Source organism: Ochotona princeps, chromosome 9, assembly GCF_030435755.1.
Source record: "Ochotona princeps isolate mOchPri1 chromosome 9, mOchPri1.hap1, whole genome shotgun sequence".
Taxonomy (NCBI): domain Eukaryota; kingdom Metazoa; phylum Chordata; class Mammalia; order Lagomorpha; family Ochotonidae; genus Ochotona; species Ochotona princeps.
In genome coordinates this window covers 26,073,057-26,127,727 of record NC_080840.1, presented here as the reverse complement: position 1 = coordinate 26,127,727, position 54,671 = coordinate 26,073,057, and the positions used below count along the sequence as shown (strand labels likewise).

The following is a 54,671-nucleotide window of genomic DNA, read 5'->3' as shown; positions in this document are numbered from 1 at the left end:
CGTGCACATTTAAGGATCTTTTCCCTATGTTCAATTGAAGAGAGCTTGATGATCATGTGTCTTGCTGAAGATCGCTTTTGATCAGGCCTGTTGGGAGTTCTGTGCCCCTCCTGGATGTTGTTTCCCAATTCTTTCTCTAGATTAGGGAAATTTTCCTTTATTATTTCATTAAATGTATTTGTAAAACCAGTTTCTCTTTCTGCACCTTCTGGGACTCCCATGGCTCTTATATTTAGCCTCTTAATAATGTCTTTCAATTGTTGGATATTTTTCTTGGCCTGATCCAGCTCTGCTTCCAGCTATTTTGTTTGTTACCCTCTAATGACAGGAAATACCTTCCAATTCTGAGATTTTTTCTTCTGTTTGCTTCATTCTATTTTGGAGACTCTCCACTGTACTTTTAATTTGCTGTACTGTGTTCATAATTTCTGATATATCAGCCTTGATTTGCTTTATTGCTGCTATCGTTTGTGTAAAATATTCCTTAAATTCTTTGAACTCTTGTATGTGATTCTCATTGTTGATCAGGAGCTTTAAAATGAGCTTTCTGAATTCTGTATGCACCATTTTCTCAATGTCTTCCTTAGTTAAATCTGAGGTTGGCATAAGGTTTTGCTCATTTGCAGAGGAATTTTCAGTAATATTCATTGTGCCTTTGTCTCTTCTTTTGCTCTTGGTCATTGTACTTCTGGTTAGCAGAGTCTTCTCCTTGGGGCAGGATTTTTAGCTGTGTCATCCACAGGTGTAGTTTGATTTTACTTATTGCATTTGGTACACAACTCTTTGCTTGCAGCCACTTGTGCCACAACCTCCAGCGAGTTGCAGGTCTGGGTTCTTATGTTAGATTTCCACGAAGAACTCCATAGCCCTAGTTCCTGGCTCACCACTCTCCACCTCCTGTGATACCGTGCTTAGGCTGCACCGTTGTCTGTACAATCTTTCTCCCACTTCCAGTTGTAGCAGGTCCCAGGATTAGGGAGACACCAGGTGTCCTGTATAGCTAGGTTGTTGATGGCGCTTATCTTTGCGGAACTGTTGGACGTTAGGTCTGAGGGCCACATGGGCTTATTGTGACCTGTATGATGCCACAGTTGGTATTATTTTCCTGTGGGATCAGTGCAATCCACAGAACTCAGTGAGTTCTCACAAGCTCAGCACATGCGCAGTTCACTGTTGTCCCCTGCAGTCCTAAACCTTTTGCCACAGTGTACAAAATGGCACCTTATGTACCACTACTACAGTTCTTGATGTGCTTGTTGTCAGGTCTGAGGGCTACACAGACCTGTCTTGGGGTGGAACCTGTAGAATGCCCCATTGCTGCAGTTAACTGAGTCAGAAACGAGTTCACTCCCAGCTCAGTTTATGCTCAGTCCTTACCCTTGCCTTTTCCCTCTCAGGCAAGATGGCACCCAATTCAGCTCTAGGAGGTGGACTGGGCTGTGAAATCTATCCTGTTCTCGTACTGCCTGTCTGGGATTGCTGCTCTGTCTCTGCTCCTGGTCAAATCAAACATCCAGCAGGACGGACAGTTCTTTGTCTGGGTTTACCTCCCAAGCTCCCAGTGAGAGTCCCTTCCCACCTGGTTGCTGGTGGAGTTCAGATTGCTGTTAGCTAAATGCTGTTGGAGCCTAAGTCACTGCAACACCACACTGTTGTGTCTGCTGCTTTCCTGTGTCTGTCAGTCTCCAGGTACCCCTCTGCTGCTACTCTGTCCTCTTCTATTTCCTGGAATGTGTCTTCTCTGCTTCGTTCTGATTAAATGTTTCTCCATCAGTTTAAACGTGTCCTTACCCTATTCTGCCATCTTGATTATCAAAACATCTCTTATAACTTTTATTCCCTTTAGCATTAAGCTTCTTATTCAGCCCCCCTATGATAATAAAGGGTTCTCATGTAGCACTGATCCATGTCTACATCTTTACTCTTGCTTTCACAGCTTACTTGAATCTCACTTTTTCTATAATATAACCTTCTGAAGTCAAACTCCTCCTCTACAAGGTTGTCATCCAGTCCTTCTTTTCTTTATGGTAGTTTTTAAGTATCAAAAGAATTTATTCCCAAACTATTTTAAAACAAAATTATTCACCACCATGTGTTTAATAATCTCAATGATAAGCTTCTTGGAAATATGATTGTTTCTTTTGTACTATAAGTAACCAATAAGTTGGCATATTTAGGCTTTTGATAAAAATTATTAAAGCAATGGATTTATGAATGATTCAATAAATCATTCTTTTTTGACAGCTGTGGGCACATATATGATGATTCCTCTTTATTGGTATTATTTTTATGCATATGATGCATTATTTTTAAGTTCACAACAATAGCAATTGATAAGATGAAACCAGCACTTAGAATCACATCTTTCTAGAATTTTTAAATAGCATTGATGATGTTAACACTCATGATTTCCAAAACATTTAGGAAGATGAATAATGGTTGGAGTTTGTCAGTCCTGTGGTCAGATGATAAGCCTCCCTAAGTGGGGCTGCTTAAGCACTTTCCTCAGCAAATGATGCTTGTAATTAACTCCTGAACTTATAATTCCCTGTGGTTTTGCCAACAAAAGCATCAATTCAGTTTTCCTCTCAGGACAGGAATACCAAACAAAACATTTCCAAATAAAACTGTCTTGCTTTTCCTTATATCTGAAAAGAAATGTTTATGAAAGGGTGAGGAAAAAAATCAAGAAATATGTAGTATGTAACTGAGTTATGTAACAGGTTTTTATTCCTCATATTGGTGTATGTAGACAATATCCTCAGCATTCATGCTGGCATTTCCCCTCACTTTATTACTATTATATTTTTTGTATAAATCTGCAGGGCTCTTTCCTATGTAACAACATCATGGGAATCATTATAATATCCAATTTCTAATATCATAATTTTCTTCATATTTTTGAGCTCACAAATATTTCTTAAAGAATTGATTTTTATTTTTTGCTCTTTAAGGAAAGGAGGAGGCACAAAACATAGCATAATAGGTTGAGCCTGTACCAGTGGCACCAGCATCCCATATGGGTTCTGTTTTGAATCCCAGTGGCTCCACTTCCAATTGAACTTGCTGCTGATGTACTTGGAAAAGTAGTGCAGTATGTGCCAAATCCTTGCCCCACCCCTCACTCTTGCATCCACATGGAAGACCTCAAAGAAGCACCATTCTCCTGGCTTGGGCCTGGCTTGGGCACAGCCTGGAACCAGTTGTTGTAGCCACTTAATCAGTGAACTCCGTGAATCTGCCTTACAATAGATCTTTAGGGCCAGTGCTGTGGTATGTTAGCTAAAGCCTTTAGCTGCAGTGCTGGCATCCCATATGGCCACCAGCTTGAGTCCTGGCCTCTCCACTTCTGATCCAGTTCCGTGATAATGCACCTGGGAAAGTAGAGAAAGATGGTCCAGGTTTTTGGCGCCCAAACTATGTGGGAGACCTGGAGGACACTCCAGGATCCTTGTTTCTTTTTTTCTTTTCTTTTTTCTTCATCATCATCTTCTGTTTCTTTTTAAAGATTTATTTATTTTTATTGGAAAGGCAGAATTATAGAGAGAAGAGAAAAAGAGAAAGATCTTCTTCCAATCTGCTTGTTCACTCTGCAAGTGACTACAATGGCAGGAGCTGAGATGATCTAAAGCCAGGAGCCAGGAGCTGCTTCTTGGTATCCCACATAGATGCAGGGTCCCAAGACTTTGGTCCATCCTCTACTGCTTTCTCAGGCCACAGACAGGTAGCTGGATGGGAAGCAGAGCAGCTGGGACATGAACCAGCACCCATATGGGATCCTGGCACATGCAAAGTGAGTACTGCACTAGGCCCAGGCTCATCGTTTTGGATCAGCCCAGCTGCAGCCATTTAGGATGGATGCAAGATCAATCTCTCTGTCTCCTCTCCCTCTGTAAAATCTGTATCACATAAAAAGGAATAAATCTTGAAAATGATAAAAAGAAAAGGAAAAAGAACTCTGAACTACCCATCAAAATCTTCTGTATGCTAGAACCTTACCTTTTTAAGTTAACAATACTGCCTAAGTAGGCAATTAAGCAATCAAATCAATAGTATCTCTATAACATCTGTGTGCAAATAATTCTGATTAACAATTATTTAGTTATGTACATTCACACTTTACCTGGGATTTCCAAACATTCTATAGACACCATGAGTCTTCCTTATTTATAAAATGAGCTAGTGGTGTGAACTAGTTTTTTGGTAATAACTCTATAGTCTATTAAAACAAACATGTTGTTATTAGCTCAAGTTTATAAGGGTGGTGGCTCTGCTGGGTTTAGCTGAGCTTGGTTGAGCTAGATCTTGTCTCTATGGCAAGTGTCATTCTATTCCATGGTTCAGATGAAGGAGTAAGTCACTGGTCTTGAACAAACTGTTCTTTCTTGATGGCAAAATCAAGAGACTAAATACTTCAGTTACTGATAGAAAATTGAGACTCTGTGAGTAGTTTAACTGCTCACAACCTCTGATGGCACTTTGGTAGTCAAATGCCTTATGTTATTGGTTTCATGGATATATTTACTTTCTATTAGTGTCACCTGCCATTGGTCAGAACCATAATTAGAAGACATTCCTCTAGGCTTGACTATAAGCGACTTGCGATTTTTAGGCTTCCATTGCTCAATCTATGATATCTTTTCTAGGGTATGTTTGTGTAACTGAAATAGTTTACTGGAGATCATTTCAAGGGAGTTATCTTCAATGCATGGTATGATGACCACTATTTGACTTTTTTATATAAGCTTCAGTATTTATTATTATTGATACTATTTGATGTGCTTGTACTTTTACTTGGTAAAATGAAAAACTGACTGCATTATAGTATTTGCATATTACCTGTACATACCTTTCCATATACTTTGCCATCTCTAGATCACATATAATAACTAATGCAATGTCAATGTTATGTAAATATTTGATATTCTATATGTTTAATGAATAATGATAAAAAACTAAACATTTTCAGTGCAAATTATTATTTTCAATGTTTGGTTGTTAGATATGAGGATATCACTCTTATAGGAAAATGGAAGGACAATTTACCTTTATTCCCCTAATCAATCAATGTCGTATTTGCAAACACTTTTCAAAGCTCAGCAATGTGCAATGACAGTTGTGTGTTGCTCATATTGCTGGGCTGTGTTTATGTTATGTGTCATCAAGATTTGAACTAAATCTGTGGAGTAGCCTGTATTTGAAACATAGTTCCTGACTGGAGGAGATGTAAAGAAAAAGAGTGTCAAAATGCAAGTGCATTTAAAGTTTCTGCCCAGGTAAGGTGTGTGATATTTGCTTTACATCCATTGGTTAAACAAATCAATGACCAAACCCAAAGTTACTGGGTGAGAGAAGCAAAAACTGACCACAGGGCAAGGAGAAAATAATAGCAATGAACTAAAATTAAACTGTACTACAACCAATATTTATTGAAAACTGTGTCCCTTCTAGTTTCCAAAGACTCTACATACAAAACAGCATTTTTGATTAGAACATTCAGACTAGTATAGAATTCAGCTAAGTCAAAAGGTGATTACAATACTGCATGAAATATGTACAGAAATTTGGGCTGCCTAACTCTGAACTGAGGCATGATTGGCAGCTTCTCAGAGGCATGGTGACCACAAGTAGAACACATGGGCCAGAAGAGAGTTCCAAGGTGCTCAGCATAAGTTTAGCTTTGAACAAGAAAGAGTACAGGGAATGAAAAATATTTCAGTATGATTGCAGAGCTGAGATTACATCTGTCAAATACACAAAAGAATGTTTGAATTTTATATTAAGAAGATAAATGCTGAGTTTAAAACTGTGACATTTCAGGACCCACAGTCTCATGGCCGTTAATTGCTGTGCACTGAAAAAGCAGAGAAAGTGGAAGCTGTGCCTTTCAGAGGTGGAACGCTCTCCCTGAGTTTAGGCATTCACACTGCTACACAGTGACAGTGAAATGCAGTAGTTTCATTAAACTGCCTGTGCCCAGACCCTTTTCTCCAGAATGCTTTGTAGGAGAAATGTTCTGTATTCAGACAGTTGAATGATGTTAATGTAATTGTTTTGCTATCAAGTGCAAGTGGTATCCAGAGAAAAACTGACTTGATATTATTTATTTATATATTGAGTTAGAAAATAGATGTATTTTCATCAATTGGTTACACTAGCCAGAGTTTGGAGAAAAGGGGAAACTGAAAAGCAACTTTAATACTTTTCCAGGATGTGGTTTTGAATATGGTATGAAGGATGAAGGAATCTAAAGAATATCCATGTTTTACCTCTTAACCTTTGGTTTAAGTTTCATTCTTATTGCAATAAATTACATCTTTCTGCTCTGTACAAACTATATCCAAGTCAGTTAATGGTAATCTAGGGTTGAACCACATGTGTGACATCAGAATGATAAAATCACATTTCCCAAGCTCATATCTAGTGGTAGACACCACTTCCATGACAGAACTAACAAAATCTGCATAGTAAACAAGGAAAAGTGTAGAAGAGACATAGTAGGGAAGTGAGATTTTCCTTCTGATATCTGGGCTAGTGATCCAGACCAGCTACATACATTTAGACTTTTTCTTTTCCTGGAAAGAATATGAGGCATTCTGAATTAGAAATACTTCTAGTATGTCAGTCATTGATTCAATCCCAGAGGAAAGAATAGCAAGATGTTAGTCATAGCAGCTGAGGAAGTTACTCAGAACATTTTTCTTTGCTTTTTTCAAAACTTTTTTTCCCATTTATTATTATTATTATCATTTTATGGTATAGTTCCACAGACCCTAGGATTTCCCCTGTCCACTCCCCTAATTGCCCTCCCTCACTGCAGAGTTTTCCCATATCATTACAACAGCATAGTTCCTCATAATTCCATAATTGTGGGCATGGACAATGGCAGAGAATCCAACATCCCATTGTCAAGACACAATCAACAGTTTCACTGGGATTCCACCCTTGATCCAGGAGCAGAGATGCACACTGCACTGTATCCTTATATCCAGACACATCAGTCTCTATTACACTGTCAGTATAAATCTCCCCATGTGAAAAGCCACAAAACAAAACCAACGACAGGAAGAAAAACAGAAATTTACAATGCCATGAAGTTAAAAAACATGACACTGTATATGATAGTCTCCATTACACAGTTACTACACATCCTGTTAAAAGAAAAGCCACAAAAATATCAACAACAGGCAGAAAAAAGGAATTAAAAATGCCATGAAGTTAAATAACATGCTACTGAATGACTGTGTCAATGAAGAAACAAAAAAGCAAATGAAGAACCTTCTTGAAAAAATTGGTGTTATTGTATGATCTATGAGTCAGTGAAGGATTTAATGAGAAAAAAACATGTTTTGAAGAAATGAAAATAAAAACAAAAACATCAGGATTTATGAGATATAGTTGCTGCTGATATTTGCTGGTGAGATGTATCTCCTGTAGGCAACAAATAGATGGGTTTTGTGTTTTTAATCTAGTCTTCTAATCAATGATGTTTGAATGATGAGTTTAATCCATTTACATTCAGGGTTAAGATAAATAGGTAGTAATTTGTTCCTGTCATTTTAACAATGGGCTGTTCATTGATTTAGTCTTCTGTTATTATACTGGGATGTTCTTTGCATTTGGCTTTGGTTTTGGTGGGTACTATTCCTTTTCTCTGTCAAGAAAACATCTTTAAGCATCATTTGTAGGGTAAGTTTGGAAGAGGCATATTCTTTTAACTTTTCTTTATTGTGGAAGAATTTCATTTTATTTTCAAAGACGAAGGAAAGCTTTGCTGGATACATTATCCTGGGCTGACAAGTTTTTGCTTTTAGAATCTGGAATATGTCACTTCATTCTCTTCTGGTCTGCAGGGTTTCCTGTAAGAGATTAGCTGTGAATTTAATTGGCATTCCTCTATATGTCAATTGATTTTTTTTTCATGAGCACATTTAAGGATGTTTTCCTTATGTTCAATTGAAGGGAGCTTAATTATCATATGCTGTGGTGAAGATGGCTTTTGCTCAATCCTGTTGGGAATTCTGTGCCCCGCCTGAATCTTGTTTCCAGATTCTTTCTCCATATTAGAGACGTTTTCTTTTATTATCTCATTAGCTACATTTTAATCCCAGCTTCTCTTTCTGCACCTTCTGGAACTCCCATAACTCTTATCTTTGGCCTTTTAATCATATCTCTTAATCTTGAATACTTTTTTTAACTTGACTCATCTCCATTTCCAATTGTTTGCTTGTTCCACTATTGTGAAAGAACTATCTTCCAATTCTGAGATTCTCCTGCCTTCTTGGTTCTATTATTGACAATTTCCAATGAAATTTTAATTTGATCCATTGTGTCCTTCACTTCTAATAATTCTGCTTGATTTTGTTTCAGTTGCTATTTCCTGTGTGACATATTCCTTAAATTCCTGCATGTGCTTCTCATTGTTGATAAGAAGCTTTATAACAAGTGTTTTGAATTCTGTATCCCCCATTTTCCTTGATGTATTCCTCAGTTAACATTGAGGTTGGCAGAGCCTTTTGCTCATTTGCATGGGAGTCCTCAGTAATAATAATTGTGCCTTTGTCTCTTCTTTTGCTCTTGGTCATTGTACTTCTGGTTAGCAGAGTCTCCTTACAGCAGGTTTCTAAGCTGTGTCACCTACAGGTCTACAGTTCAATTTTACTTATTATGGTGGGTACACGGCTCTTTGTTTGCAGTCATTTGTGCCATTCCCTCCAGCGAGTTTCAGGTCTGGGTTCTTGTGTTAGATTCCACCATGGTCTCCATAGCCCTAGCTCCTGGCTCAGCACTCTATCTCCTGTGATACCATGCTGTTGTTGCACTGTTGTCTGTACAACTTTTCTTTCAGTTCCAGTTTGCACAATTCCCAGGATTAGTGAGACATGAGGTGTCCTGAAGTTATGCTGAGGATAGTCGAGGATGGGCCAAAGATAAAGACCCTGCACCTGTGTGGGAAAACCAGAAGAAGCTCCTGGCTCCTGGCTTTTGATCAGCTTAGGTTTGGCTGTTTGTGCTCACTTGGGGAGTGAACCAGCAGACAGATCTTTCTGAATCTCCTTCTGCTTGTATATCTTAAATAATAATAAAAAAGATTACAATGCCGAAAAAGATTGGAGATATTCCCGGGTCAAAGGATTTGATGTTTATCCAATGCTGTGATTTGCCCAATAAAAGATTTCCTGCATATAATTTTCTGTGTTTTGTAGCTTCTACCTCTATCAACATTTTACTACATTTTTATGCAGGATAGTGCTGACCACCTTGAAGATTTAGGAGGTTCTTAACTCCCTATGGGGAATGTCTGCAATTGTCTAACTGTTTATAATCTAAGGATGAAATTAAATAATCTATGAGAGATGAGTGCAGCAGGCCACGGTACATAGAAAGTACTAGGTAAACTGTAGGGCCAATTATGTTTCTGACTGCTGCTTTTATTTTGCGTCACATTCTTCGAGTCATTTTTCTGTAAGCTTGTTTGGAAGTTGCTGCTTCAAATGCTGAATGGCAGGAAAGTCCAAAAACACCTTTTCCTGATCTCAAAGGATGAACGAAGAAGGCAGCTGGTTTTTAACATCTTACTTTGACAGCCTTCAGTCACTATAGCCTCACAGACAGTTGGGAGACTGTTGGTAGCTCTGGGAGAAGAGCACTTGAACATCTTCAGAATGCCAGTGATTTTCCTGGGAATAGTATCCATGTGTCTCAAGGTGAAAATTAAATCCAAACTTCCGTCATCATCAAACACTTGCTGTTCCTCTTTGAAAAGATGCTGAATCTGGTGCTCATGAAAACACGGGTTAGTGAGGATCAGTGCAAAAGGCCAAGTAACACATGTCTTCCTCCTCTGCTTTGGTGCTTCATTGTCATGGTCCTAATAATTCCCCAGCAGAAGAAAAGCAAGCAGTGAAACAGAAAAGATATGGAAATAATGCTAACAGTGTACAGTCCCACAATTCATGACAGAATAAATGCTGCCTTAATGCAACACAGCTTGTACCAATACTTAAACACTGATCATAAAGTTTAAAAGTTTGCAATCACTACATTTTTACACTACGATTTATTTGAACAAGTTTGGTGATATTTTAATGGCATTAATTTTGACGAGCAGAAAAATTAACACAACTTTTAAATTTTGCTTCTAAAGACCTATAGAGAATTCTGTTTGTACATTGTGCTCAAAATATACAGTGGAAAGTAGAAAAAGTAGTAATGGATATTTTACTTTCTACTTATATTCAAAGGAATATAAATCAAAATCAGATTCTTTTTTTTCCCAAAATATTTTAGGTTACTCCAGTGTTGGCTAGTACAGGGTATAGAGACAAATGGTGAAGTACTTTGAAGACAGAGCAATCAGGCCTTGTACATTGATTGGATGAAAAGTATGACATAGCAAGAAGGAGTCAAACATACCTGATGGTTTGTTTATTTTTTTGAGAACCTGGAAAGATGAATTTATCCTCAAATAAAATAAGGACAACCAAAAACAGTGTAGGTTTGGGTGGGAGGTGGAGATGTGAGTTTTAAATTGGGGCATACATTTTAAGTTTGATTCTGATATCATAAATAGTATAACTATTTCCCCCAAATGTGATGATCATTACATCATTATGATGAAATCTCTTGGTTTCCAGGATATAACAAAAAGTTATAAATTTGGAATGATACAGAGAATAGCATGATCACTTGACAAAGATGATATTTAAATCTGTGAAGCATTTCTCTTTTGTTAAAATTTTATTTTGAGTTTTTGAATTTTATGGTACAACTTTATAGAGACTGAAATCATTTATTTGAGATGGAAGGAAGAGGAAGAAGCAGAGAAGAGAAACACTTGCATACCCTGGTTCAAATGCCAATAAGGGCTGGAACTGGATCAGGACAAGGATGAGACTAAGCAGTTAATAGGAACTCCAGTCAGGTCTCTCATGTAGGTGGAAGCAAATCAACCACTTGAGCCATCAACAGTGCTTTCTATAGTCTGTGGTAGGCATTTGAATTCCGGAGCTGGAGCTGGTGTCTTTAACCACTAAGCTAAATGCCTGATCCTAGATTTATATATATAAATTTTTAGGTTTTCTTGATGCTTATATTATTCTTTTTTAAAAGATTTATTTATTTTTATTGGAAAGGCATATCTACAGAGAGGAAGATCTTCATCCACTGATTCACCCCGCAAGTGGCCTCAATGGTATCTGCCTTTACCTTCTGTTTCATAAATAAAATAATCATAATCAAAATCATTATTATATTTTACCCTTGGTAACTTCTTGCCTGCCTTTTGCTTTCTGGCTGAGTAAATCCAGAGAATTCCAGGGAAGGATGCCTATTTCTATTCCTTTCATACCTTTCCCACTTGTCAGCTGGGACAGAACCGTCTTAAAACACACTTTGAAAGACTATTTGTTACTTGACTAGACAATAAGATGCTGGACTCTATGTTTGGTATATGCTTGCAATGGGGGAATCTCAACTGAACTTGAACTGTGGTTATGCAACAAGGTGGAGGAATCCACCATGGTGGGAGGGTTTGGGGAGGGGTGGGGAGAATCCCAGTACCTATGAAACTGTGTCACATAATACAATGTAATTAATGAATTTAAAATAAAATTTAAAAAAAAAATAAATAAAAAAAAATAAATAAATAAAAAAAAAAAAAAAGAAAGACTATTTGTTGAAAAGTAAAAGTCATTATATTTTAACTCATTCCTTTCCATCTACAGAAAAGAGTTATAAACATGTCTAAATTGACATTACCTTCAATTAGCATTTATTCTGACCTTCAATTAGCATTAATCAACTCCTTTATCTCTTAGGTTCTTTGGCCTAACTTATGTAAGACTTGCTATGATAATTCACATTTCACGCTTTATTTAAGAGTCCACATCAGTGTGGAAACCAACTCTCTTCGATTTCACTATACACTGTTACTTCAATGATGAATTCCATTCCATAAACTGAACATGTATTGAACATTTGGAAAATGGGCTTCCTAAAGTCTTACCTAAAACTAGCTAAGATGAAATAATGAAAAAAGAAAAATAAGATCATGTTTTTGAAACAAGTTATTTTTTAAATTCTTAGTAATCAGAGCTACTTAATGAAGTTTTTGCAAGCTAACTTTTCTTCTTCATTTAAAAATTGAAAACACTTTCTCATGCCATGCATAGAATGCTGATTTCCCTTTATATGTTTTAGTCTCTGGTTTATTTCCCCATTTGCCAGATTTATTATTTTCATAATAGATGAATGACTATATATTTTTATCCTGAATTTAAAAGCAGGTCATGAGAAAAAGGCAATGCCAATGCAACTAATCTTCAGCTGGCTAGTCCCAGAAAAGCAACATTCATAATATTGTCTACACTGGCTTTCCTTTGAAACTTTAATGCCAGAGAATATGATTTACTGCCAGCTTGAACTGAGACTTGAGCTTTCTAAAAAAGATTTATTGGCATCAAGTCAGCATAATGCCATAATCATCCCTAAAAAAGACATTTGTCACTAAACCCTTATTTTCAGGTACCTGACATTTTTTCCATACAAATTATACTTCAAGTGGAACAGTGATACGGATTCAGATCCTTATTACCAGCATTTCTTGATTATTTCTATCATCTCTGTGAACTTTCTGGACATGCTGAGGCAATGTTTCTGGGATCTATCTAAAAGATTTCCAAGAGGCAGGCTTGGAACCACAAATGTGCACTTTAAACAAATGTCAGGACAGATTGTGCTGCAAATAAATGATTTTTTGAAACACCCTTTGTAAAGAGGTTATGGAGTTTCGTGTATTAATTCTGGTTCTATCATTTTTACTTTCTAAAAAAAGAACCTTTATTTGAGAAGCAGAGGGAGAAGTAAAAGAGAGAGAAAGAAGAAAAGAGAAGTGAAGTGAAGATCCAATTAACATTCACCAGCTCACTCCCAATGGTTAGGACTGGGCCAAGGCAGAAGCAGCCGGGTTTCCCATGTGGGTGGCAATAACTCAACTGTTTGAGCCATCACTGCTACTCCTGGAGTCAGTATTAGCATGAGGCTGCGGTAAGGAACTGAATGCTTCTAAAAAACCAAGCACGCTATACGTGATGTGGACATTTGAACAAATATCTTAACTGATTAGTGACTTGCCCATTTACCATTTCTACATCTGTACGTTTGAACAAGTTACACTGCGGCTCTGTCTCATTAATTTTCTTATGTGTATTTCTTTGCATGTGATTTAGCACATGGATAAGAAAACTTCAGTAAAAGTAAAATCTGAAGAAAACACCTGATAGGAAGCAGATAACATATCTTAGTTTTGTGGGGAATTTTTTCTCTACAATTCATGAGAACAAACACAAGAGCAAAATTCCATCATCTTGTACATGAAGTTGTAGAAACTGTGAATTATCTCTTGGTCAGAATGAGAGGCAAGGCCACAGCCTGTTAAACAGTCAACATTAGGGGAAATAAACAAGAACCAAGGCATTATAGTTGTTAGAATTAGTCAATTTCTTTTTAAATGTGTTTGTTTGAAAGACAGAGTTACACAGAGAGAGGAAGGAATCGAGGGTGGGAGGGGAAAGAGAGAGAGAGAGAGAGAAAGAGAGAGAGAGAGACTTCCATTCAATGGTTAACTCACCAAAGTTCTGAAATGGCCACAAAGCAAGGGTTGGGTCAGTGTGAAGGCAGCAGCTTTTTCAGATCTCCCATGTGGAAGAAGAGGCCCAAGAACTTGGCCGTCTTCCACTGCCTTCTCAAGTACATGAGCAGGTAGGTGGATCAGACACAGAGCAGCCAAGACTGAAACCAATGCCCACATGGAATTCCAGCATTGCAGGCTGTGGCTTTACCTTCTATACCAGTACACCAGCTGTCCAATTCTTTACTATATTTGTCAACTTGCCAAGAATAAGAAATTTTCAACACTGTACAGATTAGTACATTATTTATTCTTACCTAGGATACACCTGATGATACCTGTGATTCCCAACTGATTACAAATGTAGTTATTTTAACATTTTATTTTTTTATAAAGTAACTTATAGCAATCATCCCTATTAATGTACATTTGTGAAATATGACTGCAGTACTTATTTAAAATATTTTTAGTTTGGGCCCAGCACGGTTGCCTAGTGGCTGAAGTCCTTGCCTTGTATGCGCCAGGATCCCATATGGGTACCAATTCATGCCCCAGTGGCCCACTTCCCATCCAGCTCCCTGTTTGTGTCCTGGGAAAGCAGAAAAGGATGGCCCAAAGCCTTGGGTCCAAGCACCTACGTGGGAGAACAAAAAGAAGCTCCTGGTTCCTGGCTTCAGTTCCGCTCAGCTCCAGCCATTGCAGCTACTTGGGGAATGACTGAGAGAAGACTTTCCTCCCTGTCTCTCCTCATCTCTGTATATCTGACTTTCCAATAAAAAATGACTAAATCTTTAAAAATATAAAATATTTTAAGTTCTAATTTTTATGTTATTACATTCTGTTTCCTATTTGAAATGCAGCAAAAAACTCTTTTTAGTTAATTGTGGAAAAATATAATGAATTGTGATTTCAGCTTAAAGAAATTACTAGATAATACCTCATTGATATTGTAATTTGGATTTCCCTTATTGCCAGGGAACTTGAGCATTTTTTCATATGTTTATTTGCCATTTGGGTTTGTTCCTTTGTGAAGCGTCTGCCCATTTCCCGTGCCCATTTCCTGAGTGGCTTGTTTGTTTTGACATTTTGGTTGTTTTGTAGTTCTTTGTATATCCTGGAGATTAGCCCTCTATCACCCACGTAGTGCGCAAAGATCTTCTTCCATTCTTTGGGTTGCTTTTTTACTTTGTTGATTATGTCCCTTGCTGTACAGAAGCTTCTTAGTTTGATGAAGTCCCATTTGTTTATTCTGGTCTTGATTTCTATTGCTTTTGGTGTCCTTCATAGGAAGTAGGGACCTACCCCTAGATCTTGCAGAGTATTTCCAACATTTTCTTCCAAAAGTTTGAAGGTTTCTGGATGTAGGTATAGATCTGTTATCCATTTGGATTTGATCTTAGTGTATGGTGAGAGATGTGGGTCTATCTTTTTGTTTCTACAGGCTAGATAATAGTACATTATTTATCATGCAGCAGTTATTTCCATAATTACCTCTTTTGGTGATAGTCCATGACTTCCGGTTACACTATTTTATGTTATTATTTTAAAGATATATATATGTACACACACACACACACTCACAGAGAAATATGTCTGAAAGGCAGAACAACACAGAGGGAGAGAGAGACAGAGAACGTGTGTCTGCTTTTCCACTCCACAGATGGCCACAACAGCCAGGTTTCTGCAAGGCTGAAGCTAAGAACCCAGCTGCATCCCGATCTCTCACAGGGTTGACAGAGGACCCAAGCAGTCTCTGAATTCCTAGGTGCAGTAACAGGAAGGTGCATCCGAAACACAATAACTGGGACTCAAACTGACACTTGGTGTGAAAAGTGGTGGCTTAACTTGCTGTGCGCAATGATCGGGTCTAAATTATTTATTTTAAAACTAACACATATATGAAAGATTTATTTTTACTTGAAAGGGAACTTACAGAAGAAGAGACAGGGAGAGGGATAGATCATCTACTGATTCACTTCCTAAATGACTACAACAGCTGGAGCTGGGCTGATCTGATTCTAGGAGCCAGGAGCTTCTTCCAGCTCCCTCACATGGTGTATGGACCCAAGGACTTCAGCCAGCTTTTGTTGCTTTCCCAAGCCATAACCAGGGAAGTTTTGTTTTTTAATCCATTTTATAAATGTGATGAGAAAGACTTGGAAAAAGAGAGAGAGAATAGGGAAGGGATGGAAAAGACATAGATATATAGTTTGTTTCTTTCCTTTGATTAGGAGATAATGAGCAGATTAAACAATAAGTGGACGAGCTGAGAAAATACTCAAAGACATGCTCTGAATCATGTGCTTTTGAAAACTGAGCAACCTGGAGATTCATGACAGCACGTGAAATCCTAATTGCAAAAAATTAAAAACATCATGAAGAAATCATGAACTTTTAGCCATTCAATGAGGTTATGTTTTAGCCAAAAGGAAAGTTTCAATTTCAACATGAAATTACTGATTTAATTGGATATATTTTATTTCTGTGCTCTAATAATAATTTAAATTTAAAATCTCACGATGAAATCACCTATCATTCAGAGTGATGCTGGCTTGGACAAGAATAGATTTCAGGGCAAGAAATTGTATGATGTGAAAGATAAGTAATGGGCCCCAAGAGACCCCATGCCATGTCAAGCATTCCAAAGGATGCTGTTACATCTAAAAGTAAGCCGTTAACTGGCACAGATCACTATGTGTTGTGGGTGTTTGATTCCTACTTCCGGCCTGGAAATAAGGTCCCACAGGAAACATGTTCTGCACCCTTACATCCAGTTGTAATTACTTGTTTACTCTTCTTTCTGACTTGACAATAAACATTCATTAAGCATTTTGCCAAATAAAGCACTATTCTTAAAGCTTTAAGTAATTATCTCCTTTAATAATAATAACAATCACTTTGTGAAGTGAGCATCATTTTATTACCCCATTTTATAAAAAATGAAAGAGAGCTGTAAGAAGTTAAGGAACTGCCCAAGGTCAGAGAGCTAATATACTGCACAGAGAATTCAAATCAGTATTAATTATCTTGGCTTGACCAATCCAAATTGCATGTACCTTCAGAAATATCACACTGTATTCCATAAACACATAAAATCATTGTGTTAATCAAATTTTTAAAATGTTTGAAGTTGTGAAAAGGCTAATTACCCTAGTTTGAACATTATTTATTATTCAAATATCACATTGTACTCCCCAAAATGCATATAGAATTAATATAATAAAAAGAATTTAAATCTAAGCAGTCTAACAACAAAGCAGGAAAACTCTATTTAATGCTCAATACTGGCATAATTGTGGGTACTAAGTATCTAAAATTGGTCAAATGAATTATTGATTGACTTCAGAGAAGAAAGGAAGGTATGGGAAGATAGGAGCTATAGAGGGAAACTTGCCAGGTAGAGGGCAAGATTCGAGTGGAGCTGGAAAACTGGGCAATACTTTAAAGATCTTAGAGAACAGCAGAGAGCGTTAGGTGTGAGGAACTTGAACCAGTCTACACGAATAGGTTTGTAGTATGTTGTCGGGTCAGAGAGGAAAGCAACCAATCAGTGGGCACAGAAGCTAGGTCAGTGTTCAGAAGGCTTTGGGTGAGAAGCAGCAAGGCACTGCCAGACTTTGCAAATGACAGTATCTAGGGTACTTTTTAAGTAAAAACATTCCATAGAGAATTATTTAGGTATCTTGTTAAGAATGCCTACTTTATAATCAAATTTCAAGAGGGGAAAACTTCCATTCTCATGATTTTTTCTCAGGTGTGTAATATTTTGGCATTTGATTCTTGTTCCAGGTTTTCAAGACTGGCTCAACAATCAGAACCAATTAATGCAATCCATTATGTACTCAGGCTGAAAAGAATGATCATATGATCATATAAATAGCTGCAGAAAAAGAACACATAAAAAACATACAATGCCCATCAATATAAGAATTGTCAGCAAACAAGGTGATATACAAAAGTCTATTGCTCTCCTATATATCAGTGATGAACAACTGAAATTTGAATATAACTTACACACCACCATTTACATCAGCACAACAATATGAAATTTCAGATAGAAATCAAACAAAAAATTCACAAGATTTTTTTTTGTGGAAAGTTACACAGTTCTGATTACTGAAGTGAAAGATTAAATAATAGAGCAGTTATCTAATGTTCCTGTATTAGAGGAATAAATATTAGCTGATTCTTGTTGGTTTAATACCTGCTCTATTTTATCTCTATACTCTAATAAGGGGTGTAATCATTAGGAGTTGATTTTATTCATATATATTAATGTTCGATTCTCAATTAAATTATTTTTCTTCCAAATGAGGAGCTTCTCATCTCCCTTAAATATATTTTCATATGCTATTTTCTAAGGCTATTATTTGTAAAAAATTATTATGCTTTTACTTGGCATCTCAAACATTAAGGCATTTTAAAAACTTAAGTTGTTTATTTTATTTTATTCCCATCCAGCTCCCTGCTTGTGGCCTGGGAAGGCAGTTGAGGACAGCCCAAGGCCTTGGGACACTGCACCCGCGTGGGAGACCTGGAAAGAAGTTCTTGGCTCCTGGCTTCGGATCGGGGCAGCACTGGCTGTTGCGGCCACTTGGGAATTGAATCAGTGGATCGAAGATCTTCCTCTCTGTCTCTCCTCCTCTCTCTACATCTGCCTTTCCAATAAAAATAAATAAACCTTTAAAATGATATACTTTATTAATTTTACAAATTTATAATTTTAAATAAACTTATATTTTTATAATTTTTGTAAATTTATAAAATTTTATAATTGTATAATTATTTATTAATTATTTATTTCATCAATTAATGATCAGATGTCTATAAGTTTCTGCTCTTGGGGATTTCTTATTTGATAAGTCTTTGTAAAGGTTGGAAAAGGCAAGCTCATCAGAAAGGTGGATTACATGGGACTGAACCGAGGGGCTCCGCCTCCAATCCATCTCCCTGCCTAAGGCCTGGGAAAGCAGCAAAGGATGGTCCAACTCCTTCGGCCCCAAGAGGAAGACCTAGAGGAACCTGACTTTGGATTGCTTCATGCCTGGCCTTTATAGTCATTTGGGGAGTGAACCAAAATATGGAAGATCTCTCTGTTTTTGCTTCTTTTTATAATTCTGCTTTTCAAATCAAAACAAATAAACAAAAACTAAAACAAAACACCATCTGTCTGATGTCAAAATTAGAAGGGCTGCAGCCAGGTGGAACCGTTGGAATATACCACATTCCTAGTTCCTATGAAGAAAGCCATGCCAACCATGGGCCAAGATGATACTTAGTAGTAGTAGTACAGGGGGTAAATACTCTCCTGTACTCTCACAACAGTTCAGAATATTTTTGTGATTGGATGTACCAGTTGTTTTCCTCACACATTAAGCATTTCTCCAGAGAATGGAATTGGGAAACCTATAATTTGATTAAGTCTGACACTATCTATTTGGAGTTTTTGCAAGGTCTCACAACTTAAGGGCTCAGTTTCACAAGACTGCCTCTACTTCAGGTCACAAGCCTAGGACTGCAATATGTCTCTCCAACTATTGTTAATCAGAAGCTTTCGTGATTGCCTCCTCTAGTTAGAGTTTCACAGAACTCAGTAGAAATGCATAACCTTTGATGACCAGTTCATTACAGAGACTACAAGTCAGAAATAAACAATGAAAGAGATCCAAAGAAGCTGGTGAAAAGCTTGCATGCCCTCTCTGATGGCACCGACCTTTGAGTACTTCTAATGTTCAATGTCCAGAGGCTGGATAAATCCTCTTCAAGAGTTTTTACAGCACTTCATCTCAAGTCTTCAGACTCCTTGCTGGAGGTCTACAGATAGGGCTTAAAGTTCCCAACCATAGCCATGAACTCTTTTTGGTGAATAGCCAAACATTTTATCAAAAGGAGCTTAGAATATTCCAAGGATTTTAGGGGCTCTGTGACTGGTACTAGGACAGAGACCAAAAATATTTCTTTCATGTTAGACTATACGTAGAATAGCCACCCCTGGAAGATTATAGTCCATAGGAACCCAACCGAAACTTAGCAAAGAATAGTGTCACAGGCAAAGTATGCTGCTAAGGCTACGATTAACCACAGAAAAGACTTACAAAATAATTCAGCCCCTTCCTAATCTAGAAAGCATTCTCACTTAGAAACAATGCAGGCCAACTGATTTCTTGAAACATCATATTCATAACTTCTATTGATTACAAATCTTGACATCACAAATGTACTGATAACTTGATAGAAGTAGAAAAAAAATTGCCAATTGCCACCGTGTACTATCAATCCTTCTGCAAATGATTTTATGAGCTAGGTAAAGCACAAAGCCCCCGAACAAGACACAAATTCACCAGAATTATATATAACCCTTCTTTCAATAACTTACAGTTCACACATCATCACTCTCCCTGGCCAGACTTAAGAAAGATAGAAAAGAAAGAGCTGCTTAAGTTTATTTCCAAAAATTATCAATCAATTAGTGAAACAAAAGAATTTGCTTCAATTTCCATTCTCTGTTTTCCAAAACTTCATTTTCTATTGCATAAATTGTCAGCACACATTTTTCTTCTAAGTTATCCGATAATGGCTGAGCCCAATTTTATTTTCAACTTACAAGAAAAACCCTTGGATGTTGTTAAGTTTATGCAATTTAAATTACTTCAAAAACTCTAAAGGGTTGGCATTTAGCATAGTAATGAAATTGCTTAGATTGTCTGCATCCCATATCAGAGTGTGAGTCCCAGCTATGCTCTCCATTTCAGCTTCCTGCTAATGTATTTGCTTGGAGGCAGTAGCGACAATTCAAGAAGCCAAGTCCCTGCTACTCACATGAGTTAGATTGATCTCCTGGCTCCTAGTTGCAGACTGACCTAGCCCTGGATGTTGTGGGCATCTGAGTAGTTAACCATGGGCTGGGAAATATCTTTATTTATATCTATCTATCTATCTATCTATCTACACACATATATATGTAATATTATCATATACAATATATTATATTATAAATATATGTAATATATTATATAACATTATAATATATAATTATATTATAAATATATTTGTATATAATATGAATTTATTATCTATAATAATATATTTAAAATAATAATATATGTGGCTATATTAGTAAATAAATTCTAATTTAAAGAAATCTAGAACTCAAAGGTATAGATGCACATGTGTCTGTTTTTGTGTAACTATAGACAGTTCCAATACCTGTACATAATGCAATTCAACAGACACATGACAAGAAATTTATCTTAAAAACCACTGTATTTGCTCATTTGGTTTTTTTTATTTTTCATGATTTTTTAAAAATTATATTTTCGACAATCTTTACGTTGTTAATTAGGGTTAAAAGGTTCAAGGGCTATAGGGAAGTGGGTATGACTATTATTTCCCTATTGTTTCTTTCATATATCTGAGGTAAAGGGAATGTTGAGGAAGAAGACCCACCCAGTTTCCCACCCTCCCCAAGTCCTGGATGTGGGGCATGCTCTGAGATACTTGCTCAAGTGGTTTTGATAGTTCACCACTTATGAATCGCTGCCAATCTCGCCACTCTGAGCACGATGAGGTCGTTGAAGAATCCACTGATTAACATAGTCCATCATAGAGTTTCCATTTGTCCAGTATTTCGCTGCCAACATATAGCTGAGGTGGTTGAATGACCTGTTCTGTCTCCTTTCTTTTCTTGGTTAGGGTTCTGAGTCCACCATTTCGATTGGGGATACCCCCAAAAGAAACTTTGAGGTGTTCCTAGACCAGAATCTTGTATGTACTAGCAAGCATAGGGCCCGGCACAGTCCATCGCCACGATCAGCTGGTGGTTGCAATTGCTGGGTTGGTTTTGTTTTCAACCCCAACTTCCACTTGAACCAATGGGTGTTGCAGTCCAGCCTGGTTCTGCCCAGCATACACTCAGCCCTCACATAAACCAGAAGGAGCTACAGCCCAGTCAGAGCGACCCACATTAACCCCCACCAGATCAGCCCCTACCCTGGTTTGCCAGTATGTGTAGCAGACATATCCCATTTGGCTCTCATACATGTCGATGGGTATTGAAGCTTAGTTCCATCTAACCAGCTCAGTTATCCAGCCCTCACGGATGTTGTTGAGTGCCTCTCTGTCTAGCCACCCCAGCCCCTGTCCTAGTTTTTTTTTGTGCTCTCCCGTGGGAGTGGTTACCCAAGAGGGAGGAGCCCACTATTTCCCTCCCAGGTCTCTCTCACTCCCAGATTAAGCACGTGGTGGCTGGAGCCAGGATCCGAGCAAGACGCCCCTTCCTGAGGCCCCCCCAGCTGCCGGGTGGCTGCTGGAAGTTTAAACCCCAGACCCAAGGTCACACCTCTCCCCAATCCTGTCCACCACTCAAGCTCAAGTCAAGCGGCTGGTGGGCCTGCCTAGCAAAGCCCCGGAGACTTACCCCAAAGGGAGCAGCTCCTGGAGCCCAGGCAAGCCGAGGGACAGCTCACCACGTGCACGTGGTGGCTGGTTGCTCATCGTTTCATTCCTTATTTCACTCATTCTTTTGTATACCCAAAAATATTGACTTGACTAAAATGAAATACTCTTGGCTTTAGAGCCACATTCCTAGGTATTTTAGTGGGAGGCTGTGAAATATTGAATATGACATTCAGTTTCTGCATTGCTAAAATGGGAATAAAAACAGTACCCATTTCATAGGATTATTGTAAAGATTGAATTCAATAATATATTTAAAATGCTGAGAACAACTTCTAGCATATTGAATGCTATATAAGTGGTTACATGATTAATATAATTGTCACCCTTAGCATCATCATTTTCATCTTATCATTTCCATGCTTCATCAGTTTAAATCTAAGGATAAATACTAATCCTTTTGGTAAATACTCTTATCCTTAAAATTCTCGTAATGTTATTTTTAGCTCTCAAAGTACACAGAATACACTATACTGTGTGTAAATCTTTGTTCCTAAGCAGGAACTCAGAAAATGGGAAGTGAATCCTATCAAGTTTTACAAATATTCAGAGAATTCTCCTCATTTAGTTAATTTGACAAAATGACAAAAATCTCCCCCCAAAAATCTAGTGTGTATGCTTCTTAAGCAGCAAATGAATTTTATATCAGATGCTGACAAACTTCCTATATCATCATGTGAATGAAAACATTTAATTTCTGAATAAAAGTGAAAAAGCTGCAAGTTCTGAAAGCACAGGGAGCAGGCAGGACCAGGTATCTATTTCATGCCAATTTCATTCTTCTCACCCTGAAGCCATTACATTTGAACTAAATGAGAAACAAGAACGTGTGTGGGAGTAGTACCTACACAAACAGGTGTGCCTGCTTTTCACAAGAGCTACTGTGGACTGTAAAACAAGGTAACAATGCAATATCTCACCTTCTTGGGGTTGATGTTTGCTTTTTTTTGTCACTTAAAATTTAATTTTAATTTTAATTAATATTTAGCATTTCTAGATACATAGATTTCTAGATACAATTTTAAGAACCCAATGACATTCCCTCCTCTTTCCTTTGCCTGTTCCCCTTCCATTTTCACTCCTTGTCAGTTTTTCACTTTTGAGATAACATGTTTTAGATTCACACTACAGTAAAAGGCTTGATGTTTTGTTGTATAAGAAAAAGCAAAGGAGGCTTAAGCTTAGTGGGGATACAGACAACAGCTATAAACAATAATTGAATAGAAAATGACCACTTCACCCATATGCAGTAAATTATAAACACATCATTAAAGCTATAGTAGTGTAGCACAATTAGCCATTGTTTGTTTGTCTTCCTCGTCTCTTTGCCTTTGTTCTTTTTTTTAAATCCCGTTCTCAACATTTATTTCACTAAGGAGACCTGGGAGACCATCTATTCTTCAACTTTGCATTCTCTGGGGTGGTACTGCATTCTCTGATGCTTTGAATCCTGATTGTGGTTTCTTCACACAAGTCAATACATCTGACAAGCATCCACCATCAGTTTCACTCTAGTAGCATTTTGAGAGAAAAAGATAAATTAGAAAGGGAAGACTTCTATAGCTCCCAAAGCACCAACTGGTTGATGGAATTGAGGGCATGGTGGGTAGGCAGAGAATGCAAGAAAGTGTGGAATCCAGTTAGAGGAAACCCTTAGGAAGTGCAATTGATTGGCAATTAACTTCTTATTGAGCAAATGCCATTGTAAATATAAATTTTGATCCCATACTTAATGATCTCTATTGTACCACTTTAAAAATGACGCTCTGATTTGATCTAAATGGACATTCTCGTGATCCCAAGGGAGAGTGCAAACCTCACTGATTTACATCTAAGTGTGGCTGAAGGTTTTATGCTGTGCCTCTGTATTGTTTCTTTCAGAAATTTGCTTCCTCCTGACGTTAGATCCCTATTAAAGTTCTTTCCATGGACCTTAGTGGGTTATCTGCAAACCTAGCCCTCATATGGAGCTGCAGTTCAATTTTATTAGATCTAATCAAGGTTTCCCCAAGGAGTAATTCCAGCATGACACCAAAAGAAGCAAATATTCCTCTGAGGAAAATTACTTTCATTGTTCTTTTAAAATCACTAATTTTCATGAAAAGATGAAGAGTGGAAGTAACTTGTGTAATTTTAAACTCTCAGGCTCTGACCAACACGATGTGTAAACTGTGGCTTAAAGTGTTACAAAGTTTTATTTTCTTGTAATTTAGAGAGAATATGCTCTTTCAATTATTTTAATGTGCTGTTTGAAGTCTGTTCAAGTTTGTTGTCCCTACTACACCAAAGCATTTGGAAGCTTAAGAGATGAACTTTTAAAGATCAGACATTCTTCTGAATGAAATGTGAATGCCACTGTAATGATGGAGGAAAATCATCACCATGAAGGATGAACTAAGGTGTAGGTGAGGCAGTATGTTGCTTTACCTGAGTCATGCTGTTTTGTCTAAGCTTTGCTCTTTCTGTCACTTGGAAATAAAGGAGCCTGAGTATAAACACACATTAATTACAAACCATAGGCAGCTCAATCTTCAATAGAAAAAAAAATCTGTTAAGTGTCATCATTTGACTTTTTTGGGATGACAGATATATGAAAATTTCAGTGTCATTTAAGTTAGAACATCATCTGTCTGGATTCAGACTACTCAGTTATCACCAAAAAAAAAAAAAAAAAAGACATGATTACCAGCACAGTCCCACACATACAAAGCTTCAGTAAAAAAACTATCTTGTGTAGGGGGTGGCAGTAGGCATTACCATTACAATGCTGCTGCTTCATTTACCGAACAAATAGTTAAGGAAACTACGGATATGCTAGGCACTGTTCTTAGTACTGAGCACATGGTAGTGAACAAAATAGACAAAATTTTCTTTCACGGAAAGAGTGAAGGAAGGGGAAAGAAAGTTTAGATGAATTTCGAGAGGTAATAGGATAGCATATAGTGCAGCCTAATCGAGAAAGTCAGCGACTGCATTTCAGGAAGAGGAAGACATGTGGCTCAGCAGAGTGCTATGATGTTGTTTAAAGACAAGCTGGAGATCAAGATGGCTGGACAGGGTGAGGAAACATTAAAAGCAGATGGAGAAGAATTACCAATAGAAAGTGGTAGGCTGACGGTGGAGAGACACCTGGGGATCTGTGGACATGCGCAAGTAGTGGGTACGGCGGAACAGCAGCCAACAGATACCCCAGCAACAATCAGGGCTCCACCAAGAAACCAGCGGAAGGGAGGTTGCTGGGAAAAGTGCTACATTGGGCATCACAGGACCCATTTATCTGTTCCCTATATGACACACATTAACAATGACACTTAGAAACTGGAAGGATAGAAAAGTACATTCCAGACTAATCGAAATGAAAAACGTAATGGTATAGTCATTTTAATATCAGATATATAAACTCCAACGTGAAAAGCATTGAATGAGATGAAGAAGGATACCACAGTAATGGTGAGTAAACATCCCACTAAATTCAATGGGCAGAGAGATGACACAGAAACTCAGCAAGGAAACAACAGAGCTCATCAACACATTTAGACAAATACACTTAATTGGTATCTACAGAACCTCTCATCCTACAGACATAGATTGTGCTTTTTTCTTCAGTACATGAAACCTTCTCCAGGACTGATCAGATTATAGCCACAAAACAAGCATAAGCCAATTTTAAATGTCGAAATCACACCATGCATCTTCTCAGATCATCCTGGAGTGAAAATGGACACCAGGAAGTCAAAATACCTTAGGAAATATGCAAATAGTTAGAAACTGAACAATATGCTGCTGAAGGAACAATGAATCGTGGAAGAAATCAGAGGGAATAAAAATCTTTTCTTGAAGAAAATGAAGGTATCGACACAAAACATCCAAACTGTGGGACAGAATCAAGGCAGTGCTAAGAAGAAAGTTCATTGCAAGTATTGTCTATATGAAAAAACTAGAGAGGCACCAGATAAGTGAGCTGTTATAGGAAAACATGTAAGATCAATGAATCAAAAAGCTGGTTCTTTGAGAAGATCAACAAAATAGATTCCCCACTAACACAAATAAAAAAAGAAGAGGAAGAAGAAATAAAAGAAAAGAAAAAAATAAAAAGGAGAAAGAGGGAGAAGACACGAATCAATAGAATCAGAGACAAAAAAGGAAATATCACAGTGTATCCATTGGAAATATATATATAATAATCGTAAACTATTGCTAGCATATATATCAGCAAGGCAAAAGACCCAGAAATCAGGTAGATTACTGGGCATATACAATTAACCAAAACGGAATCAGGAGGTAGTTAGAAATTTATATCAACATACAACCAGGAAAGAGATTGAATCAGTAGTTAAATCCCTCCCCACAAAGAAAAGTCCAGGACCAGATGGCTTCACTGGTGAATTTTACCAAATGCTTTAAGAAGAACTTACCCTAATTTTCCAAAACTATACAAAACAATAAAAAGGGAGGCAATCCTTACAAATTCTTTCTATGAAGTCAACATCACTTTAACACCAAAGCCAGATAGATACACAACAGAGAACTACACACAAATATTCAATGTGAACATAGATGCAGAAATCCTGAACAAAATACTAGCCAACAAAATCCAAAAATACATCAGATAGATCATTCACTCTAACCAGGTGGGATTTTTCCCTGGCAAGCATGGATGGTTTAACATTCACAAATCAATAAATATGACACTCTCCATGAACAAAATGAGGCATAAAACCACATGATCATCTCAATAGATGCAGAGAAGGCATCTGATAAAATCCAACAGCACTTCATGATAAAAACCCTCAGAAGACAGCCATAGAAAAAGCATTCTAGAATATAATCAATGTAATATGCAATCAAACCAATCCCAGCACCAATTCTCAGTGGCTGATTTTATCTCCTATTCCTATGAAAATCATCAATTACAATGCCTTTTTTACCACTTCAACGCATCATCCTCTATCTACAGCCACTTGATGCATTTTGACCATAGTTGATGAATGATCCATACTCCCTTTAGCTGTGCATTATCGCCTTCTCCTACTCCAGAGCATTACACCGCTCCTCTCTTCCGCATCAGCAGCTCTCACCTCTCTCCCAGATTATTCCTATAAGCCTATAAATACACAAAGACAAATAACACCTTGCCAAAATTTTAAGAAATACAAAATATTGGATCTACCATCCAGTTTCAACCCTGTTTCCTTAGGCTTTTTCATAATGAAAAGTATACAAAAGTTAGTTAATTCCTTTCCTTTGTCTTCTAAAACATTACATTCAGGCTTTCATCCAAAAATAATTGCAATTGAAAAATAGCATTAACTGCAATGTGGCTAAATCTAATGCTCAAATCTCAGTTCTTTTTTTTTTTTTTTAAGTTTTTTTTTCTTTATTTGAAAGGCAGATTTTGCAGAGAGAGAAGGAGAAACAGAGTGAGAGGTCTTCCATCCACTGGTTCTCTCCCCAAATGGTTGCAATGGCTAGAGATAGCAGCTGTGAAGCCAGGATCCAGGAGCTGCTTTCCTGGTCTCCCATGTGATTTCAGGGTCCCAAGGACTTAATTCATCCTCTGCTGCCTTCCCAGGCCATAAGCAGGGAGCTGGATTAGAAGTGAAGAAACCAGGATTCAAACCCATATGCATACGTGACACTGACATGGAAGCATGGGATCAGCTTGTTATGCCACTGTGCCAGCTCCTCAAATCTAAGTTCTTAACCATGTGATGATCAGTTATCAGCCAGCATAGTTATGTGATTTCATCATTGTGAAAATATCACAGAGTGCATTCACAAAAGCTAAGATGGTAACGACAGCACTACCGATATAATCTTATGGGACCACCATTTGTATATGTGGTGAATGAAAAATCTCTAAGTAAAGCATGTCTGTTTTATTAGACTTCTGGCATAGCCAGTATCTTAGCTTTCCTCCTCTGTTCTTTTCCTTACTCAGTTTCTTCTTACCTCCCACTAAATATAGAGGGGCTTAGTGCAAGGATCTCTTTCTCCTCTTACTCCTCTGGTGATGTCCTCTAGTTTCAGAGTTTTAAATATTTTCTATTCGATGATTCCAAAATTTATACTCTTGTTCTGAACTATCATATTCACTCTAGACTCACTGTTGGATATCCAAAAGTCAAGTGGATATCTAATAGTTCCCTTAAACATATCAAACCTAAAGCTAACTCCTAATCTTCACTCCAACATTCTCTTCCTATAGTCTTCCCAATTAGTAATCGGCAACTGAATTATTTCAGTTACTCATGCCAAAATCTTGGAATCATTTCTTATACAACCCGCATACAATTCAACAACAAAGCCATTGACTAGTTTTAGTATGTCCCATATGCTAAGCATATCTTGAGTCTAGATATACCTTCAATTCTCACTCCTCCGACTGCTACCATCCTGGCTTAATTGTCCACGTTATCTTGAGTAAATTCCCTAAGAGACACTTAACTGGTCTTATTTTTCACTTGGCTTCCTTGTAATCTATCCTCAACTCTAAGTCCAAAGTGATCCAGACAAATCAGAGAATTTCACCCTTCTACTCAAAATTACTCAGCTCACTTAAAGCAAAATGTTAAAGAAACCCAAATGGTTTACAAGATCTGACCCAATCTGGCAACAGTTGCTTAGCAAATCTGCATTGTGAGGACTGTAACATTTATTTTATTTACTTTTTTAAAAATTATTTATTATTTTTAATTCATTAATTACATCGTATTATGTGACACAGTTTCATAGGTACTTGGGTTCTCCCCACCCCTCCCCAAACCCTCCCACCATGGTGGATTCCTCCACCTTGTTGCATAACCACAGTTCAAGTTCAGTTGAGATTCCCCCATTGCAAGCATATACCAAACATAGAGTCCAGCATCTTATTGTCCAGTCAAGTTCAATGGCTTCTTAGGTATACCCTCTCTGGTCTGAAGACAGAGCCAGCAGAGTATCATCCCAGTCAATTGAAAGCTCCAACATACCATCAGCAAAAATTTACATCATTATGGAATTAATTGACATAGTAATGAGTAACCAATATGTTAAAAGTAAATGCAAGTTCTTAACCACCGTCTGTGACCACCTCATTGACATTTCAATTTTAGTTTATACACAACATATAACATTCAAAACATAACATGTTATACATAACATCATATCATCTTAAATTAAGGCAAACATGTGGTATTTAACCTTTTGTGATTGGCTCATTTCCCTTAGCATTATGGTTTCCAGTTTGGCCCATTTGGCCACAAAGAACTACATTTTGTTTTTTTTAATAGCTGAGTAGTATTCCATGGAGTAGATGAGCCATAGCTTTCTTAAACTGACTTTAAGGATTTAACTATACAATGTGCAACAAAACAAACACAACTAGAGGACACAGTGAGTGAAACAGCCTTATACAGAAGGACAAATACTGTGTTCTCCCTTATAAATGGAAAAAAAAAAGAAAGAAAACAAGGCTTTTGTGTATCAGTATTACAAAATATATGGTTTTGAAAGTGACCCAGTGGAAGAAACACGGTGTGTTTGTGTGTATGTGTGTTTCTCTGCATCTCTGTAAACTCTGCCTTTCAAATAAATAAATCTTTTTGTAAAGTTTTTTTTATACTTTTGTCAAACCAGTGGTTAAATACTATACTCTTACAGTTCTAATGATATATGATTATTTTACAATAAATTGTATATGAACAAAACTGGTCATTTTTCCTTTCAATTATTGTTTACAGTCATTGTATAATTTCTACTACATTGCTTTTTTTCTCAAAAAAAAAAGGAGAATATGTCATTGAAACAATTAAAAGAAAGCATGGGCCCAGCACTGTGGCCTCGTGGCTAAAGTCCTCTCCTTGAATGCGCCAGAATCCCATACGGATGCTGATTTTAATCCCAGCAGCCCTGCTTCCCATCCAGATCCCTGCTTGTGACCTGAGAAAGCAGTCGAGGACGACCTAAAGCCTTGGGACCCTGCACCCGCGTGAAAGAACCAGAAGAAGCTCCTGACTTCGGATTGGCTCGCCTCCAGCCATTGAGGTGACTTGGGGGTGAACCATCAGAAGGAAGATCTTCCTCTCTGTCTCTCCTCCTCTGTATATATACCCAACTTCGCAGTAATAATAAATAACTCTAAAAAAAAAAGTAAGCAAGACAGTAAGGATAAGGGAGGGTGGGAGGAATGGAGAGAGAGTAGGTAAAGAAATATAATGTTTTTAAAACTGAATCTACAAAAATGTAAGAAAATTTCCCCTTTTACAAATAAGAATTGGGAGCAAAAAATTTTAATTTAAAAATTTTCAGTATTCTTGTGAAAGTGTAATTAGAGTCAATACTTAATGAAAGTGAATGTGCACACTATGACAGCAACTTTGCTTTCATGTTCATACCTAACAACATTCACACCTGTGTAGAGAGTGACACCCTGTTGCTGTGCATAACAGGGTTACTTATGATAAGCAAAGAATGGCTATGGGAAAAAAAATGGGATGAGGAAGAGATGATATGTAAATCTTGGTATGTTGCACAATGAAACATTGATTAGTCAGGAAACCACGGCTACATGAATCAATATGAAGACTACACTCAAGTTTCCATGAGTATTAATTTTTATTTCCCAAACTGGGTCGTATGATCCTATTGGTCCTCAGAGCTTCTGTATATCTGAAATACATGAAAAATGTTTATTTTTCCTTATTGTAACTTTTAAATTCAGTAAATGAATGTGCAACCAGTTAAGAGGAAGAGTTTTCCAGAGGTGGGGAATGATTGGGCATAGTGACAGATACAGACAGTGGAGTCTGGGGTTGAGAAACATAATTACCATCTCCATCCTCTGCACATCCACTGCCTCTGCAGGGAGAAGAGGTTTAGGTTTTCATCATCTCAATAGCTTCATCAATTGCTTTCTCTTCCTCATTAGAGCCTTGTTCACCTCAGTTCATCTTTTGTAATACTGAGTGGTTTGTGTAAACTCAAAACTGCCAATGTCAGTTTCTGTGCTTGCAAAAATTTAAACAGTTTTTCACTGCTTATATAGTGAACACAAGCAGATTTCTTAACAAAGGGCCCTCTGGAATGTGGATTCAAGCAACCTTTCGAGTGTCTCAGCCCAAAGACCTCCATGCCCAGTCCAGCATTTTTTCCCAGGCTCCTCATTCACATTCAACGTGAGACACAGTATATGTAACTATTACAGAAAGTCAAGGGAGCAAGTCCTTTCTTCCTTTGTACTTCTGTCAAATTGTGCACACCCAGCTCTGTTAAACGGCCATATTGTATCATATTTTTTGAAGTAGCTTTATCTACAGTGGTAGTTACTGAAAGTCAAGGATAGTGCTTATTATTCTTTCTGTGGTTTGTCCATACTAAAATCTTCTCATCTTCAACACTTAATAATTTCCAGAAAAAAGAGAAGATGCAGGTAATATTTTGTTCAAGTTATTTAGGAGTAGTCAAGAGTTGACCTATTTGTTTCTATAGGAAAGTCAAATTTACAGAGAGAAGGGGAGACAGAGACAAAGATCTTTTATCCACTGGTTCACTCCCAAATGGCCAATGGCTGCATCTGAGCCGATCTGAAGCCAGGATCCAGAGCCTCCTTCGTGTTCCCCACATGGATGCAGCGTTCCAAGGCTTTGGGCCATCCTCTTTTGCTTGCCAAGGTCACAAGCAGGGCGCTAGATGGGAAGTGGAGCAGCTGGGACACGAACTGGTGCCCGTATGGGATCTTGACACATGCAAGACGAGGGATTTTAGCCTAGGCTCCATATCGGGCCCTGTATTACTTTTTGTTCTGAGAAAACATACAAGATGATGTGGCTCCCCCTCCTTCTCTCTCAAGATTTGCACTGGTAAGTTCTTCAAATACTTGCTATCAGCATGGGACCATATTAAAATGAATGTGAACTCTATCAGGGTTATAACACTTGCTCAGTCAAGTCTATTTGCTATAGTGTTAAATCTTTGAGTACCAAATTATGTTATAACTTAAGAGATGAGTATTTGCTTACCTACTGGTTACTAGGATAACTGATGATAATAGCTTACATGTTGAAAATATATTAGCTTGAGTATTGACTCAAAATTGGACAAATTCTACATTTCAAAAATCACTAGCTATTATTCAAACTCTACTTTCAAGTAGTTGGAATATTAAAACTGGCTTTAAAAACCAAATCCACAAAGTACTCCAAGAATTGTAAATCATTCTTCAATTGTCAGTCCCAACTTTAATTCAGAAACAAATCAAGAGACTTTCCAGTTATTTAAGCTTAAATGTGTCAACCCAACTTCAGACTTAGGGGAAAACACCAAAAAGAAACAAAAATGTGACAACACTTGCCCTTTCTTTTTCAAGGAAGCTTTCTTACACATTCTCTGAGAATCAAGCAAACTGGACTACTAGTTATTATTCACTGAGGTGAGAGGGAAGCTGATGAATTGAACAGAGCTAGGCAGTCAAAACACCAAACTTCCATTTAGACGCCTGAATTTCCCCCCACCCAATTTTCTGAGGTGGTTAAGTCCATCTTCTGGATTATTTCTCAACTGAATTATGATATTGTTACCATGTATGTTTTATTTCTCTTTTTTCCCTTTTTTACTGTCTTTACAATTTACTCTAACTGAATGAAAAATAAAGACAAAACATAAAGCATGTGAATTCTCAGTTCTTCCTCTCCTTTAACTACACACACTAAGCACAGCCTTGCCCTATACCTCCTCCTATAGAATTTTATGGGATGGCAGGATCAGCCAGCAATCTTTCTAAATTCCATTCAAACAATTGCCAGTCATCTTCTTACTTGTGAGAAATAGAAACATTCAGAATACTGCATATCACGACTTGAAGCTACATGTTCTTTTGGGTCTGCTGGACAAGATAAAAACCTCAAAGCAAAATTTCCCAAATCAGTAATCAGAAGGAAGTCAGCGTTAGTTTGCATTTTTTCCCTTTATCCTTTCAAGATTTCTCCAAACATTTCACTGGAATGAGGTAGAAATTTCACAACTTAGTTATAATGATCAAGTTTACAAATGTTTATTAACTTAGGAAAATAGTGTAGGATGTTAATTGCAATTTGTGTTAATTTCAATATACCCATTTGGAAATTAGTTTATAATATTCTGCCTTTAATAAGCTTGAGCTAAAAGTAATTCATTATAGACAAATAAAGTTGAAGATTTGGTAAGAATAAGAGAAAAACCAAATTTTTAATATAAACATATGTGAACTGTTTATATTTCTTGCCACATACATGTACTGCTTATGTAAATGTTTTATTAAATGTTTTTTCAAACTTAATGACAGACATTTTGAAATAATTTTTCTCATGAAAAAGCTAGAAGGAATTAAACAACTTTGTCTAAAATTTCCAGAAATGTCATATTAGGGAAAAGAACTGGAACCCAGTATATCAGTATTTTCCTGTCCATGTCTACTCTACCACCATAGTTAGATTTGGCTACAAGTAAATTTAACTTTACAGTATCTACCTCAGGATTTTCTTTGTATTTTATTCCTGGATAGTTAATGTTTATTTTATTTTATTTGAGGCATCTTTTAACCAAATACTATGTTTTTTTCCCCAAATGTTTTTCCCTTGTGACAACTGAAGCCAAAGTGATGATTAAAACAAATTTTTAAGAGTTTTTCCACAATCAGGGTCATTGATGACATTTCCATAAATCACACATAATCTCAACACAAACCATCTTACAAAGAAGCCTCACTCTAATAACCATAATATACAGAGGTTAAAACAGCACTGTTGTATTTATCTTTCACTGCACAGCCTACTGAAATCAAATTTCTGTCATCAACAATTATTAATCATTCATATGCCCTGCAGAGAATTTTAATAAAGCATATTATGAACCTGGGTTGGTAATGGTATGAGAAAGACACAAACGTGATTCCAATTTATAAAAAGAGATGGTGTCCCTATTACTCTGCCACATCTGTTTGCCACATGTTCATAAATCATATCAATGTTTGAACATTTCTTCTAGCACCTTCTTGCCACATCATTTTTATAGTTCATAATTCGATGCCTTCTGCACACACACACACACACACACACACTCACAAAAGTTTCTCATTACACTTCATGCTTGAGAGTGCACCTAGCCAAGTATTAAGTCAAGAAACTGCAGATAATGATCTGGTGCCAAAAGTCCCTCCGTTTTCTTGATATTTGGGTACAATAAATAAAACTGGCATTACAAATTCCTAGTTTACAGGTGTGGCAATTTGACGACTTGGATGTCTGTCTTTGCTAAGCCCATAAGGAAGTTGCATTTGAGTTTAAATCCATGATACAGAATTGCCAAAACAAAACCTAGCTGCTAACTTGGAGAAAGATATTTTTCCTGTCATTGGCCTCCTTGGATACTCCGTGTGCAGTCCTCCGCTCAGTTTCATTTTCCAGTGATCTTAGTGCGTATCTACACACAGCACAATGATTCTCTTTCGTAGATTTGCCATTTGAGAAAAATCATGGTACTTGTAAGGAAAGAACAAAAGGTATCAAAGCTATATCTTGAAGATAGGCTATGTGATCTATCATTTTGTTTAATGGAAGAAAAGCAAATGAGTCTGCAAAGTAAGTCACATTGGTTATGTGGGATCATAAATATGATGTCGGTGTGGCCGATTAGCACTCCCCACCTGTTGCTTCAAATATACTGTACCTCTGAATAGATATAATTAGACACATGCATAGAAAATGAAAGCTTGGGCTCGGCGGCGTGGCCTGGTGGCTAAGGTCCTCGCCTTGATCCCATATGGCCGCTGGTTCTAGTCCCGGCAGCTCCACTTCCTCTCTATCTCTCCTCCTCTCAGTATATCTGACTTTGTAATAAAAATAAAATAAAAATCTTTAAAAAAAAAAAAGAAAATGAAAGCTTAAATACAAAAGGAAACGATATGGTGCTATAAATGACGAGAGTCAATCTGAAGCTGTTGCACTGGGTAGGAACTACTGTCAAATGGCCTTTCAAGAGGCTGTGTGACTGAGACTTTGAGTCAAGAAATTGTTACAAAAACTGGCTGATAGAACCAATAGAACTGGGAAAGTCAGGTATAAACCACCCACAGTTGTTATATTCACAACCCTGATGCCTGGGAAGCAATTTTCTACACAGAAATTGTCAAAGTCTGCTGTTTGAAACACTCAAGGAAACAGACCAGAAGTCTCAACAATCATGAGAATTCATGTTAAAATCAGTAGTAAAACAGAACATGTGAAGCTAAATTTTCTTTAAATGTTCAAAGCTATAAGCAAGGAATAAATTAAAATCATAAGGATAATATCTTCTAAAAAAGGAGAGAGAGAAGAAGATGACGCCCACCCAGTAGGGGTGAGCGCTTGGACTGGCAGTCGGGATGCCTGCATCCTCTTTCAGAGTGCCTGAGTTTTATCACCAACCTCAACTCCTGACACAAGCTTCCTGCAAATGCAGACATTGGTAGGAAGCAATGACGGCTCTAGTCTTTGGGTTCCTTCTCGATGGGGAGAAGACCTGGTTTGAACTTCCAGGTCTCAGCTGTAGTCTGGCCCAATCCGAGGCTGTTGCGGGCATTTGGGAATGAATCAGTCATAGAAGATTTCTCTCTATCTTTCTCTGTCTCTCCCTATTTGTTTCTTAAGTGAAAACATTTAAAATTTTAAAAAGAGATAGTTTTGAAAAAATAAATGTAGTGCTAGAGACAAAAAAAATACAAATTGAAAGGAAAACTCAGTGTAGGAACTAACCAATAAAACGCAAATGAAGATAAACTCAGCAAATGTAAAAACAGATGTGAGAAATTCAGCAAAATGTAAGATAAATAGATATGAGAGAACTCCAAAAAGTCTGTGATGTATATCAAAGCAAAGGTATTTGTTTTGATTTAAAAAAACTAAATCCATGCAAAGATTTTATTGGTAACACATTTTTTTCATGAATATTTTGAAGACGCTCGTTCAAAAGGGAATTTATTAACACATTAGATTCTCAGAGTCATGGAAAATGCATAAGCATTACCACACAACTCTCATGTTAATATGATATTAATACAAACAGAACAGAATCAATGTAACTCATAGGTATATTTTTTAAATATTTATTTTTATTGGAAAGGTAGATTTAGAGGGAGAAGCAGAGACACAGAGAGAAAAATCTTATATCTGTTAAATCATTACCCAAATGGCTGCAATGGCCTGACGTGAGCTGATCCAAAGTTAGGAGTCAGGAGCTTCTTCTGGGTCTCCCATGTGGGTTCAGAGTTCCAAGGCTTTGAGCCATCCTCCACTGATTTCCCAGGTCATAAGCAGAGAGCTGGATGGACAGCAACCAGGACACGGACCAACACCCATATGGAATGCTGGTGCTTACAGATGGAGGATTAGCCAGTTGAGCCACCCCACTGGTCCCAATAGGTACAATTTTAACAGTATAAAAATACTTCCCTTCCTTCACCTCCTCCGTCTCTCCCAGATGCAGAGAATGTTATGTGTTTTTCATATTTGTGGTAGTTAGTATGTGCAGATATACTTTTATGATCTGTGATTATATTAATATTTGCTATGTATGAATGAAATAGGCATCTTTTCATTTGACTATTGTTTATAGCACTTGCCTATATTCCTGCTGAACTGTGATCATTTCATTTTTCACTTGTTGAACTCTTTAGTGGCCCATTAAATATGTTATCCCAAACTTAATTGTCATCTTAAAAATTGAAAAAAGTAAAAGAAGGAAGGAAGCAAAGATGGGTGGATGGAAGGGGAAGGGAGGAAGAAAGGAGAAAAAAGCAAGTATCATTATATTCTTACAACTGTACCTGTGAACTACATTGAATTTGCTCTCTTTGCATTAGTATCACATTAAATGACCAAAGAATTCTGCTGTTGCAGTTATTCTACATTTGCTGTGACCCTGAGAATCTAATGTATGAATACATTTTCTTTTCAACTATTGATTGTACCTAATGGGAAACAACAGTAAATGCAGACTATTCACTAGTGCCTATTTCGCTGAAGCCCTTCATCCGTTTTCTTTCTCCCATGCTCAAGCCATTTCTGTGCATTTCCCCTTACCAAACAGCACAGGACTTCATGACAAATCACTGTATAAATATTATTTTGCACTAAATCAAAGACAGCAGTATTTTATAAAGTGGCTTGAAAATTGCACCTTCTTCTGCAGATAGAACCCTTTAAGTTCCAGATGGTTTCATTTCAGCATTTTGTTGCTGATCTGCCCATGACGTTTGCCCGGACAAAGTTTAAAACACCTCTTCACATGTTTCTTGAAGTAGCCTTTTGATACTAAGGAAACTTCTCCATATACAACCCGGAAAAGATAATGCCATGCAAACCATAAATAAAATGGCCTTAGCTAAACTTGCATCAGGAGACTTCCAGCTTGAAGCAAGGCTTATTTTTTTTAATCCCCCTCAAGCAAAACACAACAAAGAAGATAGCTGAAAAATGAAGACACAGGGTGTGGTTCTGCTTTTATATTAAAATCATCACAGATCAATTAAATAAGAAGAGAGGGCCAAGATATTGATATTTTCTTGCACAAAATTCCTGTTTACTCCAACTTTGTGTCATATTCTTGGATCCTTCACTGATATTATAGGAGAAAAAAAAACAAAAGCAAAACAAATGAGGAACTGAAATCAGAACCACTAATGTTATCAAATAGGGAAACAAAATCTAGCAGCCATCAGCAAAAGTTCAACAAAGATGATGCTATAAAAAGAAACAAGGTCAATTGCCAGAAAACTATGCATCCTCCTCTTTCAAACCAGCAAAATATGCTCCTGCATACAATGGAACAGAAACAGTATTTTTCATGTAAGGTATAGAAATGCAAGTTCTTTTTTGAATATTGTGGATGGGTAAACTGTGTGTGTAATTGTGTTAAATTATTATGGAGTGGGCCAGGAACACACATGGATTGTGGGGACGATGTATACTCTGTAATTCTTTGATTGGGATAGTGGACATAACCAAAAATTAAAAAAAAAATGAACACAGAAGTACAAGGCAAAGGTGAATGAGACGTCTTCTATATCTTAGCAACATTTAGCTGGAAATAAAATTTAGACGCAGTCCACTCTGCTTTTGAAGAGGCTTTGGTTCAGCTCCCAAATCTCGATTGCTAGACACAGCTTCCAACGAGAATACTCAAAAGGTGACTTCTTAAACAACGAACCTATTTTTTTAAAAAAAGATTTATTTATTTTCATTGCAAAGTCAGATGTACAGAGAGGCGGAGAGACAGAGAGGAAGTTCTTCCATCCATTGATTTACCCACAAGTGGCCGTAACAGCCAGAGGTGAACCGATCTGAAGCCAGAAGCCAGGAGCCTCTTCCAGGTCTCCCACATGGGTCCATTGTCCCAAGGCTTCAGGCTGTCCTCAACTGTCTTCCCAGGCCACAAGCAGGGAGGCTAGATGGGAAGCAGGGCTGCTGGGATTAGAACCCGTGCCCATATGGGATCCTGACGTATGCAAGGCGAGGACTTTAGCCACTAGGCTACCGTGCTGGGTCCCACAACAAACCTATTTTTAGTGGTAGGAGCCACTCTTAGCAGCTGTGTTTACATGGGACTAATAATCAGCCACTATCTTTGGAGGAAGTCCTAACTTTCCGTGTTACCCTTCCTTTGTGTGTAACAGCTTCTCTGTCTTCACATTCAATAGTCCATATTGCTGTCTTATCACCATTAGCTCTAACATTAACAACTGCTCATCACAGTAGCCATCCAAATATTCTCCAATAAGGCACAGCAGTGTCTCTAGCCAAAAGTGATTGAGGTCATTTTGTCTCTGCTGTTTGTTCAATGTAATTAGCCATCGTCCTCCCCACTTGTTTTTCTCATCTTCCCACTTAGGCTCATACTGAAAAAGTGAGTAGTCACAGCCAGGCATTAAATTACTAGACAAGTGGATATGGTTGTTCAGAGCCCCGAAGTCTTCAACAGTAACCAACTTGGAGATCAGTCAAAGGTTTGCTTGCCAAGTTTTGCTTTCATCATTTTTAAAAAACTAGAGTGCCCATTTGTTCTGCAGAGAATATTTAATATAGTGTTTAGGGTTAGCAACCTCCTGATTAGATTTTGTTTTCTCCTCTTCTGTAGGAGGGGGATTAGAAGCAGGGGTGGCTTCCAGTTCCACAGTCGCCATCTTAGATAGATGTTGACATTGGTATTTTTCTTTCTTTTTTTTTTTTTCTGACACTGGTACTTTTTTTTTAATTGGTCTTCTCCCCCCCGGCTGTAAGCAACTTGCAGGGAGAAAAGCAGCCAAGATGAGTGAGCATTTTTGACTTGGATAATGCCAAATTTCTATTAACTGTACCAATATGTCAACATGGCTGCATATTTTATTTTCTTTTTTAAAAGACACACGAGGAAGGCAGGGAATGCTGCAGAGAGTATGTGGGGAGAGCTGGAATGGGTGTGGCTCTGTTGAGCTAGGCCTTAGTACCTGCTGCTGAGTATCAGAACTTGGAGGTCGGTCTTGTTAGGTTGGGCTACAGCATGCCTTGGCACACACAGGATCCGTGGCTGGCAATCGGTCAGGTAGGGGAACATGAAAAACTTCCTTGCTAGGTTGGAAAGCAGAACAGGTTGGCAACTCTTCTTGCCAAGCTTTGCAACATATTCCTGGGCCTGTGTGTGGATGCACTAAAGTGGACTTGGTCATCCATCAGAGTGTGGAAAGATTTTTCTCAACTTGGTGCAATAAAGCTGACATTGTCACAAAATTATCAGACCTCTCAAGTATCACCCTCAAACCGTTTTCGCCCATATGATGGTGCTCTAAGGCATCATCAAATAAACATCTCCCACCCCTTAGGCTAATATATTTTGGTGGAAAACAGTGGCCTCTTCATCTCCTCTCCACCCCACCGATGGACATGTGAGACAGAAAAGAGCTGAAACGTTGGTCACATCTATCTTCCTCCATACTTTGACCCTCCCCACCCTGATCGGAGGCTCTCATGGGTGTGCATCCAACTGAACTTTGTAAATAATATTAAAAATAAAATAAAAATTGTATTAGTCACCATTGACTTTAAAATATTTATATAAAATAAATAAATATGCTTATATAAGATATTTATATAAAAGAAATATTTATATAAAGATAAAATTTATATAAAAAATAAATTTCATGTGTTACATACCCAGTTTTAAGAGCAAGCTATTTTCTCACCCTACCCTCACTCCCTTCCCTCTCCTCCTCCCTTTCTTATTTTTCTTTTAAGTTTTACAGTGGCAAAATTTTCCATTCACTTTAAAATTGCAAACTTAACACTCTACTAGATAAATAATTCAACCTAGTAATTAGAAAAAAACATTGTTCCTCTAGAATATAGACAAGGGCTATAAATCAACACCAAATCTCAAGATATCAATTTTGCTTACATACTTACCTTTTTTGTACTCTCTTATCAGCTACCACAAATCAGGGAAAATGTTTCTTTTAGGGAATAGCCATTTTTTTCACTACACATAATTGTTTCAAATTCTGTCTATTTTGTTGAGAAAGACAGGATTTCATTCTTTTTATTGTTGGGCAGTATTCTATTGCATACATCTGAAATAATTTCATTATCCACTCATGAGATGATGGACATCTGAGTTGATGCCATGTATTTAGCATTGTCAGTTGAGCTATTATAATCATGGGGGTACAGATAACTCTTTCATATGATGATTTCACTTCCTTAGGGTAAAATCCCAGGAGCGGAAGGGTTGGGTCATGAAGGATCACATTTCATTTTTCTGAGCAACCTCCTTACTACGTTCTATAATGGTTGTTCTCATTTACACTCCCTGTGACAGTGTACTCAGACACCTTTGCCCCCCATATCCTTGCTAGCATTTGCTAGTTTTTGGTTTTTGGATGATCACCGTTATAACCAAGATAAGGATAAACTTCATTGTGGTTTTTATTTACACCTCCCTGAAAGCTAGTGATCCCGATTATCATTTCATGTGTCTGCTGGTCATTTGTATCTCATTCTTCAAAAAACAATGCCCATTAAAATCAATAGCCTATTTCTTAATTATATTTTGATTTTTGTTGCTATTGAGTGTCTTGGGCTCCTTATATTATCCCGGATATTAATCCTTAATTAGATGAAGAGTTTTCAAGTACTTCTTCAGCTCCATCAGTTGTCTCAACTCTGTTCAGAGTTTGCTTTGCTGTGCAGAGGCTCTTCTGCTTGACATAATCCTATATGTCTATTTTTGCCTTTATGGGCTGTGATACTGGAATCTTTTCCAAGTCTTTGCTTAGGTGAATGCCATCGTGTGTCTCCCTGTGTTTCCCTCTAGTAATCTGAGAGTTTCAGGCATCCGATTTAGATTCCTGGTCCACTGTGATTTCATTTTTGTATAGAACGTAAGGCAGAGGTCTTGTTTTACATTCCAGATGTAGAATTCCATTTTTTCCAACACCATTTGTTGGAAAGTGTCCTTTCTCCGGGGAGTGATTTTTGCTCATTTGTCAAATGTTAGGTTGGTTGTAAATCTGCATTAATTTCTGGAGTCTAATGTGTTCCATTGGTCCACAGATCTATCCTTGTGAAAGTACCAGGATTTTTATTACAAATGCTTTGAAATATCATCAAATCTGGTATTGGGATGCCTTCTTTTATTATTTAGGATTGCTTTATAAATCAGAGAATCTTGTTTCTTCATATGAATTTTAAAGTAGTTTTTCTAGTCAGAGAAATGTCTTTGCATTTTAAATAAGATCCCACTGAATCTGTAAATTGCATTGGATGGTATGGACACTTTGATGATACTAATTCTTCCAATACATGAAAATGAAAGATTTTTCCAGTTTCTATGTCTTTTAATAGTCATTTCCTTGACATTTTGCAATTGTTATTGCAGAGGCTTTTCACATCCTTGGTTAAATATGTACCAAGGTATTTATATTTGTTGCTGTTTTGTGGATGGGACTGATCTTACAAGTTGTTTCTCAACTCTGGCATTGTGTTTTTGTGTACATGCTTTGTGTGTATTGATTTTATATCCTATACTTTGCCAAATTCTCCCAGAAGTTCCAGTATTCCTTTTGTATAATTTTAGTTTCCCTGTGTATATGATCACATTATCTGCAAAATGGGATTATTTGACTTCCTCCTTTTCCATTTCCTCAGAACTGTACTGAATAGAAATGTTTAAAGTGAGCACCATTGTCTGGTTCCAGATCTTAGTGAAAATGCTTCCAGCTTTTCTTCACTCAGGAGGATACTGGCTGTGGGTTTTTCATATATTGTCTTGATTGTGTTGTGGAATCTTCCTTCCATACCCAATCTGTTTGTTTATTGTCATGAAAGGATGTTTTATTTTATCAAATCTCATCTCTACACCTATTGAGATGTGGCTTTTTCTCCTACTACTTGTTTATATGATATATAATATTTATTGATTTATGTATGTTGAACCACCGCTGCATACCATGGATAAATCCCACTTGATCTGGGAGAATGGTCGTTTTGATGTACTGTTGGACTTACTTAGCTAACATGTTGTTGAGAACTGTCATATCTATACTCATAAGAGATGTTGGTCCATATTTCTTTCTTTTTCTACTTAGCTGTCCATATCTTATTTCACTGAATATGGTTTCTAATTCATGCTCCTTTTCCAAACCCCAGAAACTTTTAAAACATGTGTGTTTGGTCACTTGAAGATATTCCATCAATTGCTATCACTATTTGTGATTTTTCTATTTTTTTCCCAAAACATTCCAGTTTTGTCTTCTAGTTCAGATAGTCTCTTTACTGATTTCCTGTGTCTACTAAGACTTTGCACTTTATTCTTTATTGATGTGCTGATTCCTCATTTCTAAGATTTTACTCTCATATCACTTCACTATCTATTTCCCAGCAGAATTTCTTATCCATGTTGTATATGGATTTTTAAAAAACTCACATATTTGCTTCTCCCTGTGTTTTGAGTAATCTTATGATCATCCTTCTGAATTTCTTTTCAGGCATTTCATCAATCTCTTTATCTTCATATTCTAATATTGAAGTATTTTGTATTCCTTCTGGAGAATCATGTTATCTTCTGTATGTATGTCTTATATTTCAACATTTGTGTCCCTGTGGAAACATTTTTTCAGTTTCTCCTTTGAGTACTTTTATATTTGAAATGTACTCTTTTTTAAAATATATTTTTATTTTGAATTTTTGAATTATGTGGTGCAATTTCGTATAGACTGGGATTCTTCCCTGTAACTTTGACCCCTCGACAGATTTTCTCCATTTTGCTACAATAGTACAGTCCTTTGTATCCAGATGTGGGGGTATAATGCATCATGCATCCCTGCTTCCAGACAAAAGATGAATCCTCAATGAAACTGTTGGAAATGTGTAGACAATGGGATGCTGAACTGTCTGACATTGTCTGTACCAGCATGTTGTGGTACACTTAAATAAGAGACTGATGGAATTATGATTCCTACAGTATCTGCTCTTTTAGTGAATATCTGGAGGTATGTACCAGGTGGGGACAGAGAGCTCTGACCAGTGCTTGACACTGGAGCAAGAATTATCCACAGTAACACCCAATTGGACAAGGTAGATGCCCTCTGTCATCAGCTGGGGGCTGGGGGGCCAAGGAAGGATTTAAGTAAGTGTTAATAATTAAATTAATGACTAATAATAGACAGTTATTTTCCTGTTCTCTGTTGGGCATATTTTCTCTCCCCAAATATTTTAATAAAAATTTGGTTACTCTGCCAACAGTCTTTTGTTAGTGAAAAATTGGGAAATTAACAGGGTGCTAAGTATACAGAGAAGGAAAGTTTGAAGAAGCAAGGCAAAGTTAATTGGGACTGGGACTGGGACTTCAGGGATTTCTGAACCTTAAAGCCTTTCCATTTTCCTACCATGCTAAGGAATACCTGATAATCTGTTGCATGTCCTAAATTTCCCAGGATATACATAATAAGGAGCTAAGCAAATACATTTGTTTACCATAATACATTGGCAAACATGAGCTTCTAAGGAATAGTATAATCAATTCTTCCTTCCAGTCCTACAATAATTTAAATAAATTATTCACTAAGCAATGACATATGAGTAAGTTTTGATGTTACATGAGTAATGAGTTAAAACATTTAGCATGGGAGTATTTAGTCTTGTTGTTAGGATAGTTGCCTGTCAGGGTTCCATTCCCAGCTCTGGCTCCTGATTTTAGCTTCTCACCAATGCAAACACATGGGAGAGAGTTTTAACGGCTGAAGTACTTAGGTTCCTGCCACTCACATGGTTAGCTTGAAAGGTATTGCCTGCTCATGGCTTAGGCCTGGTGCAGAACCAGTTATTGCAGGTATTTTGGGAGTGATCTGGTGGTTAGGAATTTGCTCTTTTTTTTCTCTCTGCTTCTTAAATAGTAGTAGTAGCAGTGGTAGTAACAGTAGCAGCAGCAGTAATAATAATAATAATAATAGAAATCATCACGCATAATGTTTTATAAAATTGCCTCATAGTATTAGGCTATGCAATGGCCACAAAAACTTTGACGCCATGAGCCAGCTTCTTTTCATTTTTTAAAAATGTATTTTTATTGTAAATGGTAGTCATGACTGAAGCTGGGCTGGGCACTGGGAGTTGCTCCAGGTCTCCCACTTGTGTGCAGTGGCCCAAACGCATGAGTCATCTTTTACTGCCTGTCCAGGTGCATGTGCAAGGAGCTGGATGGGAAGTGGAGTAGCTGGGACTCGAACCAGCAATTAAGCATTGGCTTAGTTTACTACACTACAGCACCACACACTCTCTTTTCATTAGTAATGAGAAAAATAAGATCAGATATTCTAAGAAACTTTCCCCAAAGATCACAGTGCATAAAAGCTCTCGCCTGGACTACAAACAGATACAAACCTTAGTGGGAATAGCCGCTGACAACTATGAGCTACCTCAAACTTTGCTCACATGCCTACTAACTAAGCAGATCCACTTAAATTTAGCATTACAGTTGTCATTTCAAGATATTGAGTATGGTTTTGTAATTCAAAATATTTTTAAAATTTGCCAGTAATCAGGGTACTTCTTCAGAGTGGTTACTCTCTAGCTTGACTAGTTTATTAATATTTATATGAAAAGGTGTAATTTCATATTTCCTTTCATCTAGGTTATTTCCATTTGATGTTTTAATTTTAGCTTAATCAAAGAAAATTAATTGGTTTAGTAAATTTAGTTCTATAAAGAGAAATCTTAAAGCCAAAGTGAATCCAAAGCTTGTCTGTAAATATCCTTCTTATAAAAAAACCAGTGGGAACACTGATATAAGTACAGCAGCTAAACATAGTAAACAAGAATTTTTTTTTTCAAAAGCACATACTCTGCAGAAAGACAGCAGATGCCTCTCCCTCTCTGAAAATCTGCCTTTTAAATGAATGAATGAATGAATAGATCTTAAAAAAAACACAGGTAAAATTGGATTTTTATGACTCATTGAAAACAATTAAGTTTTGACACCACATATCTATTGCACAAATATGCAATCCTCTCATACCTTCCGTAGCCCACCCTGCTCTCCCTGGACCTTGATACTGATGGTTGTTTATATGCTTGCTATCAAAAAAGTCAATTTTTGCTTGATTTCTGATTTCCACATAGAAACAAAATGAAAACCTGTTGATTATAAGCTGATGATGGAAAATCTTACTGCTTGGAGTGTTTTGTCAGCCTTCCCATTAAACTGTATTTGAGATGATACGCTATTATTGAATGTTGCTTAATATCTATTTTCTGTTGACGTGTGGAAGGTTGTCAGCACGTGTGCTTTATAAAATTTAGTGCTATTATATATGAGGCACTCTTACTGCAAAAATTTCATTCCCAAAAGTGTATGTAGCAATGAAGCCAGATAATTATATGGTCACATTAGCATATTAGCAACAATATGGAATAAACAGCTTTAAAAGAGAGACAACTAGTATAGAATCCATGATACTTCTGCTAGATTTTATCCCTAAGAAAACCCTTTTTTTTATTATTATTATTAATTATTTTGCATTATGTGACAGTTTCATAGGCTCTGGGAATCCCCCCCCCACGCCCCCCCAGCTGGCTTCCTCCACCTTGATGCAGTATTACAGTTCAAATTCAATCAAGATTCTTTCCTTGTAAACATATATCAAGTATAAAGTCCAGCTATTTATTGTCCAGATGGGTTGAACAGTCTCTTGGGGAGACCATTTCTGGTCCGTTGTTAGAGCTGGCAGAATATCATCCCATTCAACCAAGAGTCCCGACATAACATCAACAGCAATTTGCAACATTATGGAATTGACATGGTTGTGAGTAACCAGTGTGTTATCAAAAAAAAAAAAAAAAAAAAAAAAACAACCAAGTTCTTAACTACAACCTATGATTAGCCCATTGACATTTCAGTTTTAGTTTTATATACAGAACCGACTGCTATATACCTTAAAATGGCTATAAGGTACCATTCAGCTGTCTCATGTCTATTTTATTTTAGTATTTAGCCATTTGTTGTGTTGAAGTATAATTTTGCTGATCTTGGCAGATTTTAGGGTAATCTAGACTGACTTGTAACTCTAACAAGACATTTGTCGACAATTAAGGTGCTGAACATTTTTTTGTTTGTTTGTTTTTGGGGGGGTGTGCAGGAAACCCTTTTTTGACAGTCTGCTTTGCATTTTAATTCCATTGGGTTACATAGAAGTTGAACGGTGCTAAATCTCAAAATGTCGATTCCATCAAACAAGGCAGCTGAGGTGTGGTGGTTAGGCACCTCAATCCAGCCTCTCACCTATTGTGTCACTACCAATCCTAACCTTCAGCACTGTTGAGAAAAGAAGATAATGATAGTGTATGCTCTATAGGATTATTTTGAGGCATAAACGAGAAACTAAATAGTAAAAATAAGACTGGCACAGAGTTATTCAACATTTGATATTATTCTTGGTTTACTTTTGGTTTTGGTTTACTTTTTTGCATACTTTTTCATACTGCATGTGTTCATTAAAATGTTTTTTGTTCTAAGCTTTAGGCCAATTCAAGTGATCTAAATACAGAGAAGTTTGTTTTCTCACTTAGCAAGAAGTCTGGAGTTAGGCTTAACAATATCAGAGGGTTAGTCACTGTTTATAGAATTTCTTCGCCTTCTGTGGCTCCAGTCCCCATCCATGATCACAAAATAGCTACAGCATTACATGCGCGTGTTGAAAACAAGTAGGAAGGGGAACAGTAAAAATGAAATTTTAATTTCCCAAAGATTTTCCTTAGACCTCATTTTCCAGAACGGGGTTTACATGTTCACCTCTAAGCCAGTAAGTAATGAAATTCTTATGATTTAGCCAAGATTCATATGAATCTATTCCTTGGGCTGGTATAATGGTATAACACTTGATCTCATATGAACATGTCAGTTCCAGTCCCAGGTGCTTGATTCCAATCCAGCTCCCTGAAAATGTGTCTGGGAAGGAAGTGAAAAATAGTACAAGCACTTGGATCCCTGTCACACAGACTGTAGACTCAGATGGAGTTCCTGGCTCCTGGCTTTGGATAGGCACAGTCATGACAATTGTGAACATTTGGGAAGTGAACCAGTACACATCCAGTAGTTAGAACATTCTCTTTGTCTTTCTTTCTCTGTCTGTATGTGCGTGTAGTCTTCTCTTTGTGTGACACACTTTCAAATAAACTAATTATTATTGTTGTTTTTTAAGAATCTGTCCCTGAGCCTGGGATTGTGAGACTGCTACACAAACAAAATTACACAGCAAGATCTGAGCTTGTAATGGCACTGGCAAGGCAAACCAAACCAGCAGTTTGACCAAATGTTTCCTCTCAAGGCACTCTTAATATCAAACTGTCAATGCAAAACTGAATTATTACCTGCTATTTAGTTCTTGTTATTCTAATATAGAGCAAAAGGAGATCAAGACTTCCACCTTTTCCTTCTAAACAACAAAATAAGGAATAGGTCTTTGCAATTGTATGATGAAATTTAATGTGCATGTACTCCTTTCCTTTGATAATGGTTAGTTCCATTTTACCTAAAGTATCCAAGTAAATGCTTGCATTTTTAATGCCTAAACTATATTCTATATGCTTACTCAGTCTTTCAGCACAGATAAATACAGAATTGCTTTTTAACTTGGTTTTTAAAAAGAGACTAGATGATAATTCCTATGTAGGATGATTTATATACATAGCTGAAAGAAAAATATTGTTCTAATCATACAAAAATCTTTCAACTCTTTCATTTCCATAGTTGTGTATATGGATGATCTTCTTTTTTTTTTTTAAAGATTTATTATTATTGGAAAGCCGGATATACAGAGAGGAGGAGAGACAGAGAGGAAGATCTTCCATCTGATGTTTCACTCCCCAAGTGAGCCACAACGGGCCGGTGCGCGCCAATCCGAAGCTGGGAAACTGGAACCTCTTCCGGGTCTCCCACGCGGGTGCAGTGTCCCAAAGCATTGGGCCGTCCTCTCCTGCTTTCCCAGGCCACAAGCAGGGAGCTGGATGGGAAGTGGAGCTGCCAGGATTAGAACCGGCGCCCATAAGGGATCCCGGTGCGTTCAAGGAAAGGACTTTAGCTGCTAGGCTACACTGCCGGGCCCCATATGGATGATCTTCAAGAAAATTACATGGTAATAACTGTTATATAAAACCACAGGAAATTATACTCATTTGGAAATAATGCAATTATCTGATCTTGAAGGCTGATTTTTTTTTTAGTTCAAAAAGTTAAGGAGTTTGGTTGGTCTTTATGAACATGTTAATTAAGAAATAAAACTATTCCTTAGGTTTTCCTTAGTGCATATTTCTTTATTTAAAGATTTATTTATTTATTTATCTGGAAAGGCAGATATACAGAGAGAAGGAGAGAGAAAGAAAGCTCTTCCATTCTCTGGTTCACTCCCCAACTGGCCAAATGGCCAGAGCTGAGCTGATCCAAAACAGAAGACAGGAGACTCTTCCAGGTCTCCCACATGCTTGCAGTGTCCCAAGGCTTTGGGCCATCTTCTGTTGCTTTCCCAGGACACAAGCAGGGAGCTGGATGGGAAGAAACAGCCGGGACACAAACTGGCACCTATATGGGATCCCAGGCATGGAAGGCAAAGATTTAGCCACTAGGCTAACGTGTCGGGTTTAGCTTTTATATTTAACTTATACTTTATTTTCTGCATGTCGGAATTTAAAAACTAATACCATTTTTCTTTTCTTTTCTTTTCTTTTTTTTTTTTACTTAGCTGCCTTTTGTAGCAGACCCAGCAGAAGTCTCCCAATTCCTAGGCAGTGCCCCTTTATACCAATTGTTCTTCAGGTATCAGAGCTGCTGGCAGTTTTTCAAATATTCATGGAAACACGCTATGAATATTCGTTAATTTTATTCCCTTTTGTCTACTCCACCTCATGTAGCTAATAATAAAATGCTATATGAATCTGATCCAAAGAATATTCAGAGGAAAAAGTGAAAACACTTGAGATGTGTCAATTTGTAAATGCAATCAGATTTCTTTAACAGGATCTGAATTTCTGCTTTGAAATTTAGTAAATCAGAACATAATTACTTATTAACATAAAAGATTTTGTAAATTTTAAAAGAATTTTTCATCAATTTTGATGAAGTTTTAGTAACTACAGTTTGTGTCCCAAGGATATACTGATTTAATTCTCTGATGAGAATGTGTAGCATACATAAAGGAACCAAACAAGTCATTTATGTGAGATTAGGTTGATAATAAGAATTCATGATTTCTTTTTAGATGATGTTTACTTCCAAAATTTAAATGAAAACCAACAGATAAATAGCATTCAATTCAAGGTTTCATTTCTAATGAAGAGAAAATAGAAAAACACATGGACATCAGCCCAAAGAGGTGTGGAGACTGTATTCAGGGACTGTCTTCTGTGGTCTCCTAGTTTTAATTGGCCTCCTGGGGCATGCAGAAGGCTGTGTGTTTATCACACTTATAGAGATTTTGGCACAAACTCTTTACAGCTGTTTGGAACCTTAATGCACAATAGAAAGGGCCTGCTGGGTCTGGCATTTGCTGACATAGCCTTGGAGTCAATGGAAAAGTCTGGCTTCTTTTTGAGATTCTCACAGTGAAGGATTTGCAGACTGTAAAGTATACAAGAAGCTAAGAATCACCCTTTGCAGGGCCAAAGCCCTTCCCTGCAGAGACCCCGGGGATTCTGGTTAGTATACTTTCTGTAGAGCCCAGAAATATTTACACCTTCCCCGCTCGAATAGCATATTCCACAATAAAAGAATTTACAATATTCCCTGAGATTTGTGGGAGACAGCATTCCACTGCAGAAGAAGCAGTGTGGTCAATGTGGGCGGAATCCACCGCATTAACATTTGCCCCTGCTTTTCCTGGGCCGGGGCTGGGGAAAGAGTGGGGCAGTTGGATCCTCACAGTGTTTCATTTTGCTTTGTTTAGTTAATTTGAATTAGTTGCCAACTTTTTAAAAGCCAGAACATTTCACATTATTGAGCTCTCTGGCAACATGAAGGTTGAGTTCCCTCTTGGCAACAGATAGTCAGGGCTGCTCTCTTGGGAGGGGCCATGGCTTCCGCGTGCCAAGGTTCCACTGCAAGTCCTCTTGCTTTCACAATTCCAAATCAGCTCTCTTAGACTTCAATGAGCAACCAAGCAACCATTAACAAAAGAACATGTCTTTAAAATACAGATTTCAAATATTAGAAACAATAATAATGTTAAAGACAGCATAGTTACCTTCTAGCTTGGATGACAGCATGTTCTTAATTTCAGACTTTTTTTTTTTTTGTAAAGAAGCAAAATACTACACAGATGCAAGCCCTCTACTTATCTTTCCTAAATCTCAATATTCTTTTTCCAACTATACATGCAACCATCATACTGATTTTGGTCTTTGTCAGTCTTACACATATCGAGAAAAATAATTTACAACTATCTTTGTCCCCATATAAATGATTTTTAAACATTTAAATAAGGTCAAAATCATCCTTGTCTAAAATTCTTCATGATGCTCTATTACACTTCATAATGGTCAGAATTTGGTGGAATGCACAATCTCCAGTGTCACTTCCTACTACTATCCCCACAGTAACTTATCAAAATGGAAGCTTTGAGGTGGAAATATTCCTGTGAAGCAGCTAAAACGCCATTTGGGATTTCTGAATCCCATACTGGAGTGTCTGAGTTCAAATATCAGTTTTGTTCTTTACTCCAAGATCCTACTAATGCATACCTTTGGGAAGCAGTGATCATGGCTCGAGTATTTGGGGTCCTGCCACCCAAACGGGAGATCAAGATTAGGTTCCCGGCTACTGGCATTACCTGGCTCAGCATTTGAGGAGAGAACCCAGTGAATAGAGATCTGTCTGTCTCTAATTTTCTGGCTTTCAAACACATTTAGAAGAGAAAAGTGAAAAGGAAACAGAAGAGAAAGAGAAAGAGAAAGAGAAAGAGCAAGAGAAAGAGAAAGAGCAAGAGCAAGAGAAAGAGCAAGAGCAAGAGCAAGAGGAAGAGAAAGACAAGAGAAGAGAAGAGAAGAGAAGAGAAGAGAAGAGAAGAGAAGAGAAGAGAAGAGGAGAGGAGAGGAGAGGAGAGGAGAGGAGAGAAGAGAAGAGGAGAGAAGAAAAGAGGAGAGAAGAGAAGAGAAGATCTCTGTTGAGAACCTTCCCTGACCCCTCTATCTAAATTGGTCACTGCATTCTTTCCTGCGCTGCTATTCTTAGTTGCTTGGCAAAGTATCTCTCTGTTTATTCTCCAATTAAGTATGATTCACACATCAGAGTCTGAAATTATATTGTTGATCTGCTGCTTGGTTCGTCTACTATACAGACTCCATGCAGCCAGGACGTTTCTCTGCTTTATTCATGTTGTCATCCCCAGCACTTCGACTACTGCATGGCACACAGCTGACAAACATATTTTGAGGGAGTAAATGAAAAACAGTTCTATTTTCTTTTACCAATAATTATCCCACAAATAAGGTTTGCATTTTCTGGCTCTGTATTGATTCCAAGGAACAAAATCATTATCGGGTATTAAAGAAATTATCAAGAGTAAGACTAAAATTCAACTTCTTCCAGTGATTTAAAAATATATATATAATTCATTACAAATTTAATGAAGATATACAAATGTGTTCCCACTCAATGAGCAACTTTGTCAAGTAAGCTGTGTTATAGGATCTAGTCTAATCTAAGTTCTTTAGAGTATTTGAGCCTTTGTGGGTACAAGGATGTCCCTCAAGGTGGTGCCAACCCTACTGCACAAATCCAACCACTTTCTTGGCTATGGACAATTGCGAGAGAGGAAGTCTTCGTATCTGAATCATATTTTCTTTCAAGTTTTGTTATTCACTTCCCTCCAATTAGCTTCCTCAAAAAAACTACAGTGCCATTTATAGGATTCCTCTCATAAACCTTCAAATTTATTTCTCTTGTAGAAAATGCAACTGACTTCAAAAAGATAGGTTAAAAATCCTATTTTTTTCCAGTCTAAAATTGTCCATTCTGTCTTCATATCCTAGAAAGTCTATTCCTTTAAAGACATGGTAACATTCATTCCCCTGTTGGCTTCCAAACTTAAACAAAATAGGAATTCTGTTCATCAGGAATCGAGTGAAATCAAGAATAGCTGTTAAGGCAGAAGGGCCTATCAGGCACTGTGTCAGCTGTACTCACTTGGCATGTTCTGAAGGCATCCTATGGATAGTGCCCTCATACACCCATGGCTTCTTGTGATATGTTCTTTTCAACATTTCTTTGATAGTTTTCTCTGCCCATGGGACTGTGCTGTAATAGGAGGAAACATCGACAAATGAAAACAAGTAGTGGAGAACAAACACTTTTTTCGTCTTTAATGGTGTATCTCTGAAGCATTTTCACAGGGGTGGGCAAATTTTTTCTGCCAAGGGCTATTTGAATATTTATAAAATCACTCATGGGCCATACAAAATTAGCAACTTAAAACAGCCTGCTGTCTATCTATCTATCAATCAAATTCCTCGTCCTGCCTGACACAGTGCTTCCTGGGATCACAACCATATCTGTTGGGTCTGCTCAGCTGCGTAAACAATCAACAGGTCTGCCAATTGTGGTTCAGAGGCTTCTCTTCTGTGATGTCTTCCAGACTGCCAACCAAAACTTACTTATTCCTTTGTGTGACAACTTTATGGTCTGAGCCATTAATATAGAACTCTTTATGTCTCTTTCCTACTATATTGTATAAATCGTATGTTCCTTAAAACCAGGGACTCTGTTTTATTCACTGCTATATTCTTGTTGTTGAGAATACTATTTGGCACATAGTAACTACTTGCTAAATGTATAATACATTATTGGAGCCCAATGTGTGGTTTCTTGTCTAGGAACTCCTTAAAAAAAAAAAAAAAAAACCTCAGTCCTTTAGTTACCTCAGGCATTCCTCTCCCTTCTTTTATTGTCATCACATCTATTACTCTTTGGTTCAACTGCTGCCTCGGGGGTTATGTATCAGTATTTCTCCAGGCAAGCAAGATATTCATATGGGATAAGTATGCTCTCTATAAGTTAATGTTCCCCAAGACATTTATTTTCTTTGCCTGTGTTTCAGCATTCCCAATCCCTGAGACAGGTCTTTTAACCTAAACATTGCCTCACAGCTGGCAGATCATGTCCAGACCCACTGAACTCCAACTCACTGTGAAGGCTAATAACTCATGGCTCTAAAATACAGGCCACAGGGCAGAGGGCTGCCCTTCTATGGCTGCAAGGTCACTTTATTTGAAAAACTCTAATTCTTAGTGACATGTTTAGTATATTCCCATTGTTTGCCCCTTAACTTTATTGACTCATCAGTAAAACTGAAACTGCCTTTAAGGACCAAAAATAGAGTAGTTGTACAATGAAAGTCAAATGAATAGTGCAGTAGCTGCTATGCATTTTTCTTCCTCTCTCCAAAAATTCAGGTCTTGTGAGAAAAAAATAAACAGGAAAAAATCATGTCTTTAATAAAACAAATGCCAATTCTTGATTAAAGAATGACAATGAAGAAGGAAAAAAAAAAAACTACACTTGGCTTTAGGCTTTACACAAGATTTTGAAAAGACAGAAAGAAATGAGATTTTAAGGTCAATGTGAAGCCAAAGCAATGCTAACACAACTACTGACATCATGGGATTAATATCAGAATATAAGCAGCTGTTAAACAGGCTGGGTTCTCACACTGTTTCTCAGTTGGCATTTAGCTGCATTCAGTAAACAAGAGTGACAGGAGTGATAGGAGTGTGGAAAAGGGTAGGGCTGACTCAGGGTCAGAAAGGATCATCTGTGAGGTGAATTAAGATGGCTCAAATGGTCCACTTAGCAAATGCTGGACGCAAATGCCAGAGAAATGCTGCAATCAAGACGGTAGTCCAGTTAACAGAGGCCGGCTCTTAGCAGAGCTAAACAAAGAGTCAAGTTTTTTATTCCACTCTCACAGGTCCTTTGTAAAAGCTAATATCTAATTTGTATCTGTAAAGGTTTCCTAAAATTAAGAGATTCAAGCTCTAAAACAAAGATCTTTGCTAACAGCTCAATTAATTTTAAAGGTTTCCAAAAG

General features: G+C 37.4%; 1 non-coding gene and 1 pseudogene across 1 annotated transcript; one reads left to right on the top strand and one right to left on the bottom strand.

Moving 5' to 3' along the window:
• Positions 1–10,626: 10,626 nt before the first annotated feature.
• Positions 10,627–10,733, top strand: LOC118757555 (U6 spliceosomal RNA). Its single transcript, XR_004995261.2, has one exon. It is a non-coding gene; the product is annotated as a U6 spliceosomal RNA (small nuclear RNA).
• Positions 10,734–38,599: 27,866 nt separating this feature from the next.
• LOC101525336 (eukaryotic translation initiation factor 4E-like) lies at positions 38,600–39,254 on the bottom strand (annotated as a pseudogene).
• Positions 39,255–54,671: the final 15,417 nt, after the last annotated feature.